We start from the raw sequence: 72089 nt of genomic DNA on the forward strand, positions 1-72089 counted from the left end.
TGGTGTGGCTGTAGGGCCTTATGTGGTGTCTATGGGGCACTGTGGGCTGCTATGGGGTGCTGTGGGGAACTATGGGGTGTCTATGGGGCTCTATGGAGCAGTATGCTGTGTCTATGGGTCCCTATGGGGTGCAATGGGGTGCTGTGGGGCACAATGGAGTGTCTATGAGGCTCCATGGTCTGCTATGGGGCACTATGGAGTAGCTATGGGGTGCTATAGGGTCTCTTTGGGCCCCTATGGGTCACTATGTGGTGTCTCTGGGGCACTAAGGGGTGGCTATGCGGTGCTGTAGGGTGGCTATGGGGTGCTTTGGGGTATCCTTGGGTTCCTATGGGGCGCTATGGGTGATTATGGGGTGCTATGGTTTGCTATGGGGCTCTATGCGGAAGAATGGGGTCTCTATGGGGCGCTATGGGGTCCCTATGGGGCTCTATGGGGAGTCTATGGGGTGTCTTTGGGGATCTATGGGTTGTCTGTGGGGCTCTATGGGGTCTGCATGGGGTCTCTATGGGGTTCACTGGGTCTCTATGGGTCTCTATGGGGTGTCTACAGGCACTATGGGGCGATATGGGGTGTCTATGTGGTTCAATTGGGCTCTATGGTGTGGCTGTAGGGCCTTATGTGGTGTCTATGGGGCACTGTGGGCTGCTATGTGGTGCTGTGGGGAACTATGGGGTGTCTATGGGGCTCTATGGAGCAGTATGCTGTGTCTATGGGTCCCTATGGGGTGCAATGGGGTGCTGTGGGGCACAATGGAGTGTCTATGAGGCTCCATCGGCTGCTATCGGGCACTGTGGAGTAGCTATGAGATGATTTGGGGTCTCTTTGTGCCCCTATGGGGCGCTATGGGTCACTATGTGGTGTCTATGGGGCTCTATGGGGTGGCTATGCGGTGCTGTAGGGTGGCTATGGGGTGCTTTGTGGTATCCTTGGGTTCCTTTGGGGCGCTATAGGTGACTATGTGGTGCTATGGTTTGCTATGGGGCTCTATGCGGAAAAATGGGGTCTCTATGGGGCGCTATGAGGTCCCTATGTGGCTCTATGGGGTGTCTACGGGGCTCTATGGGGTATCTTTGTGTTCCTATGGGTCGCTATGTGGCGCTATGTGTCACTATGTGTTGTCTATGGGGCTCTATGTGGTGGCTATGCGGTGCTGTAGGGTGGCTATGTGGGTTCTTTGGGGTATCCTTGGGTTCCTATGGGGCGCTATGGGTGACTATGGGGTGCTATGGTTTGCTATGGGGCTCTATGCGGAAGAATGGGGTCTCTATGGGGCTCTATGGGGAGTCTATGGGGTGTCTTTGGGGATCTATGGGTTGTCTGTGGGGCTCTATTGGGTCTGCATGGGGTCTGTATGGGGTTCAGTGGGTCTCTATGGGGCTCTATGGGGTGTCTACAGGCACTATGGGCGATATGGGGTGTCTATGTGGTTCAATTGGGCTCTATGGTGTGGCTGTAGGGCCTTATGTGGTGTCTATGGGGCACTGTGGGCTGCTATGGGGTGCTGTGGGGAACTATGGGGTGTCTATGGGGCTCTATTGTACAGTATGCTGTGTCTATGGGTCCCTATGGGGTGCAATGGGGTGCTGTGGGGCACAATGGAGTGTCTATGAGGCTCCATGGGCTGCTATGGGGCACTATGGATAGCTATGGGGTGCTATGGGGTCTCTTTGGGCCCCTATGGGTCACTATGGGATGTCTATGGGGCTCTATGGGGTATCTTTGTGTTCCTATGGAGCGCTATGGGTGACTATGGGGTCGCTATGGGTTTCTTTGGGGCACTATGGGGCACTATGGGTCTCAATGGGGTCTCTATGGGTCTCAGTTTATCCTTATGCCTCCCAATGACTGTCTATGGGTGTCTACGTGTCCCTATGGGTCCCAGTGTCTCTCTATGGGTCCCTATGGGTCCCAGTGTCTCTCTATGTCCCCCTGTCTAGGTGGTAAGTATACATATGGTAACAAAGATGGTAACAAATGTACAGAGGTTCTGAGCGAGAGAGAAACTCACCAGTGGTGATGCCTTCGCTGAGGAAGCTGGGGCGGTCTTCACTGCAGAGCGATGTCCAAGAGATGCTGCCTCACAGAATCACAGAATTCTCAAGGTTGGAAAAGGGCTGCCAGCTTTTGTAGGAGAATAGCATGGGAGACAGTTGTGAAGGCTTTGCTGAAGTCCAAGTAGAGCACATCAACAGCCTTTCTTTCCTTCATCCATCAGATGGGTCACAGGATCGTAGAAGGAGATCAGATTGGTCAAGCAGGAGCTGCCCTTCACGAACCCATGCTGGCTAGGTCTGATCTCCTGCTCATCCCACACCTGCCGCATCTGTCATCTCCCTCAAGACAATTCGTTCCATTCCCTTCCCTGGCACCGAGGTCAGGCTAACAGGCCTGGAGTTGCCCGGATCCTCCTGACAACCTTGCTTGGAAATGGGAGTCACGTTGGCAAGCCTCCAGTCTTCTGGGACCTCACCCGGTAACAGGGAGCTCGGAAAGATAATGGAAAGCGGCTCGAGTGAGGGTCAGCCCTTAAATGAGGTCTCAGAGGAGGTGGAGTCGAGCTCCAGCCCTCCCGGGAGCACAGCTCCATTACTCTCACCTGTGCTCCCGCAGCTGACCCCACACTTGCCTCAGCTGATTAATCAGAGGTTCAGGCTGTGATTACCAATCTCCCATACAGCCCCTATGGGTCCCAATGTTTCCCTACGGGTCTCTAGCTGTCCCTATAGGTCTCTATGGGGTTATTATGCCTCTAAATGGGTCCCTATGTGTCTCTATGTCTCTCTATGGGGTCCCTATGTGTCCCAATGTCCCCCTATGGATCTCTATGTATCCATATGGGTCCAAGTGACTCCCTTTGGGTCACTAATGAGTCACTATGTTTCCCAACGTCTCCCCTATGGGTTGCTATGTGCCTCTGTGGGGTATCTTATGGGTATCTCTGGACCCAAATGTATTCCTATGGGTACCTATGGGTTTCAATGTGGTCCCTATGTGCCTCTATGGGTCTCACTGTCCCCAACTGTAATCCATGGGATCCCTATGTGTTCCAATGTCCCCCTATGGGTCCCAGTGTCACCCTATGGGTCACTATGTGTCCCTATGTGTCCCAATATCCCCCCTATGGGTAGCTATGTGCCTCTATGGGGTCTCTTATTTGTATCTATGGGCTTAAATGTCCTCCTATGGGTATCTATGGGTTTCAATGCAGTCCCTATGTGCCTCTATGGGGTCTCTTCTGGCTCTCAGCAGAGTCTCTATATGTCTACGGGTATCACTGTCCCCCACTGTAATCCATGGTGTCCCTATGTGTCCCAATGTCACCCTATGGGTCCCAGTGTCAGCCTATGGGTCACAATGTGTCCCTATGTGTCCCAATGTCCCTCCTATGTGTTGCTAAGTGTCTCAATGGGGTCTCTATGGGGCTCTATGGGGTGCCTATGGAGCTCTATGGAGATCTATAGGGTGTCTATGGAACGCTATGGTGTGTCTATGTGGCAAAATGAGTTTCTATGGGTGGCTATGGGAGCTCTATGGGGCACAATGGGTTGCCTACGGGGCTCTATGGGATGTCTATGGGGCTCTATGGCGCGGCTATATGTCCTTATTTGGTGTCTATGTGGCACTATGTTGTGCTATGGGGTGCTGTGAGGCACTATGGGGTGCTATGGGGCTCTATGGAGCAGTATAGGGTGTCTATGGGTCCCTATGGGGTGCAATGGGGCGCTGTGGGGCACAAGGGAGTGTCTATGAGGCTCCATGGGCTGCTATGGGGCACTGTGGAGTAGCTATGGGATGATTTGGGGTCTCTTTGTGCCCCTATGGGGCGCTATGGGTCACTATGTGGTGTCTATGGGGCTCTATGGGGTGGCTATGCAGTGCTGTAGGGTGGCTATGGGGTGCTTTGGGGTATCCTTGGGTTCCTATGGGGCGCTATGGGTGACTATGGGGTGCTATGGTTTGCTATGGGGCTCTATGCGGAAGAATGGGGTCTCTATGGGGCGCTATGAGGTCCCTATGGGGCTCTATGGGGAGTCTATGGGATGTCTTTGGGGATCTATGGGTTGTCTGTGGGGCTCTATGGGGTCTGCATGGGGTCTGTATGGGGTTCAGTGGGTCTCTATGGGGCTCTATGGGGTGTCTACAGGCACTATGGGGCGATATGGGGTGTCTATGTGGTTCAATTGGGCTCTATGGTGTGGCTGTAGGGCCTTATGTGGTGTCTATGGGCACTGTGGGCTGCTCTGGGGTGCTGTGGGGAACTATGGGGTGTCTATGGGGCTCTATGGAGCAGTATGCCGTGTCTATGGGTCCCTATGGGGTGCAATGGGGTGCTGTGGGGCACAATGGAGTGTCTATGAGGCTCCATGGGTTGCTATGGGGCACTATGGAGTAGCTATGGGGTGCTATAGGGTCTCTTTGGGCCCCTATGGGTCACAATGTGTCACTATGTGGTGTCTATGGGGCTCTATGGGGTGGCTATGCGGTGCTGTAGGGTGGCTATTGGGTGCTTTGGGGTATCCTTGGGTTCCTATGGGGCGCTATAGGTGACTATGTGGTGCAGTGGTTTGCTATGGGGCTCTATGCGGAAGAATGGGGTCTCTATGGGGCGCTATGAGGTCCCTATGGGGCTCTATGGGGAGTCTATGGGGTGTCTTTGGGGATCTATGGGGTGTCTGTGGGGCTCTATGGGGTCTGCATGGGGTCTGTATGGGGTTCAGTGGGTCTCTATGGGGCTCTATGGGGTGTCTACAGGCACTATGGGGCGATATGGGGTGTCTATGTGGTTCAATTGGGCTCTATGGTGTGGCTGTAGGGCCTTATGTGGTGTCTATGGGGCACTGTGGGCTGCTATGGGGTGCTGTGGGGAACTATGGGGTGTCTATGGGGCTCTATGGAGCAGTATGCTGTGTCTATGGGTCCCTATGGGGTGCAATGGGGTGCTGTGGGGCACAATGGAGTGTCTATGAGGCTCCATGGGCTGCTATGGGGCACTATGGAGTAGCTATGGGGTGCTATGGGGTCTCTTTGGGCCCCTATGGGTCACTATGTGGTGTCTCTGGGGCACTAAGGGGTGGCTATGCGGTGCTGTAGGGTGGCTATGGGGTGCTTTGGGGTATCCTTGGGTTCCTATGGGGCGCTATGGGTGATTATGGGGTGCTATGGTTTGCTATGGGGCTCTATGCGGAAGAATGGGGTCTCTATGGGGCGCTATGGGGTCCCTATGGGGCTCTATGGGGAGTCTATGGGGTGTCTTTGGGGATCTATGGGTTGTCTGTGGGGCTCTATGGGGTCTGCATGGGGTCTGTATGGGGTTCAGTGGGTCTCTATGGGGCTCTATGGGGTGTCTACAGGCACTATGGAGCGATATGGGGTGTCTATGTGGTTCAATTGGGCTCTATGGTGTGGCTGTAGGACCTTATGTGGTGTCTATGGGGCACTGTGGGCTGCTATGGGGTGCTGTGGGGAACTATGGGGTGTCTATGGGGCTCTATGGAGCAGTATGCTGTGTCTATGGGTCCCTATGGGGTGCAATGGGGTGCTGTGGGGCACAATGGAGTGTCTATGAGGCTCCATGGGCTGCTGTCGGGCACTGTGGAGTAGCTATGGGATGATTTGGGGTCTCTTTGTGCCCCTATGGGGCGCTATGGGTCACTATGTGGTGTCTATGGGGCTCTATGGGGTGGCTATGCGGTGCTGTAGGGTGGCTATGGGGTGCTTTGGGGTATCCTTGGGTTCCTATGGGGCGCTATAGGTGACTATGTGGTGCTATGGTTTGCTATGGGGCTCTATGCGGAAAAATGGGGTCTCTATGGGGCGCTATGAGGTCCCTATGGGGCTCTATGGGGTGTCTACGGGGCTCTATGGGGTATCTTTGTGTTCCTATGGGTCGCTATGTGGCGCTATGTGTCACTATGTGTTGTCTATGGGGCTCTATGGGGTGGCTATGCGGTGCTGTAGGGTGGCTATGTGGGTTCTTTGGGGTATCCTTGGGTTCCTATGAGGCGCTATGGGTGACTATGGGGTGCTATGGTTTGCTATGGGGCTCTATGCGGAAGAATGGGGTCTCTATGGGGCGCTATGGGGTCCCTATGGGGCTCTATGTGGAGTCTATGGGGTGTCTTTGGGGATCTATGGGTTGTCTGTGGGGCTCTATGGGGTCTGCATGGGGTCTGTATGGGGTTCAGTGGGTCTCTATGGGGCTCTATGGGGTGTCTACAGGCACTATGGGGCGATATGGGGTGTCTATGTGGTTCAATTGGGCTCTATGGTGTGGCTGTAGGGCCTTATGTGGTGTCTATGGGGCACTGTGGGCTGCTATGGCGTGCTGTGGGGAACTATGGGGTGTCTATGGGGCTCTATTGTACAGTATGCTGTGTCTATGGGTCCCTATGGGGTGCAATGGGGTGCTGTGGGGCCCAATCGAGTGTCTATGAGGCTCCATGGGCTGCTATGGGGCACTATGGAGTAGCTATGGGGTGCTATGGGGTCTCTTTGGGCCCCTATGGGTCACTATGGTGTGTCTATGGGGCTCTATGGGGTATCTTTGTGTTCCTATGGAGCGCTATGGGTGACTATGGGGTCGCTATGGGTTTCTTTGGGGCACTATGGGGCACTATGGGTCTCAATGGGGTCTCTATGGGTCTCAGTTTATCCTTATGGCTCCCAATGACTGTCTATGGGTCTCTACGTGTCCCTATGGGTCCCAGTGTCTCTCTATGGGTCCCTATGGGTCCCAGTGTCTCTCTATGTCCCCCTGTCTAGGTGGTAACTATACAGATGGTAACAAAGATGGTAACAAATGTACAGAGGTTCTGAGCGAGAGAGAAACTCACCAGTGGTGATGCCTTCGCTGAGGAAGCTGGGGCGGTCTTCACTGCAGAGCGATGTCCAAGAGATGCTGCCTCACAGAATCACAGAATTCTCAAGGTTGGAAAAGGGCTGCCAGCTTTTGTAGGAGAATAGCATGGGAGACAGTTGTGAAGGCTTTGCTGAAGTCCAAGTAGAGCACATCAACAGCCTTTCTTTCCTTCATCCATCAGATGGGTCACAGGATCGTAGAAGGAGATCAGATTGGTCAAGCAGGAGCTGCCCTTCACGAACCCATGCTGGCTAGGTCTGATCTCCTGCTCATCCCACACCTGCCGCATCTGTCATCTCCCTCAAGACAATTCGTTCCATTCCCTTCCCTGGCACCGAGGTCAGGCTAACAGGCCTGGAGTTGCCCGGATCCTCCTGACAACCTTGCTTGGAAATGGGAGTCACGTTGGCAAGCCTCCAGTCTTCTGGGACCTCACCGGGTAACAGGGAGCTCGGAAAGATAATGGAAAGCGGCTCGAGTGAGGGTCAGCCCTTAAATGAGGTCTCAGAGGAGGTGGAGTCGAGCTCCAGCCCTCCCGGGAGCACAGCTCCATGACTCTCACCTGTGCTCCCGCAGCTGACCCCACACTTGCCTCAGCTGATTAATCAGAGGTTCAGGCTGTGATTACCAATCTCCCATACAGCCCCTATGGGTCCCAATGTTTCCCTACGGGTCTCTAGCTGTCCCTATAGGTCTCTATGGGGTTATTATGCCTCTAAATGGGTCCCTATGTGTCTCTATGTCTCTCTATGGGGTCCCTATGTGTCCCAATGTCCCCCTATGGATCTCTATGTATCCATATGGGTCCCAGTGACTCCCTTTGGGTCACTAATGAGTCACTATGTTTCCCAACGTCTCCCCTATGGGTTGCTATGTGCCTCTGTGGGGTATCTTATGGGTATCTCTGGACCCAAATGTATTCCTATGGGTACCTATGGGTTTCAATGTGGTCCCTATGTGCCTCTATGGGTCTCACTGTCCCCAACTGTAATCCATGGGATCCCTATGTGTTCCAATGTCCCCCTATGGGTCCCAGTGTCACCCTATGGGTCACTATGTGTCCCTATGTGTCCCAATATCCCCCCTATGGGTAGCTATGTGCCTCTATGGGGTCTCTTATTTGTATCTATGGGCTTAAATGTCCTCCTATGGGTATCTATGGGTTTCAATGCAGTCCCTATGTGCCTCTATGGGGTCTCTTATGGCTCTCAGCAGAGTCTCTATATGTCTACGGGTATCATTGTCCCCCACTGTAATCCATGGTGTCCCTATGTGTCCCAATGTCACCCTATGGGTCCCAGTGTCAGCCTATGGGTCACAATGTGTCCCTATGTGTCCCAATGTCCCTCCTATGTGTTGCTAAGTGTCTCAATGGGGTCTCTATGGGGCTCTATGGGGTGCCTATGGAGCTCTATGGAGATCTATAGGGTGTCTATGGAACGCTATGGTGTGTCTATGTGGCAAAATGAGTTTCTATGGGTGGCTATGGGAGCTCTATGGGGCACAATGGGTTGCCTACGGGGCTCTATGGGATGTCTATGGGGCTCTATGGCGCGGCTATATGTCCTTATTTGGTGTCTATGTGGCACTATGTTGTGCTATGGGGTGCTGTGAGGCACTATGGGGTGCTATGGGGCTCTATGGAGCAGTATAGGGTGTCTATGGGTCCCTATGGGGTGCAATGGGGCGCTGTGGGGCACAAGGGAGTGTCTATGAGGCTCCATGGGCTGCTATGGGGCACTGTGGAGTAGCTATGGGATGATTTGGGGTCTCTTTGTGCCCCTATGGGGCGCTATGGGTCACTATGTGGTGTCTATGGGGCTCTATGGGGTGGCTATGCAGTGCTGTAGGGTGGCTATGGGGTGCTTTGGGGTATCCTTGGGTTCCTATGGGGCGCTATGGGTGACTATGGGGTGCTATGGTTTGCTATGGGGCTCTATGCGGAAGAATGGGGTCTCTATGGGGCGCTATGAGGTCCCTATGGGGCTCTATGGGGAGTCTATGGGATGTCTTTGGGGATCTATGGGTTGTCTGTGGGGCTCTATGGGGTCTGCATGGGGTCTGTATGGGGTTCAGTGGGTCTCTATGGGGCTCTATGGGGTGTCTACAGGCACTATGGGGCGATATGGGGTGTCTATGTGGTTCAATTGGGCACTATGGTGTGGCTGTAGGGCCTTATGTGGTGTCTATGGGCACTGTGGGCTGCTCTGGGGTGCTGTGGGGAACTATGGGGTGTCTATGGGGCTCTATGGAGCAGTATGCTGTGTCTATGGGTCCCTATGGGGTGCAATGGGGTGCTGTGGGGCACAATGGAGTGTCTATGAGGCTCCATGGGTGCTATGGGGCACTATGGAGTAGCTATGGGGTGCTATAGGGTCTCTTTGGGCCCCTATGGGTCACAATGTGTCACTATGTGGTGTCTATGGGGCTCTATGGGGTGGCTATGCGGTGCTGTAGGGTGGCTATTGGGTGCTTTGGGGTATCCTTGGGTTCCTATGGGGCGCTATAGGTGACTATGTGTTGCAGTGGTTTGCTATGGGGCTCTATGCGGAAGAATGGGGTCTCTATGGGGAGCTATGAGGTCCCTATGGGGCTCTATGGGGAGTCTATGGGGTGTCTTTGTGGATCTATGGGGTGTCTGTGGGGCTCTATGGGGTCTGCATGGGGTCTGTATGGGGTTCAGTGTGTCTCTATGGGTCTCTATGGGGTGTCTACAGGCACTATGGGGCGATATGGGGTGTCTATGTGGTTCAATTGGGCTCTATGGTGTGGCTGTAGGGCCTTATGTGGTGTCTATGGGGCACTGTGGGCTGCTATGGGGTGCTGTGGGGAACTATGGGGTGTCTATGGGGCTCTATGGAGCAGTATGCTGTGTCTATGGGTCCCTATGGGGTGCAATGGGGTGCTGTGGGGCACAATGGAGTGTCTATGAGGCTCCATGGGCTGCTATGGGGCACTATGGAGTAGCTGTGGGGTTGCTATGGGGTCTCTTTGGGCCCCTATGGGTCACTATGTGGTGTCTCTGGAGCACTAAGGGGTGGCTATGCGGTGCTGTAGGGTGGCTATGGAGTGCTTTGGGGTATCCTTGGGTTCCTATGGGGCGCTATGGGTGATTATAGGGTGCTATGGTTTGCTATGGGGCTCTATGCGGAAGAATGGGGTCTCTATGGGGCGCTATGGGGTCCCTATGGGGCTCTATGGGGAGTCTATGGGGTGTCTTTGGGGATCTATGGGTTGTCTGTGGGGCTCTATGGGGTCTGCATGGGGTCTGTATGGGGTTCAGTGGGTCTCTATGGGGCTCTATGGGGTGTCTACAGGCACTATGGGGCGATATGGGGTGTCTATGTGGTTCAATTGGGCTCTATGGTGTGGCTGTAGGGCCTTATGTGGTGTCTATGGGGCACTGTGGGCTGCTATGGGGTGCTGTGGGGAACTATGGGGTGTCTATGGGGCTCTATGGAGCAGTATGCTGTGTCTATGGGTCCCTATGGGGTGCAATGGGGTGCTGTGGGGCACAATGGAGTGTCTATGAGGCTCCATGGGCTGCTGTCGGGCACTGTGGAGTAGCTATGGGATGATTTGGGGTCCCTTTGTGCCCCTATGGGGCGCTATGGGTCACTATGTGGTGTCTATGGGGCTCTATGGGGTGGCTATGCGGTGCTGTAGGGTGGCTATGGGGTGCTTTGGGGTATCCTTGGGTTCCTATGGGGCGCTATAGGAGACTATGTGGTGCTATGGTTTGCTATGGGGCTCTATGCGGAAAAATGGGGTCTCTATGGGGCGCTATGAGGTCCCTATGGGGCTCTATGGGGTGTCTACGGGGCTCTATGGGGTATCTTTGTGTTCCTATGGGTCGCTATGTGTCACTATGTGTTGTCTATGGGGCTCTATGGGGTGGCTATGCGGTGCTGTAGGGTGGCTATGTGGGTTCTTTGGGGTATCCTTGGGTTCCTATGAGGCGCTATGGGTGACTATGGGTTGCTTTGGATTGCTATGGGGCTCTATGCGGAAGAATGGGGTCTCTATGGGGCGCTATGGGGTCCCTATGGGGCTCTATGGGGAGTCTATGGGGTGTCTTTGGGGATCTATGGGTTGTCTGTGGGGCTCTATGGGGTCTGCATGGGGTCTGTATGGGGTTCAGTGGGTCTCTATGGGGCTCTATGGGGTGTCTACAGGCACTATGGGCGATATGGGGTGTCTATGTGGTTCAATTGGGCTCTATGGTGTGGCTGTAGGGCCTTATGTGGTGTCTATGGGGCACTGTGGGCTGCTATGGGGTGCTGTGGGGAACTATGGGGTGTCTATGGGGCTCTATTGTACAGTATGCTGTGTCTATGGGTCCCTATGGGGTGCAATGGGGTGCTGTGGGGCACAATGGAGTGTCTATGAGGCTCCATGGGCTGCTATGGGGCACTATGGAGTAGCTGTGGGGTGCTCTGGGGTCTCTTTGGGCCCCTATGGGTCACTATGGGTCACTATGTGGTGTCTATGGGGCTCTATGGGGTATCTTTGTGTTCCTATGGAGCGCTATGGGTGACTATGGGGTCGCTATGGGTTTCTTTGGGGCACTATGGGGCACTATGGGTCTCAATGGGGTCTCTATGGGTCTCAATTTATCCTTATGGCTCCCAATGACTGTCTATGGGTCTCTACGTGTCCCTATGGGTCCCAGTGTCTCTCTATGGGTCCCTATGGGTCCCAGTGTCTCTCTATGTCCCCCTGTCTAGGTGGTAACTATACAGATGGTAACAAAGATGGTAACAAATGTACAGAGGTTCTGAGCGAGAGAGAAACTCACCAGTGGTGATGCCTTCGCTGAGGAAGCTGGGGCGGTCTTCACTGCAGAGCGATGTCCAAGAGATGCTGCCTCACAGAATCACAGAATTCTCAAGGTTGGAAAAGGGCTGCCAGCTTTTGTAGGAGAATAGCATGGGAGACAGTTGTGAAGGCTTTGCTGAAGTCCAAGTAGAGCACATCAACAGCCTTTCTTTCTTTCCTTCATCCATCAGATGGGTCACAGGATCGTAGAAGGAGATCAGATTGGTCAAGCAGGAGCTGCCCTTCACGAACCCATGCTGGCTAGGTCTGATCTCCTGCTCATCCCACACCTGCCGCATCTGTCATCTCCCTCAAGACAATTCGTTCCATTCCCTTCCCTGGCACCGAGGTCAGGCTAACAGGCCTGGAGTTGCCCGGATCCTCCTGACAACCTTGCTTGGAAATGGGAGTCACGTTGGCAAGCCTCCAGTCTTCTGGGACCTCACCCGGTAACAGGGAGCTCGGAAAGATAATGGAAAGCGGCTCGAGTGAGGGTCAGCCCTTAAATGAGGTCTCAGAGGAGGTGGAGTCGAGCTCCAGCCCTCCCGGGAGCACAGCTCCATGACTCTCACCTGTGCTCCCGCAGCTGACCCCACACTTGCCTCAGCTGATTAATCAGAGGTTCAGGCTGTGATTACCAATCTCCCATACAGCCCCTATGGGTCCCAATGTTTCCCTATGGGTCTCTAGATGTCCCTATAGGTCTCTATGGGGTTATTATGCCTCTAAATGGGTCGCTATGTGTCTCTATGTCTCTCTATGGGGTCCCTATGTGTCCCAATGTCCCCCTATGGATCTCTATGTATCCATATGGGTCCCAGTGACTCCCTTTGGGTCACTAATGAGTCACTATGTGTCCCAACGTCTCCCCTATGGGTTGCTATGTGCCTCTGTGGGGTATCTTATGGGTATCTCTGGACCCAAATGTATTCCTATGGGTACCTATGGGTTTCAATGTGGTCCCTATGTGCCTCTATGGGTCTCACTGTCCCCAACTGTAATCCATGGGATCCCTATGTGTTCCAATGTCCCCCTATGGGTCCCAGTGTCACCCTATGGGTCACTATGTGTCCCTATGCGTCCCAATATCCCCCCTATGGGTAGCTATGTGCCTCTATGGGGTCTCTTATTTGTATCTATGGGCTTAAATGTCCTCCTATGGGTATCTATGGGTTTCAATGCAGTCCCTATGTGCCTCTATGGGGTCTCTTATGGCTCTCAGCAGAGTCTCTATATGTCTACGGGTATCACTGTCCCCCACTGTAATCCATGGTGTCCCTATGTGTCCCAATGTCACCCTATGGGTCCCAGTGTCAGCCTATGGGTCACAATGTGTCCCTATGTGTCCCAATGTCCCTCCTATGTGTTGCTAAGTGTCTCAATGGGGTCTCTATGGGGCTCTATGGGGTGCCTATGGAGCTCTATGGAGATCTATAGGGTGTCTATGGAACGCTATGGTGTGTCTATGTGGCAAAATGAGTTTCTATGGGTGGCTATGGGAGCTCTATGGGGCACAATGGGTTGCCTACGGGGCTCTATGGGATGTCTATGGGGCTCTATGGCGCGGCTATATGTCCTTATTTGGTGTCTATGTGGCACTATGTTGTGCTATGGGGTGCTGTGAGGCACTATGGGGTGCTATGGGGCTCTATGGAGCAGTATAGGGTGTCTATGGGTCCCTATGTGGTGCAATGGGGCGCTGTGGGGCACAAGGGAGTGTCTATGAGGCTCCATGGGCTGCTATGGGGCACTGTGGAGTAGCTATGGGATGATTTGGGGTCTCTTTGTGCCCCTATGGGGCGCTATGGGTCACTATGTGGTGTCTATGGGGCTCTATGGGTTGGCTATGCGGTGCTGTAGGGTGGCTATGGGGTGCTTTGGGGTATCCTTGGGTTCCTATGGGGCGCTATGGGTGACTATGGGGTGCTATGGTTTGCTATGGGGCTCTATGCGGAAGAATGGGGTCTCTATGGGGCGCTATGAGGTCCCTATGGGGCTCTATGGGGAGTCTATGGGATGTCTTTGGGGATCTATGGGTTGTCTGTGGGGCTCTATGGGGTCTGCATGGGGTCTGTATGGGGTTCAGTGGGTCTCTATGGGGCTCTATGGGGTGTCTACAGGCACTATGGGGCGATATGGGGTGTCTATGTGGTTCAATTGGGCTCTATGGTGTGGCTGTAGGGCCTTATGTGGTGTCTATGGGCACTGTGGGCTGCTCTGGGGTGCTGTGGGGAACTATGGGGTGTCTATGGGGCTCTATGGAGCAGTATGCTGTGTCTATGGGTCCCTATGGGGTGCAATGGGGTGCTGTGGGGCACAATGGAGTGTCTATGAGGCTCCATGGGCTGCTATGGGGCACTATGGAGTAGCTATGGGGTGCTCTGTGGTCTCTTTGGGCCCCTATGGGTCACTATGGGTCACTATGTGGTGTCTATGGGGCTCTATGGGGTGGCTATTGGGTGCTTTGGGGTATCCTTGGGTTCCTATGGGGCGCTATGGGTGACTATGTGGTGCAGTGGTTTGCTATGGGGCTCTATGCGGACGAATGGGGTCTCTATGGGGCGCTATGAGGTCCCTATGGGGCTCTATGGGGAGTCTATGGGGTGTCTTTGGGGATCTATGGGTTGTCTGTGGGGCTCTATGGGGTCTGCATGGGGTCTGTATGGGGTTCAGTGGGTCTCTATGGGGCTCTATGGGGTGTCTACAGGCACTATGGGGCGATATGGGGTGTCTATGTGGTTCAATTGGGCTCTATGGTGTGGCTGTAGGGCCTTATGTGGTGTCTATGGGGCACTGTGGGCTGCTATGGGGTGCTGTGGGGAACTATGGGGTGTCTATGGGGCTCTATGGAGCAGTATGCTGTGTCTATGGGTCCCTATGGGGTGCAATGGGGTGCTGTGGGGCACAATGGAGTGTCTATGAGGCTCCATGGGCTGCTATGGGGCACTATGGAGTAGCTATGGGGTGCTATGGGGTCTCTTTGGGCCCCTATGGGTCACTATGTGGTGTCTCTGGGGCACTAAGGGGTGGCTATGCGGTGCTGTAGGGTGGCTATGGGGTGCTTTGGGGTATCCTTGGGTTCCTATGGGGCGCTATGGGTGATTATAGGGTGCTATGGTTTGCTATGGGGCTCTATGCGGAAGAATGGGGTCTCTATGGGGCGCTATGGGGTCCCTATGGGGCTCTATGGGGAGTCTATGGGGTGTCTTTGGGGATCTATGGGTTGTCTGTGGGGCTCTATGGGGTCTGCATGGGGTCTGTATGGGGTTCAGTGGGTCTCTATGGGGCTCTATGGGGTGTCTACAGGCACTATGGGGCGATATGGGGTGTCTATGTGGTTCAATTGGGCTCTATGGTGTGGCTGTAGGGCCTTATGTGTTGTCTATGGGGCACTGTGGGCTGCTATGGGGTGCTGTGGGGAACTATGGGGTGTCTATGGGGCTCTATGGAGCAGTATGCTGTGTCTATGGGTCCCTATGGGGTGCAATGGGGTGCTGTGGGGCACAATTGAGTGTCTATGAGGCTCCATGGGCTGCTATGGGGCACTATGGAGTAGCTATGGGGTGCTATGGGGTCACTTTGGGCCCCTATGGGTCACTATGTGGTGTCTCTGGGGCACTAAGGGGTGGCTATGCGGTGCTGTAGGGTGGCTATGGGGTGCTTTGGGGTATCCTTGGGTTCCTATGGGGCGCTATGGGTGATTAAGGGGTGCTATGGTTTGCTATGGGGCTCTATGCCGAAGAATGAAGTCTCTATGGGGCGCTATGGGGTCCCTATGGGGCTCTATGGGGAGTCTATGGGGTGTCTTTGGGGATCTATGGGTTGTCTGTGGGGCTCTATGGGGTCTGCATGTGGTCTGTATGGGGTTCAGTGGGTCTCTATGGGGCTCTATGTGGTGTCTACAGGCACTATGGGGCGATATGGGGTGTCTATGTGGTTCAATTGGGCTCTATGGTGTGGCTGTTGGGCCTTATGTGGTGTCTATGGGGCACTGTGGGCTGCTATGGGGTGCTGTGGGGAACTATGGGGTGTCTATGGGGCTCTATGGAGCAGTATGCTGTGTCTATGGGTCCCTATAGGGTGCAATGGGGTGCTGTGGGGCACAATGGAGTGTCTATGAGGCTCCATGGGCTGCTATGGGGCACTATGGAGTAGCTATGGGGTGCTCTGGGGTCTCTTTGGGCCCCTATGGGTCACTATGTGGTGTCTCTGGGGCACTAAGGGGTGGCTATGCGGTGCTGTAGGGTGGCTATGGGGTGCTTTGGGGTATCCTTGGGTTCCTATGGGGCGCTATGGGTGATTATGGGGTGCTATGGTTTGCTATGGGGCTCTATGCGGAAGAATGGGGTCTCTATGGGGCGCTATGGGGTCCCTATGGGGCTCTATGGGGAGTCTATGGGGTGTCTTTGGGGATCTATGGGTTGTCTGTGGGGCTCTATGGGGTATCTTTGTGTTCCTATGCGTCCCTATGGGGCGCTATGTGTCACTATGTGGTGTCTATGGGGCTCTATGGGGTGGCTATGCGGTGCTGTAGGGTGGCTATGGGGTGCTTTGGGGTATCCATGGGTTCCTATGGGGCTCTATGGGTGACTATGTGGTGCTATGGTTTGCTATGGGGCTCTATGCGGAAGAATGGGGTCTCTATGGGGCGCTATGAGGTCCCCATGGGGCTCTATAGGGAGTCTATGGGGTGTCTTTGGAGATCTATGGGTTGTCTGTGGGGCTCTATGGGGTCTGCATGGGGTCTGTATGGGGTTCAGTGGGTCTCTATGGGTCTCTATGGGGTGTCTACAGGCACTATGGGGCGATATGGGGTGTCTATGTGGTTCAATTGGGCTCTATGGTGTGGCTGTAAGGCCTTATGTGGTGTCTATGGGGCACTGTGGGCTGCTATGGGGAACTATGGGGTGTCTATGGGGCTCTATTGTACAGTATGCTGTGTCTATGGGTCCCTATGGGGTGCAATGGGGTGCTGTGGGGCACAATGGAGTGTCTATGAGGATCCATGGGCTGCTATGGGGCACTATGGAGTAGCTATGGGGTGCTCTAGGGTCTCTTTGGGCCCCTATGGGTCACTATGGGTCACTATGTGGTGTCTATGGGGCTCTATGGGGTGGCTATGCGGTGCTGTAGGGTGGCTATGGGGTGCTTTGGGGTATCCTTGGGTTCCTATGGGGCGCTATGGGTGACTATAGGGTGCTATGGTTTGCTATGGGGCTCTATGAGGAAGAATGGGGTCTCTATGGGGCGCTATGAGGTTCCTATGGGGCTCTATGGGGAGTCTATGGGGTGTCTTTGGGGATCTATGGGTTGTCTTTGGGGCTCTATGGGGTCTGCATGGGGTCTGCATGGGGTTCAGTGGGTCTCTATGGGGCTCTATAGGGCGTCTACAGGCACTATGGAGCGATATGGGGTGTCTATGTGGTTCAATTATGCTCTGTGGTGTGGCTGTAGAGCCTTATGTGGTGTCTATGGGGCACTGTGGGCTGCTATGGGGTGCTGTGGGGAACTATGGGGTGTCTATGGGGCTCTATGGAGCAATATGCTGTGTCTATGGGTCCCTATGGGGTGCAATGGGGTGCTGTGGGGCCCAATGGAGTGTCTATGAGGGTCCATGGGCTGCTATGGTGCACTATGGAGTAGCTGTGGGGTGCTATGGGGTCTCTTTGGGCCCCTATGGGTCACTATGGGTCACTATGTGGTGTCTATGGGGCTCTATGGGGTGGCTATGCGGTCCTGTAGGGTGGCTATGGGGTGCTTTGGGGTATCCTTGGGTTCCTATGGGGCGCTATGGGTGACTATGTGGTGCTATGGTTTGCTATGGGGCTCTATGCGGAAGAATGGGGTCTCTATGGGGCGCTATGGGGTCCCTATGGGGCTCTATGGGGAGTCTATGTGGTGTCTTTCGGGATCTATGGGTTGTCTGTGGGGCTCTATGGGGTCTGCATGGGGTCTGTATGGGGTTCAGTGGGTCTCTATGGGGTGTCTACAGGCACTATGGGGCGATATGGGGTGTCTATGTGGTTCAATTGGGCTCTATGGTGTGGCTGTAGGGCCTTATGTGGTGTCTATGGGGCACTGTGGGCTGCTATGGGGTGCTGTGGGGAACTATGGGGTGCCTATGGGGCTCTATTGTACAGTATGCTGTGTCAATGGGTCCCTATGGGGTGCAATGGGGTGCTGTGGGGCCCAATCGAGTGTCTATGAGGATCCATGGGCTGCTATGGGGCACTATGGAGTAGCTATGGTGTGCTATGGGGTCTCTTTGGGCCCCTATGGGTAACTATGGGGTGTCTATGTGGCTCTATGGGGTATCTTTGTGTTCCTATGGGTCCCTATGGGGCGCAATGTGTCACTATGTGGTGTCTATGGGGCTCTATGGGGTGGCTATGCGGTGCTGTAGGGTGGCTATGGGGTGCTTTGGGGTATCCTTGGGTTCCTATGGGGCGCTATGGGTGACTATGTGGTGCTATGGTTTGCTATGGGGCTCTATGAGGAAGAATGGGGTCTCTATGGGGCGCTATGGGGTCCCTATGGGGCTCTATGGGGAGACTATGGGGTGTCTTTGGGGATCTATGGGTTGTCTGTGGGGCTCTATGGGGTCTGCATGGGGTCTGTATGGGGTTCAGTGGGTCTCTATGGGGCTCTATGGGGCGTCTACAGGCACTATGGAGCGATATGGGGTGTCTATGTGGTTCAATTATGCTCTGTGGTGTGGCTGTAGAGCCTTATGTGGTGTCTATGGGGCACTGTGGGCTGCTATGGGGTGCTGTGGGGAACTATGGGGTGCCTATGGGGCTCTATTGTACAGTATGCTGTGTCTATGGGTCCCTATGGGGTGCAATGGGGTGCTGTGGGGCCCAATCGAGTGTCTATGAGGCTCCATGGGCTGCTATGGGGCACTATGGAGTAGCTATGGTGTGCTATGGGGTCACTTTGGGCCCCTATGGGTCACTATGGGGTGTCTATGGGGCTCTATGGGGTATCTTTGTGTTCCTATGGGTCCCTATGGGGCGCTATGTGTCACTATGTGCTGTCTATGGGGTTCTATGGGGTGGCTATGCGGTGCTGTAGGGTGGCTATATGGGTGCTTTGGGGTATCCTTGGGTTCCTATGGGGCGCTATGGGTGACTATGGGGTGCTATGGTTTGCTATGGGGCTCTATGCGGAAGAATGGGGTCTCTATGGGGCGCTATGAGGTCCCTATAGGGCTCTATGGGGAGTCTATGGGGTGTCTTTGGGGATCTATGGGTTGTCTGTGGGGCTCTATGGGGTCTGCATGGGGTCTGTATGGGGTTCAGTGGGTCTCTATGGGGCTCTATGGGGTGTCTACAGGCACTATGGGGCGATATGGGGTGTCTATGTGGTTCAATTGGGCTCTATGGTGTGGCTGTAGGGCCTTATGTGGTGTCTATGGGGCACTGTGGGCTGCTATGGGGTGCTGTGGGGAACTATGGGGTGCCTATGGGTCTCTATTGTACAGTATGCTGTGTCTATGGGACCCTATGGGGTGCAATGGGGTGCAGTGGGGCACAATGGAGTGTCTATGAGGCTCCATGGGCTGCTATGGGGCACTATGGAGTAGCTATGGGGTGCTCTGGGGTCTCTTTGGGCTCCTATGGGTCACTATGGGTCACTATGTGGTGTCTATGGGGCTCTATGGGGTGGCTATGCGGTGCTGTAGGGTGGCTATGGGGTGCTTTGGGGTATCCTTGGGTTCCTATGGGGCGCTATGGGTGACTATGTGGTGCTATGGTTTGCTATGGGGCTCTATGCGGAAGAATGGGGTCTCTATGGGGCGCTATGAGGTCCCCATGGGGCTCTATAGGGAGTCTATGGGGTGTCTTTGGAGATCTATGGGTTTTCTGTGGGGCTCTATGGGGTCTGCATGGGGTCTGTATGGGCTTCAGTGGGTCTCTATGGGGCTCTATGGGGTGTCTACAGGCACTATGGGGCGATATGGGGTGTCTATGTGGTTCAATTGGGCTCTATGGTGTGGCTGTAAGGCCTTATGTGGTGTCTATGGGGCACTGTGGGCTGCTATGGGGAACTATGGGGTGTCTATGGGGCTCTATTGTACAGTATGCTGTGTCTATGGGTCCCTATGGGGTGCAATGGGGTGCTGTGGGGCACAATGGAGTGTCTATGAGGCTCCATGGGCTGCTATGGGGCACTATGGAGTAGCTATGGGGTGCTCTAGGGTCTCTTTGGGCCCCTATGGGTCACTATGGGTCACTATGTGGTGTCTATGGGGCTCTATGGGGTGGCTATGCGGTGCTGTAGGGTGGCTATGGGGTGCTTTGGGGTATCCTTGGGTTCCTATGGGGCTCTATGGGTGACTATGTGGTGCTATGGTTTGCTATGGGGCTCTATGCGGAAGAATGGGGTCTCTATGGGGCGCTATGAGGTCCCCATGGGGCTCTATAGGGAGTCTATGGGGTGTCTTTGGAGATCTATGGGTTGTCTGTGGGGCTCTATGGGGTCTGCATGGGGTCTGTATGGGGTTCAGTGGGTCTCTATGGGGCTCTATGGGGTGTCTACAGGCACTATGGGGCGATATGGGGTGTCTATGTGGTTCAATTGGGCTCTATGGTGTGGCTGTAAGGCCTTATGTGGTGTCTATGGGGCACTGTGGGCTGCTATGGGGAACTATGGGGTGTCTATGGGGCTCTTATGTACAGTATGCTGTGTCTATGGGTCCCTATGGGGTGCGATGGGGTGCTGTGGGGCCCAATGGAGTGTCTATGAGGGTCCATGGGCTGCTATGGTGCACTATGGAGTAGCTGTGGGGTGCTATGGGGTCTCTTTGGGCCCCTATGGGTCACTATGGGTCACTATGTGGTGTCTATGGGGCTCTATGGGGTGGCTATGCGGTGCTGTAGGGTGGCTATGGGGTGCTTTGGGGTATCCTTGGGTTCCTATGGGGCGCTATGGGTGACTATGTGGTGCTATGGTTTGCTATGGGGCTCTATGCGGAAGAATGGGGTCTCTATGGGGCGCTATGGGGTCCCTATGGGGCTCTATGGGGAGTCTATGTTGTGTCTTTCGGGATCTATGGGTTGTCTGTGGGGCTCTATGGGGTCTACATGGGGTCTGTATGGGTTTCAGTGGGTCTCTATGGGGTGTCTACAGGCACTATGTGGCGATATGGGGTGTCCATGTGGTTCAATTGGGCTCTATGGTGTGGCTGTAGGGCCTTATGTGGTGTCTATGGGGCACTGTGGGCTGCTATGGGGTGCTGTGGGGAACTATGGGGTGTCTATGGGGCTCTATGGAGCAGTATGCTGTGTCTATGGGTCCCTATGGGGTGCAATGGGGTGCTGTGGGGCACAATGGAGTGTCTATGAGGCTCCATGGGCTGCTATGGGGCACTATGGAGTAGCTATGGGGTGCTCTGGGGTCTCTTTGGGCCCCTATGGGTCACTATGTGGTGTCTCTGGGGCACTAAGGGGTGGCTATGCGGTGCTGTAGGGTGGCTATGGGGTGCTTTGGGGTATCCTTGGGTTCCTATGGGGCGCTATGGGTGATTATGGGGTGCTATGGTTTGCTATGGGGCTCTATGCGGAAGAATGGGGTCTCTATGGGGCGCTATGGGGTCCCTATGGGGCTCTATGGGGAGTCTATGGGGTGTCTTTGGGGATCTATGGGTTGTCTGTGGGGCTCTATGGGGTCTGCATGGGGTCTGTATGGGGTTCAGTGGGTCTCTATGGGGTGTCTACAGGCACTATGGGGCGATATGGGGTGTCTATGTGGTTCAATTGGGCTCTATGGTGTGGCTGTAGGGCCTTATGTGTTGTCTATGGGGCACTGTGGGCTGCTATGGGGTGCTGTGGGGAACTATGGGGTGTCTATGGGGCTCTATTGTACAGTATGCTGTGTCTATGGGTCCCTATGGGGTGCAATGGGGTGCTGTGGGGCACAATGGAGTGTCTATGAGGCTCCATGGGCTGCTATGGGGCACTATGGAGTAGCTATGGGGTGCTCTGGGGTCTCTTTGGGCCCCTATGGGTCACTATGGGGTGTCTAAGTGGCTCTATGGGGTATCTTTGTGTTCCTATGGGCCCCTATGCGTCACTATGTGGTGTCTATGGGGCACTAAGGGGTTGTTATGCGGTGCTGTAGGTTTGCTATGGGGTGCTTTGGGGTATCCTTGGGTTCCTATGGGGCGCTATGGGTGATTATGGGGTGCTATGGTTTGCTATGGGGCTCTATGCGGAAGAATGGGGTCTCTATGGAACGCTATGGGGTCCCTATGGGGCTCTATGGGGAGTCTTTGGGATGTCTGTGGGGATCTATGGGTTGTCTGTGGGGCTCTATGGGGTCTGCATGGGGTCTGTATGGGGTTCAGTGGGTCTCTATGGAGCTCTATGGGGTGTCTACAGGCACTATGGGGCGATATGGGGTGTCTATGTGGTTCAATTGGGCTCTATGGTGTGGCTGTAGGGCCTTATGTGGTGTCTATGGGGCACTGTGGGCTGCTATGGGGTGCTGTGGGGAACTATGGGGTGTCTATGGGGCTCTATGGAGCAGTATGCTGTGTCTATGGGTCCCTATGGGGTGCAATGGGGTGCTGTGGGGCACAATGGAGTGTCTATGAGGCTCCATGGGCTGCTATCGGGCACTGTGGAGTAGCTATGGGATGATTTGGGGTCTCTTTGTGCCCCTATGGGGCGCTATGGGTCACTATGTGGTGTCTATGGGGCTCTATGGGGTGGCTATGCGGTGCTGTAGGGTGGCTATGGGGTGCTTTGGGGTATCCTTGGGTTCCTATGGGGCGCTATAGGTGACTATGTGGTGCTATGGTTTGCTATGGGGCTCTATGCGGAAGAATGGGGTCTCTATGGGGCGCTATGAGGTCCCTATGGGGCTCTATGGGGAGTCTATGGGGTGTATTTGGGGATCTATGGGTTGTCTGTGGGGCTCTATGGGGTCTGCATGGGGTCTGTATGGGGTTCAGTGGGTCTCTATGGGGCTCTATGGGGTGTCTACAGGCACTATGGGGCGATATGGGGTGTCTATGTGGTACAATTGGGCTCTATGGTGTGGCTGTAGGGTCTTATGTGGTGTCTATGGGGCACTGTGGGCTGCTATGGGGTGCTGTGGGGAACTATGGGGTGCCTATGGGGCTCTATTGTACAGTGTGCTGTGTCTATGGGTCCCTATGGGGTGCAATGGGGTGCTGTGGGGCCCAATCGAGTGTCTATGAGGCTCCATGGGCTGCTATGGGGCACTATGGAGTAGCTATGGTGTGCTATGGGGTCTCTTTGGGCCCCTATGGGTCACTATGGGGTGTCTATGGGGCTCTATGGGGTATCTTTGTGTTCCTATGGGTCCCTATGGGGCGCTATGTGTCACTATGTGGTGTCTATGGGGCTCTATGGGGTGGCTATGCGGAACTGTAGGGTGGCTATGGGGTGCTTTGGGGTATCCTTGGGTTCCTATGGGGCTCTATGGGTGACTATGTGGTGCTATGGTTTGCTATGGGGCTCTATGAGGAAGAATGGGGTCTCTATGGGGCGCTATGAGGTCCCTATGGGGCTCTATGGGGAGTCTATGGGGTGTCTTTGGGGATCTATGGGTTGTCTGTGGGGCTCTATGGGGTCTGCATGGGGTCTGTATGGGGTTCAGTGGGTCTCTATGGGGCGCTATAGGGCGTCTACAGGCACTATGGATCGATATGGGGTGTCTATGTGGTTCAATTATGCTCTGTGGTGTGGCTGTAGAGCCTTATGTGGTGTCTATGGGGCACTGTGGGCTGCTGTGGGGTGCTGTGGGGAACTATGGGGTGTCTATGGGGCTCTATGGAGCAATATGCTGTGTCTATGGGTCCCTATGGGGTGCAATGGGGTGCTGTGGGGCCCAATGGAGTGTCTATGAGGGTCCATGGGCTGCTATGGTGCACTATGGAGGAGCTGTGGGGTGCTATGGGGTCTCTTTGGGCCCCTATGGGTCACTATGGGTCACTATGTGGTGTCTATGGGGCTCTATGGGGTGGCTATGCGGTCCTGTAGGGTGGCTATGGGGTGCTTTGGGGTATCCTTGGGTTCCTATGGGGCGCTATGGGTGACTATGTGGTGCTATGATTTGCTATGGGTCTCTATGCGGAAGAATGGGGTCTCTATGGGGCGCTATGGGGTCCCTATGGGGCTCTATGGGGAGTCTATGTGGTGTCTTTCGGGATCTATGAGTTGTCTGTGGGGCTCTATGGGGTCTGCATGGGGTCTGTATGGGGTTCAGTGGGTCTCTATGGAGTGTCTACAGGCACTATGGGGCGATATGGGGTGTCCATGTGGTTCAATTGGGCTCTATGGTGTGGCTGTAGGGCCTTATGTGGTGTCTATGGGGCACTGTGGGCTGCTATGGGGTGCTGTGGGGAACTATGGGGTGTCTATGGGGCTCTATGGAGCAATATGCTGTGTCTATGGTTCCCTATGGTGTGCAATGGGGTGCTGTGGGGCACAATGGAGTGTCTATGAGGCTCCATGGGCTGCTATGGGGCACTATGGAGTAGCTATGGGGTGCTCTGGGGTCTCTTTGGGCTCCTATGGGTCACTATGGGTCACTATGTGGTGTCTATGGGGCTCTATGGGGTGGCTATGCGGTGCTGTAGGGTGGCTATGGGGTGCTTTGGGGTATCCTTGGGTTCCTATGGGGCGCTATGGGTGACTATGTGGTGCTATGGTTTGCTATGGGGCTCTATGCGGAAGAATGGGGTCTCTATGGGGCGCTATGGGGTCCCTATGGGGCTCTATGGGGAGTCTTTGGGATGTCTTTGGGGATCTATGGGTTGTCTGTGGGGCTCTATGGGGTCTGCATGGGGTCTGTATGGGGTTCAGTAGGTCTCTATGGAGCTCTATGGGGTGTCTACAGGCACTATGGGGCGATATGGGGTGTCTATGTGGTTCAATTGGGCTCTATGCTGTGGCTGTAGAGCCTTATGTGGTGTCTATGGGGCACTGTGGGCTGCTATGGGGTGCTGTGGGGAACTATGGGGTGTCTATGGGGCTCTATGGAGCAGTATGCTGTGTCTATGGGTCCCTATGGGGTGCAATGGGGTGCTGTGGGGCACAATGGAGTGTCTATGAGGCTCCATGGGCTGCTATCGGGCACTGTGGAGTAGCTATGGGATGATTTGGGGTCTCTTTGTGCCCCTATGGGGCGCTATGGGTCACTATGTGGTGTCTATGGGGCTCTATGGGGTGGCTATGCGGTGCTGTAGGGTGGCTATGGGGTGCTTTGAGGTATCCTTGGGTTCCTATGGGGCGCTATAGGTGACTATGTGGTGCTATGGTTTGCTATGGGGCTCTATGCGGAAGAATGGGGTCTCTATGGGGCGCTATGAGGTCCCTATGGGGCTCTATGGGGAGTCTATGGGGTGTCTTTGGGGATCTATGGGTTGTCTGTGGGGCTCTATGGGGTCTGCATGGGGTCTGTATGGGGTTCAGTGGGTCTCTATGGGGCTCTATGGGGTGTCTACAGGCACTATGGGGCGATATGGGGTGTCTATGTGGTTCAATTGGGCTCTATGGTGTGGCTGTAGAGCCTTATGTGGTGTCTATGGGGCACTGTGGGCTGCTATGGGGTGCTGTGGGGAACTATGGGGTGCCTATGGGGCTCTATTGTACAGTATGCTGTGTCTATGGGTCCCTATGGGGTGCAATGGGGTGCTGTGGGGCCCAATCGAGTGTCTATGAGGCTCCATGGGCTGCTATGGGGCACTATGGAGTAGCTATGGTGTGCTATGGGGTCTCTTTGGGCCCCTATGGGTCACTATGGGGTGTCTATGGGGCTCTATGGGGTATCTTTGTGTTCCTATGGGTCCCTATGGGGCGCTATGTGTCACTATGTGGTGTCTATGGGGCTCTATGGGGTGGCTATGCGGTGCTGTAGGGTGGCTATATGGGTGCTTTGGGGTATCCTTGGGTTCCTATGGGGCGCTATGGGTGACTATGGGGTGCTATGGTTTGCTATGGGGCTCTATGCGGAAGAATGGGGTCTCTATGGGGCGCTATGAGGTCCCTATAGGGCTCTATGGGGAGTCTATGGGGTGTCTTTGGGGATCTATGGGTTGTCTGTGGGGCTCTATGGGGTCTGCATGGGGTCTGCATGGGGTTCAGTGGGTCTCTATGGGGCTCTATGGGGTGTCTACAGGCACTATGGGGCGATATGGGGTGTCTATGTGGTTCAATTGGGCTCTATGGTGTGGCTGTAGGGCCTTATGTGGTGTCTATGGGGCACTGTGGGCTGCTATGGGGTGCTGTGGGGAACTATGGGGTGCCTATGGGGCTCTATTGTACAGTATGCTGTGTCTATGGGACCCTATGGGGTGCAATGGGGTGCTGTGGGGCACAATGGAGTGTCTATGAGGCTCCATGGGCTGCTATGGGGCACTATGGAGTAGCTATGGGGTGCTATGGGGTCTCTTTGGGCTCCTATGGGTCACTATGGGTCACTATGTGGTGTCTATGGGGCTCTATGGGGTGGCTATGCGGTGCTGTAGGGTGGCTATGGGGTGCTTTGGGGTATCCTTGGGTTCCTATGGGGCCCTATGGGTGACTATGTGATGCTATGGTTTGCTATGGGGCTCTATGCGGAAGAATGGGGTCTCTATGGGGCGCTATGAGGTCCCCATGGGGCTCTATAGGGAGTCTATGGGGTGTCTTTGGAGATCTATGGGTTGTCTGTGGGGCTCTATGGGGTCTGCATGGGGTCTGTATGGGGTTCAGTGGGTCTCTATGGGGCTCTATGGGGTGTCTACAGGCACTATGGGGCGATATGGGGTGTCTATGTGGTTCAATTGGGCTCTATGGTGTGGCTGTAAGGCCTTATGTGGTGTCTATGGGGCACTGTGGGCTGCTATGGGGAACTATGGGGTGTCTATGGGGCTCTATTGTACAGTATGCTGTGTCTATGGGTCCCTATGGGGTGCAATGGGGTGCTGTGGGGCACAATGGAGTGTCTATGAGGCTCCATGGGCTGCTATGGGGCACTATGGAGTAGCTATGGGGTTGCTCTAGGGTCTCTTTGGGCCCCTATGGGTCACTATGGGTCACTATGTGGTGTCTATGGGGCTCTATGGGGTGGCTATGCGGTCCTGTAGGGTGGCTATGGGGTGCTTTGGGGTATCCTTGGGTTCCTATGGGGCGCTATGGGTGACTATGTGGTGCTATGGTTTGCTATGGGGCTCTATGCGGAAGAATGGGGTCTCTATGGGGCGCTATGGGGTCCCTATGGGGCTCTATGGGGAGTCTATGTGGTGTCTTTGGGGATCTATGGGTTGTCTGTGGGGCTCTATGGGGTCTGCATGGGGTCTGTATGGGGTTCAGTGGGTCTCTATGGGGTGCCTACAGGCACTATGGGGCGATATGGGGTGTCCATGTGGTTCAATTGGGCTCTATGGTGTGGCTGTAGGGCCTTATGTGGTGTCTATGGGGCACTGTGGGCTGCTATGGGGTGCTGTGGGGAACTATGGGGTGTCTATGGGGCTCTATGGAGCAATATGCTGTGTCTATGGTTCCCTATGGGGTGCAATGGGGTGCTGTGGGGCACAATGGAGTGTCTATGAGGCTCCATGGGCTGCTATGGGGCACTATGGAGTAGCTATGGGGTGCTCTGGGGTCTCTTTGGGCCCCTATGGGTCACTATGGGTCACTATGTGGTGTCTATGGGGCTCTATGGGGTGGCTATGCGGTGCTGTAGGGTGGCTATGGGGTGCTTTGGGGTATCCTTGGGTTCCTATGGGGCGCTATGGGTGACTATGTGGTGCTATGGTTTGCTATGGGGATCTATGCGGAAGAATGGGGTCTCTATGGGGCGCTATGAGGTCCCCATGGGGCTCTATAGGGAGTCTATGGGGTGTCTTTGGAGATCTATGGGTTGTCTGTGGGGCTCTATGGGGTCTGCATGGGGTCTGTATGGGGTTCAGTGGGTCTCTATGGGGCTCTATGGGGTGTCTACAGGCACTATGGGGCGATATGGGGTGTCTATGTGGTTCAATTGGGCTCTATGGTGTGGCTGTAAGGCCTTATGTGGTGTCTATGGGGCACTGTGGGCTGCTATGGGGTGCTGTGGAATGTCTATGGGGCTCTATTGTACAGTATGCTGTGTCTATGGGTCCCTATGGGGTGCAATGGGGTGCTGTGGGGCACAATGGAGTGTCTATGAGGCTCCATCGGCTGCTATCGGGCACTGTGGAGTAGCTATGAGATGATTTGGGGTCTCTTTGTGCCCCTATGGGGCGCTATGGGTCACTATGTGGTGTCTATGGGGCTCTATGGGGTGGCTATGCGGTGCTGTAGGGTGGCTATGGGGTGCTTTGTGGTATCCTTGGGTTCCTATGGGGCGCTATGGGTGACTATGTGGTGCTATGGTTTGCTATGGGGCTCTATGCGGAAGAATGGGGTCTCTATGGGGCGCTATGAGGTCCCTATGGGGCTCTATGGGGAGTCTATGGGGTGTCTTTGGGGATCTATGGTTTGTCTGTGGGGCTCTATGGGGTCTGCATGGGGTCTGCATGGGGTTCAGTGGGTCTCTATGGGGCTCTATAGGGCGTCTACAGGCACTATGGAGCGATATGGGGTGTCTATGTGGTTCAATTATGCTCTGTGGTGTGGCTGTAGAGCCTTATGTGGTGTCTATGGGGCACTGTGGGCTGCTATGGGGTGCTGTGGGGAACTATGGGGTGTCTATGGGGCTCTATGGAGCAATATGCTGTGTCTATGGTTACCTATGGGGTGCAATGGGGTGCTGTGGGGCACAATGGAGTGTCTATGAGGCTCCATGGTCTGCTATGGGGACCTATGGAGTAGCTATGGGGTGCTCTGGCGTCTCTTTGGGCCCCTATGGGTCACTATGGGTCACTATGTGGTGTCTATGGGGCTCTATGGGGTGGCTATGTGGTGCTGTAGGGTGGCTATGGGGTGCTTTGGGGTATCCTTGGGTTCCTATGGGGCGCTATAGGTGACTATGTGGTGCTATGGTTTGCTATGGGGCTCTATGCGGAAGAATGGGGTCTCTATGGGGCGCTATGAGGTCCCTATGGGGCTCTATGGGGAGTCTATGGGGTGTCTTTGGGGATCTATGGGTTGTCTGTGGGGCTATATGGGGGCTGCATGGGGTCTGTATGGGGTTCAGTGGGTCTCTATGGGGCTCTATGGAGTGTCTACTGGCACTATGGGGCGATATGGGGTGTCTATGTGGTTCAATTGGGCTCTATGGTGTGGCTGTAGGGCCTTATGTGGTGTCTATGGGGCACTGTGGGCTGCTATGGGGTGCTGTGGGGAACTATGGGGTGTCTATGGGGCTCTATGGAGCAGTATGCTGTGTCTATGGGTCCCTATGGGGTGCAATGGGGTGCTGTGGGGCACAATGGAGTGTCTATGAGGCTCCATGGGCTGCTATGGGGCACTATGGAGAACCTATGGGGTGCTATGGGGTCTCTTTGGGCCCCTATGGGTCACTATGGGTCACTATGTGGTGTTTATGTGGGTGCTTTGGGGTATCCTTGGGTTCCTATGGGGCGCTATGGGTGACTATGGGGTGCTATGGTTTTCTATGGGGCTCTATGCGGAAGAATGGGGTCTCTATGGGGCGCTATGAGGTCCCCATGGGGCTCTATAGGGAGTCTATGGGGGGTCTTTGGAGATCTATGGGTTGTCTGTGGGGCTCTATGGGGTCTGCATGGGGTCTGTATGGGGTTCAGTGGGTCTCTATGGGGCTCTATGGGGTGTCTACAGGCACTATGGGGCGATATGGGGTGTCTATGTGGTTCAATTGGGCTCTATGGTGTGGCTGTAGGGCCTTATGTGGTGTCTATGGGGCACTGTGGGCTGCTATGGGGAACTATGGGGTGTCTATGGGGCACTAATGTACAGTATGCTGTGTCTATGGGTCCCTATGGGGTGCAATGGGGTGCTGTGGGGCACAATGGAGTGTCTATGAGGCTCCATGGGCTGCTATGGGGCACTATGGAGTAGCTATGGGGTGCTCTAGGGTCTCTTTGGGCACCTATGGGTCACTATGGGTCACTATGTGGTGTCTATGGGGCTCTCTGGGGTGGCTATGCGGTGCTGTAGGGTGGCTATGGGGTGCTTTGGGGTATCCTTGGGTTCCTATAAGGCGCTATGGGTGACTATGGGGTGCTATGGTTTGCTATGGGGCTCTATGAGGAAGAATGGGTTCTCTATGGGGCGCTATGAGTTCCCTATGGGGCTCTATGGGGAGTCTATGGGGTGTCTTTGGGGATCTATGGGTTGTCTGTGGGGCTCTATGGGGTCTGCATGGGGTCTGTATGGGGTTCAGTGGGTCTCTATGGGGCTCTATAGGGTGTCTACAGGCACTATGGAGCGATATGGGGTGTCTATGTGGTTCAATTGTGCTCTGTGGTGTGGCTGTAGAGCCTTATGTGGTGTCTATGGGGCACTGTGGGCTGCTATGGGGTGCTGTGGGGAACTATGGGGTGTCTATGGGGCTCTATGGAGCATTATGCTGTGTCTATGGGTCCCTATGGGGTGCAGTGTGGTGCTGAGGGGCCCAATGGAGTGTCTATGAGGGTCCATGGGCTGCTATGGGGCACTATGGAGTAGCTGTGGGGTGCTATGGGGTCTCTTTGGGCCCCTATGGGTCACTATGGGTCACTATGTGGTGTCTATGGGGCTCTATGGGGTGGCTATGCGGTCCTGTAGGGTGGCTATGGGGTGCTTTGGGGTATCCTTGGGTTCCTATGGGGCGCTATGGGTGACTATGTGGTGCTATGGTTTGCTATGGGGCTCTATGCGGAAGAATGGGGTCTCTATGGGGCGCTATGGGGTCCCTATGGGGCTCTATGGGGAGTCTATGGGGTGCCTTTCGGGATCTATGGGTTGTCTGTGGGGCTCTATGGGGTCTGCATGGGGTCTGTATGGGGTTCAGTGGGTCTCTATGGGGTGTCTACAGGATCTATGGGGCGATATGGGGTGTCCATGTGGTTCAATTGGGCTCTATGGTGTGGCTGTAGGGCCTTATGTGGTGTCTATGGGGCACTGTGGGCTGCTATGGGGTGCTGTGGGGAACTATGGGGTGTCTATGGGGCTCTATGGAGCAATATGCTGTGTCTATGGTTCCCTATGGGGTGCAATGGGGTGCTGTGGGGCACAATGGAGTGTCTATGAGGCTCCATGGGCTGCTATGGGGCACTATGGAGTAGCTATGGGGTGCTCTGGGGTCTCTTTGGGCCCCTATGGGTCACTATGGGTCACTATGTGGTGTCTATGGGGCTCTATGGGGTGGCTATGCGGTGCTGTAGGGTGGCTATGGGGTGCTTTGGGGTATCCTTGGGTTCCTATGGGGCGCTATAGGTGACTATGTGGTGCTATGGTTTGCTATGGGGCTCTATGCGGAAGAATGGGGTCTCTATGGGGCGCTATGAGGTCCCTATGGGGCTCTATGGGGAGTCTATGGGGTGTCTTTGGGGATCTATGGGTTGTCTGTGGGGCTCTATGGGGGCTGCATGGGGTCTGTATGGGGTTCAGTGGGTCTCTATGGGGCTCTATGGAGTGTCTACAGGCACTATGGGGCGATATGGAGTGTCTATGTGGTTCAATTGGGCTCTATGGTGTGGCTGTAGGGCCTTATGTGGTGTCTATGGGGCACTGTGGGCTGCTATGGGGTGCTGTGGGGAACTATGGGGTGTCTATGTGGCTCTATTGTATAGTACGCTGTGTCTATGGGTCCCTATGGGGTGCAATGGGGTGCTGTGGGGCACAATGGAGTGTCTATGAGGCTCCATGGGCTGCTATGGGGCACTATGGAGTAGCTATGGGGTGCTCTGGGGTCTCTTTGGGCCCCTATGGGTCACTATGTGGTGTCTATGGGGCTCTATGGGGTGACTATGCGGTGCTGTAGGGTGGCTATGGGGTGCTTTGGGGTATCCTTGGGTTCCTATGGGGCGCTATGGGTGATTATGTGGTGCTATGGTTTGCTATGGGGCTCTATGCGGAAGAATGGGGTCTCTATGGGGCGCTATGGGGTCCCTATGGGGCTCTATGGGGAGTCTATGGGTTGTCTGTGGGGCTCTATGGGGTCTGCATGGGGTCTGTATGGGGTTCAGTGGGTCTCTATGGGGCTCTATGGGGTGTCTACAGGCACTATGGGGCGATATGGGGTGTCTATGTGGTTCAATTGGGCTCTATGGTGTGGCTGTAGGGCCTTATGTGGTGTCTATGGGGCACTGTGGGCTGCTATGGGGTGCTGTGGGGAACTATGGGGTGTCTATGGGGCTCTATGGAGCAATATGCTGTGTCTATGGTTCCCTATGGGGTGCAATGGGGTGCTGTGGGGCACAATGGAGTGTCTATGAGGCTCCATGGGCTGCTATGGGGCACTATGGAGTAGCTATGGGGTGCTCTGGGGTCTCTTTGGGCCCCTATGGGTCACTATGTGGTGTCTATGGGGCTCTATGGGGTGGCTATGCGGTGCTGTAGGGTGGCTATGGGGTGCTTTGGGGTATCCTTGGGTTCCTATGGGGCGCTATAGGTGACTATGTGGTGCTATGGTTTGCTATGGGGCTCTATGCGGAAGAATGGGGTCTCTATGGGGCGCTATGAGGTCCCTATGGGGCTCTATGGGGAGTCTATGGGGTGTCTTTGGGGATCTATGGGTTGTCTGTGGGGCTCTATGGGGTCTGCATGGGGTCTGTATGGGGTTCAGTGGGTCTCTATGGGGCTCTATGGAGTGTCTACAGGCACTATGGGGTGATATGGGGTGTCTATGTGGTTCAATTGGGCTATATGGTGTGGCTGTAGGGCCTTATGTGGTGTCTATGGGGCACTGTGGGCTGCTATGGGGTGCTGTGGGGAACTATGGGGTGTCTATGGGGCTCTATGGAGCAGTATGCTGTGTCTATGGGTCACTATGTGGTGCAATGTGGTGCTGTGGGGCACAATGGAGTGTCTATGAGGCTCCATGTGCTGCAATGGGGCACTATGGAGTAGCTATGGGGTGCTCTGGGGTCTCTTTGGGCCCCTATGTGTCACTATGTGGTGTCTATGGTGCTCTATGTGGTGGCTATGCGGTGCTGTAGGGTGGCTATGGGGTGCTTTGGGGTATCCTTGGGTTCCTATGGGGCGCTATGGGTGACTATGTGGTGCTATGGTTTGCTATGGGGCTCTATGCGGAAGAATGGGGTCTCTATGGGGCGCTATGAGGTCCCTATGGGGCTCTATGGGGAGTCTATGGGGTGTCTTTGGGGATCTATGGGTTGTCTGTGGGGCTCTATGGGGTCTGCATGGGGTCTGTATGGGGCTCTATGGGGTGTCTACAGGCAATATGGGGCGATATGGGGTGTCCATGTGGTTCAATTGGGCTCTATGGTGTGGCTGTAGGGCCTTATTTGGTGTCTATGGGGCACTGTGGGCTGCTATGGGGTGCTGTGGGGAACTATGGGGTGTCTATGGGGCTCTATGGAGCAATATGCTGTGTCTATGGGTCCCTTTGGGGTGCAATGGGGTACTGTGGGGCACAATGGAGTGTCTATGAGGCTCCATGGGCTGCTATGGGGCACTATGGAGTAGTTATGGGGTGCTATGGGGTCTCTTCGGGCCACTATGGGCCACTTTGGGGTGTCTAAGGGGCTCTATGGGGTATCTTTGTGATCCTATGGGTCCCTATGGGGCGCTATGTGTCACTATGTGTTGTCTATGGGGCTCTATGGGGTGGGTATGCGGTGCTGTAGGGGGGATATGTGGGTGCTTTGGGGTATCCTTGGGTTCCTATGGGGCGCTATGGGTGACTATGGGGTGCTATGGTTTGCTATGGGGCTCTATGCGGAAGAATGGGGTCTCTATGGGGCGCTATGAGGTCCCTAGGGGGCTCTATGGGGAGTCTATGGGGTGTCTTTGGGGATCTATGGGTTGTCTGTGGGGCTCTATGGGGTCTGCATGGGGTCTGTATGGGGTTCAGTGGGTCTCTATGGGGCTCTATGGGGTGTGTACAGGCACTATGGGGCGATATGGGGTGTCTATGTGGTTCAATTGGGCTCTATGGTGTGGCTGTAGGGCCTTATGTGGTGTCTATGGGGCACTGTGGGCTGCTATGGGGTGCTGTGGGGAACTATGGGGTGTCTATGGGGCTCTATGGAGCAGTATGCTGTGTCTATGGGTCCCTATGGGGTGCAATGGGGTGCTGTGGGGCACAATGGAGTGTCTATGAGGCTCCATGGTCTGCTATGGGGCACTATGGAGTAGCTATGGGGTGCTATGGGGTCTCTTTGGGCCCCTATGGGTCACTATGTGGTGTCTATGGGGCTCTATGGGGTGGCTATGCGGTGCTGTAGGGTGGCTATGGGGTGCTTTGGGGTATCCTTGGGTTCCTATGGGGCGCTATAGGAGACTATGTGGTGCTATGGTTTGCTATGGGGCTCTATGCGGAAGAATGGGGTCTCTATGGGGCGCTATGAGGTCCCTATGGGGCTCTATGGGGAGTCTATGGGGTGTCTTTCGGGATCTATGGGTTGTCTGTGGGGCTCTATGGGGTCTGCATGGGGTCTGTATGGGGCTCTATGGGGTGTCTACAGGCACTATGAGGCGATATGGGGTGTCCATGTGGTTCAATTGGGCTCTATGGTGTGGCTGTAGGGCCTTATTTGGTGTCTATGGGGCACTGTGGGCTGCTATGGGGTGCTGTGGGGAACTATGGGGTGTCTATGGGGCTCTATGGAGCAGTATGCTGTGTCTATGGGTCCCTATGGGGTGCAATGGGGTTCTGTGGGGCACAATGGAGTGTCTATGAGGCTCCATGGTCTGCTATGGGGCACTATGGAGTAGTTATGGGGTGCTATGGGGTCTCTTTGGGCCACTATGGGCCACTTTGGGGTGTCTAATGGGCTCTATGGGGTATCTTTGTGATCCTATGGGTCCCTATGGGGCGCTATGTGTCACTATGTGTTGTCTATGGGGCTCTATGGGGTGGCTATGCGGTGCTGTAGGGTGGCTATGGGGTGCTTTGGGGTATCCTTCGGTTCCTATGGGGCGCTATGGGTGATTATGGGGTGCTATGGTTTGCTATGGGGCTCTATGCGGAAGAATGGGGTCTCTATGGGGCGCTATGGGGTCCCTATGGGGCTCTATGGGGAGTCTATGGGGTGTCTTTGGGGATCTATGTGTTGTCTGTGGGGCTCTATGGGGTCTGCATGGGGTCTGTATGGGGTTCAGTGGGTCTCTATGGGGCTCTATGGGGTGTGTACAGGCACTATGGGGTGATATGGGGTGTCTATGTGGTTCAATTGGGCTCTATGTTGTGGCTGTAGGGCCTTATGTGGTGTCTATGGGGCACTGTGGGCTGCTATGGGGTGCTGTGGGGAACTATGGGGTGTCTATGGGGCTCTATGGAGCAGTATGCTGTGTCTATGGGTCCCTATGGGGTGCAATGGGGTGCTGTGGGGCACAATGGAGTGTCTATGAGGCTCCATGGGCTGCTATGGGGCACTATGGAGTAGCTATGGGGTGCTCTGGGGTCTCTTTGGGCCCGTATGGGTCACTATGTGTCACTATGTGGTGTCTATGGTGCTCTATGGGGTGGCTATGCGGTGCTGTAGGGTGGCTATGGGGTGCTTTGGGGTATCCTTGGGTTCCTATGAGGCGCTATGGGTGACTATGTGGTGCTATGGTTTGCTATGGGGCTCTATGCGGAAGAATGGGGTCTCTATGGGGCGCTATGAGGTCCCTATGGGGCTCTATGGGGAGTCTATGGGGTGTCTTTGGGGATCTATGGGTTGTCTGTGGGGCTCTATGGGGTCTGCATGGGGTCTGTATGGGGTTCAGTGGGTCTCTATGGGGCTCTATGGGGTGTCTACAGGCACTATGGGGCGATATGGGGTGTCTATGTGGTTCAATTGGGCTCTATGGTGTGGCTGTAGGGCCTTATGTGGTGTCTATGGGGCACTGTGGGCTGCTATGGGGTGCTGTGGGGAACTATGGGGTGTCTATGGGGCTCTATGGAGCAATATGCTGTGTCTATGGGTCCCTATGTGGTGCAATGGGGTGCTGTGGGGCACAATGGAGTGTCTATGAGGCTCCATGGGCTGCTATGGGGCACTACGGAGTAGCTGTGGGGTGCTATGGGGTCTCTTTGGGCCCCTATGGGTCACTATGGGTCACTATGTGGTGTCTATGGGGCTCTATGGGGTGGCTATGCGGTGCTGTAGGGTGGCTATGCGGTGCTTTGGGGTATCCTTGGGTTCCTATGGGGCGCTATAGGTGACTATGTGGTGCTATGGTTTGCTATGGGGCTCTATGCGGAAGAATGGGTTCTCTATGGGGCGCTATGAGGTCCCTATGGGGCTCTATGGGGAGTCTATGGGGTGTCTTTGGGGATCTATGGGTTGTCTGTGGGGCTCTATGGGGTCTGCATGGGGTCTGTATGGGGTTCAGTGGGTCTCTATGGGGCTCTATGGGGTGTCTACAGGCACTATGGGGCGATATGGGGTGTCTATGTGGTTCAATTGGGCTCTATGGTGTGGCTGTAGGGCCTTATGTGGTGTCTATGGGGCACTGTGGGCTGCTATGGGGTGCTGCGGGGAACTATGGGGTGTCTATGGGGCTCTATTGTACAGTGCGCTGTGTCTATGGGTCCCTATGTGGTGCAATGGGGTGCTGTGGGGCACAATGGAGTGTCTATGAGGCTCCATGGGCTGCTATGGGGAACTATGGAGTAGCTATGGGGTGCTATGGGGTCTCTTTGGGCCCCTATGGGTCACTATGGGGTGTCTACGGGGCTCTATGGGGTATCTTTGTGTTCCTATGGGTCCGTATGGGGTGCTATGTGTCACTATGTGTTGTCTATGGGGCTCTATGGGGTGGCTATGCGGTGCTGTAGGGTGGATATGTGGGTGCTTTGGGTATCCTTGGGTTCCTATGGGGCGCTATGGGTGACTATGGGGTGCTATGGTTTGCTATGGGGCTCTATGCGGAAGAATGGGGTCTCTATGGGGCGCTATGAGGTCCCTATGGGGCTCTATGGGGAGTCTATGGGGTGTCTTTGGGGATCTATGGGTTGTCTGTGGGGCTCTATGGGGTCTGCATGGGGTCTGTATGGGGTTCAGTGGGTCTCTATGGGGCTCTATGGGGTGTGTACAGGCACTATGGGGCGATATGGGGTGTCTATGTGGTTCAATTGGGCTCTATGGTGTGGCTGTAGGGCCTTATGTGGTGTCTATGGGGCACTGTGGGCTGCTATGGGGTGCTGTGGGGAACTATGGGGTGTCTATGGGGCTCTATGGAGCAATATGCTGTTTCTATGGGACCCTATGGGGTGCAATGGGGTGCTGTGGGGCACAATGGAGTGTCTATGAGGCTCCATGGTCTGCTATGGGGACCTATGGAGTAGCTGTGGGGAGCTATGGGGTCTCTTTGGGCCCCTATGGGTCACTATGGGTCACTATGTGGTGTCTATGGGGCTCTATGGGGTGGCTATGCGGTGCTGTAGGGTGGCTATGGGGTGCTTTGGGGTATCCTTGGGTTCCTATGGGGCGCTATAGGAGACTATGTGGTGCTATGGTTTGCTATGGGGCTCTATGCGGAAGAATGGGGTCTCTATGGGGCGCTATGAGGTCCCTATGGGGCTCTATGGGGAGTCTATGGGGTGTCTTTCGGGATCTATGGGTTGTCTGTGGGGCTCTATGGGGTCTGCATGGGGTCTGTATGGGGTTCAGTGGGTCTCTATGGGGCTCTATGGGGTGTCTACAGGCACTATGGGGCGATATGGGGTGTCCATGTGGTTCAATTGGGCTCTATGGTGTGGCTGTAGGGCCTTATGTGGTGTCTATGGGGCACTGTGGGCTGCTATGGGGTGCTGTGGGGAACTATGGGGTGTCTATGGGGCTCTATGGAGCAGTATGCTGTGTCTATGGGTCCCTATGGGGTGCAATGGGGTGCTGTGGGGCACAATGGAGTGTCTATGAGGCTCCATGGGCTGCTATGGGGCACTATGGAGTAGTTATGGGGTGCTATGGGGTCTCTTTGGGCCACTATGGGCCACTTTGGGGTGTCTAAGTGGCTCTATGGTGTATCTTTGTGATCGTATGGGTCCCTATGGGGCGCTATGTGTCACTATGTGTTGTCTATGGGGCTCTATGGGGTGGCTATGCGGTGCTGTAGGGTGGCTATGTGGGTGCTTTGGTGTATCCTTGGGTTCCTATGGGGCGCTATGGGTGACTATGGGGTGCTATGGTTTGGTATGGGGCTCTATGCGGAATAATGGGGTCTCTATGGGGCGCTATGAGGTCACTATGGGGCTCTATGGGGAGTCTATGGGGTGTCTTTGGGGATCTATGGGTTGTCTGTGGGGCTCTATGGGGTCTGCATGGGGTCTGTATGGGGTTCAGTGGGTCTCTATGGGGCTCTATGGGGTGTCTACAGGCACTATGGGGCGATATGGGGTGTCTATGTGGTTCAATTGGGCTCTATGGTGTGGCTGTAGGGCCTTATGTGTTGTCTATGGGGCACTGTGGGCTGCTATGGGGTGCTGCGGGGAACTATGGGGTGTCTATGGGGCTCTATGGAGCAGTATGCTGTATCTATGGGTCCCTATGGGGTGCAATGGGGTGCTGTGGGGCACAATGGAGTGTCTATGAGGCTCCATGGGCTGCTATGGGGCACTATGGAGTAGCTATGGGGTGCTATGGGGTCTCTTTGGGCCCCTATGGGTCACTATGGGGTGTCTACGGGGCTCTATGGGGTATCTTTGTGTTCCTATGGGTCCGTATGGGGTGCTATGTGTCACTATGTGTTGTCTATGGGGCTCTATGGGGTGGCTATGCGGTGCTGTAGGGTGGCTATTGGGTGCTTTGGGGTATCCTTGGGTTCCTATGGGGCGCTATGGGTGACTATGGGGTGCTATGGTTTGCTATGGGGCTCTATGCGGAAGAATGGGGTCTCTATGGGGCGCTATGAGGTCCCTATGGGGCTCTATGGGGAGTCTATGGGGTGTCTTTGGGGATCTATGGGTTGTCTGTGGGGCTCTATGGGGTCTGCATGGGGTCTGTATGGGGTTCAGTGGGTCTCTATGGGGCTCTATGGGGTGTCTACAGGCACTATGGGGCGATATGGGGTGTCTATGTGGTTCAATTGGGCTCTATAGTGTGGCTGTAGGGCCTTATGTGGTGTCTATGGGGCACTGTGGGCTGCTATGGGGTGCTGTGGGGAACTATGGGGTGTCTATGGGGCTCTATGGAGCAATATGCTGTGTCTATGGGTCCCTATGGCGTGCAATGGGGTTCTATGGGGCACAATGGAGTGTCTATGAGGCTCCATGGGCTGCTATGGGGCACTATGGAGTAGCTGTGGGGTGCTATGGGGTCTCTTTGGGCCCCTATGGGTCACTATGGGTCACTATGTGGTGTCTATGGGGCTCTATGGGGTGGCTATGCGGTGCTGTAGGGTGGCTATGGGGTGCTTTGGGGTATCCTTGGGTTCCTATGGGGCGCTATAGGAGACTATGTGGTGCTATGGTTTGCTATGGGGCTCTATGCGGAAGAATGGGGTCTCTATGGGGCGCTATGAGGTCCCTATGGGGCTCTACGGGGAGTCTATGGGGTGTCTTTGGGGATCTATGGGTTGTCTGTGGGGCTCTATGGGGTCTGCATGGGGTCTGTATGGGGTTCAGTGGGTCTCTATGGGGCTCTATGGGGTGTCTACAGGCACTATGGGGCGATATGGGGTGTCCATGTGGTTCAATTGGGCTCTATGGTGTGGCTGTAGGGCCTTATGTGGTGTCTATGGGGCACTGTGGGCTGCTATGGGGTGCTGTGGGGAACTATGGGGTGTCTATGGGGCTCTATGGGGTATCTTTGTGTTCCTATGGGGCGCTATGTGTGACTATGGGGTCGCTATGTGTTTCTTTGAGGCACTATGGGTCTTAATGGGGTCTCTATGATTCTCAATTTATCCTTATGGCTCCCAATGACTGTCTACGGGTCTCTATGTGTCCCTATGGGTCCCAGTGTCTCTCTATGAGTCCCAATGTCTTCCTCTGGATCTCTATGGGTCCCTATGGGTCCCAGTGTCTCTCTATGTCCCCCTGTCTAGGTGGTAACTATACAGATGGTAACAAAGATGGTAACAAATGTACAGAGGTTCTAAGCGAGAGAGAAACTCACCAGTGGTGATGCCTTCGCTGAGGAAGCTGGGGCGGTCTTCACTGCAGAGCGATGTCCAAGAGATGCTGCCTCACAGAATCACAGAATTCTCAAGGTTGGAAAAGGGCTGCCAGCTTTTGTAGGAGAATAGCATGGGAGACAGTTGTGAAGGCTTTGCTGAAGTCCAAGTAGAGCACATCAACAGCCTTTCTTTCTTTCCTTCATCCATCAGATGGGTCACAGGATCGTAGAAGGAGATCAGATTGGTCAAGCAGGAGCTGCCCTTCACGAACCCATGCTGGCTAGGTCTGATCTCCTGCTCATCCCACACCTGCCGCATCTGTCATCTCCCTCAAGACAATTCGTTCCATTCCCTTCCCTGGCACCGAGGTCAGGCTAACAGGCCTGGAGTTGCCCGGATCCTCCTGACAACCTTGCTTGGAAATGGGAGTCACGTTGGCAAACCTCCAGTCTTCTGGGACCTCACCCGGTAACAGGGAGCTCGGAAAGATAATGGAAAGCGGCTCGAGTGAGGGTCAGCCCTTAAATGAGGTCTCAGAGGAGGTGGAGTCGAGCTCCAGCCCTCCCGGGAGCACAGCTCCATTACTCTCACCTGTGCTCCCGCAGCTGACCCCACACTTGCCTCAGCTGATTAATCAGAGGTTCAGGCTGTGATTACCAATCTCCCACACAGCCCCTATGGGTCCCAATGTTTCCCTATGGGTCTCTAGCTGTCCCTATAGGTCTCTATGGGGTTATTATGCCTCTAAATGGGTCCCTATGTGCCTCTATGGGGTCTCTTATGGGTATCAGTGGAGCCCCTATGTTTGTCTACGGGTCTCACTGTTCCCCACTGTAATCCATGGGGTCCCTCTGTGTCCCAATGTCCACACTATGGGTTGCTATGTACCTCTATGGGGTCTCTATGTGGTCTCTTATGGGTATCTCTGGGCCCAAATGTCTTCCTATGGGTATCTATGGGTTTCAATGTGGTCCCTATGGGTCTCACTGTCCCCCACCTTAATCCATGGGGTCTCTATGTGTCCCAATGTCCCCCTATGGGTCCCAGTGTCTCCCTATGGGTCACTATGTGTCCCTATGTGTCCCAATATCCCCCCTATGGGTAGCTATGTGCCTCTATGGGGTCTCTTATGTTTCTCAGCGGGGTCCCTATCTGTCTCTATGGTTCTCACTGTCCCGCACTGTAATCCATGGGGTGTAGGTCCTAATGGGTCTCTATGTGTTCCTATGTGTATATATGGAGTCTCTATGTGGTTTCTATGGGTCTTGGTGTCCTTCTATGTGTCACTTTGTGCCTCTATGGGGTCTCCATGGGTTTCTATGGGGTCTCTATGTCTCTCTTTGGGTCCCTATTGGTCCCAATGGGTCCCTATGAGTCTCTATGATGTCTCCCTTTGTCCCCATATGGGTCCCAGTGTCTTTCTATGAGTCTCTATGGTACTCAGTTTGTCCCTATGATGTTTCAATGGGTGTGTATGGAATTTCTATGGGTCCCAGTGTTCCCCTATGGGGACTCTATGGGGTCCATATGTCTGTCTATGGGTCTCTATGGGTCCCAGTGTCCCCCTATGTGTCCCAATGTCTCCCTATGGGTTTCTATGTGCATCTATGGGGTCTCTATGTTGTGTCTATGGGGTGCTATGGGTCTTTATGGGTCCCTATGGGTTTCTATGGGATGCTGTGGGTGTCTATGGTGCTCTATGGGGTAGTATGGGGTGTTGTGGACTGGCTATGGGGAACTGTAGGGTGCCTATGGGTCTCTATGGAGCACTATGGGGTGTCTATGGGGCTCTATGAGGTCTGTATGGGGATCAATGGGGCACTGTGTGTCGATGTGGGGCACTATGGGGCTCTATGTGATGACTGTGGGGCACCATGGGGTGGCTATTGGGTGCCTATTGGGCTCTGTGGTGTTCTGAGGGTGGCTATGGGTTCTCTATGGGGCTCTATGGGGTTCTATCGGGTGTTCTGAGGTTTCTATGGAGTTTCTATGGGGCGCTATGGTGTGTCTATGGGGATCTAAGGGGCACTATGCATGGCTATTGTGTGTCTATGGGGCAAAATGAGTTTCTATGGGTGGCTATGGGATCTCTATGGGGCACAATGGGTTGCCTATGGGGTTCTATGGGATGTCTATGGGCACTATGGGGTGTCGATACGGCTCTATGGCGTTCTATGGGGTCTCTATGGGGCGGCTATAGGTCCTCATGTGGTGTCTATAAGGCACTATGTTGTGCTATCGAGTGCTCTGAGGCACTATTGGGTGCTATGGGCCTCTATGGAGCAGTAAAGAGTGTCTATGGGTCCCTATGGGGTGCAATGAGGTGCTGTGGGGCACAAGGAATTGTCTATGAGGCTCCATGGGCTGCTATGGGGCACTGTGGAGTAGCTATGGGATGATTTGGGGTCTCTTTGTGCCCTTATGGGGAGCTATGGGTCACTATGTGGTGTCTATGGGGCTCAATGGGGTGGCTATGGAGTGCTGTAGGGTGGCTATGCGGTGCTTTGAGGTATCCTTGGGTTCCTATGCGGCGCTATGGGTGACCATGGGGTGCTATGGGGCTCTATGCGGAAGAATGGGTTCGCTATGGGGCACTATGGGGGGTCTATGGTGTGGTATGTGGTGCCTATTAGGCTCTATGGTGTTCAGTGGGTGGCTATGGGTTCTTTATGGGGATCTATGGGGTGTCTATGGAGCACTATGGGTTCCTATGGGGCTCTATGGGGCACTATGGGGTGTCTATGGGGATCTATGGGTTGTCTGTGGGGCTCTAAGGGGTCTGCATGGGGTCTGTATGGGGTTTAGTGGGTCTCTATGGGGCTCTATGGGGTGTCTACAGGCACTATGGGGCGATATGTGGTGTCTATGTGGTTCAATTGGGCTCTATGGTGTGGCTGTGGGCTGTGGGCTGCTATGGGGTGCTTTGGGGAACTATGGGATGCAATGGGGTGCTGTGGGGCACAATGGAGTGTCTATGAGGCTCCATGGGCTGCTATGGGGCACTATGGAGTAGCTATGGGGTGCTATGGGGTCTCTTTGGGCCCCTATGGGTCACTATGGGTCACTATGGGGTGTCTATGGGGCTCTATGGGGTATCTTTGTGTTCCTATGGGGCGCTATGGGTGACTATGGGGTCGCTATGGGTTTCTTTGAGGCACTATGGGTCTCAATGGGGTCTCTATGGGTCTCAATTTATCCTTATGGCTCCCAATGTCTGTCTATGGGTCTCTATGTGTCCCTATGGGTCCCAGTGTCTCTCTATGGGTCCCAATGTCTTCCTCTGGATCTCTATGGGTCCCTATGGGTCCCAGTGTCTCTCTATGTCCCCCTGTCTAGGTGGTAACTATACAGATGGTAACAAAGATGGTAACAAATGTACAGAGGTTCTAAGCGAGAGAGAAACTCACCAGTGGTGATGCCTTCGCTGAGGAAGCTGGGGCGGTCTTCACTGCAGAGCGATGTCCAAGAGATGCTGCCTCACAGAATCACAGAATTCTCAAGGTTGGAAAAGGGCTGCCAGCTTTTGTAGGAGAATAGCATGGGAGACAGTTGTGAAGGCTTTGCTGAAGTCCAAGTAGAGCACATCAACAGCCTTTCTTTCCTTCATCCATCAGATGGGTCACAGGATCGTAGAAGGAGATCAGATTGGTCAAGCAGGAGCTGCCCTTCACGAACCCATGCTGGCTAGGTCTGATCTCCTGCTCATCCCACACCTGCCGCATCTGTCATCTCCCTCAAGACAATTCGTTCCATTCCCTTCCCTGGCACCGAGGTCAGGCTAACAGGCCTGGAGTTGCCCGGATCCTCCTGACAACCTTGCTTGGAAATGGGAGTCACGTTGGCAAGCCTCCAGTCTTCTGGGACCTCACCCGGTAACAGGGAGCTCGGAAAGATAATGGAAAGCGGCTCGAGTGAGGGTCAGCCCTTAAATGAGGTCTCAGAGGAGGTGGAGTCGAGCTCCAGCCCTCCCGGGAGCACAGCTCCATTACTCTCACCTGTGCTCCCGCAGCTGACCCCACACTTGCCTCAGCTGATTAATCAGAGGTTCAGGCTGTGATTACCAATCTCCCATACAGCCCCTATGGGTCCCAATGTTTCCCTACGGGTCTCTAGCTGTCCCTATAGGTCTCTATGGGGTTATTATGCCTCTAAATGGGTCCCTATGTGTCTCTATGTCTCTCTGTGGGGTCCCTATGTGTCCCAATGTCCCCCTATGGATCTCTATGTATCCATATGGGTCCCAGTGACTCCCTTTGGGTCACTAATGAGTCACTATGTGTCCCAACGTCTCCCCTATGGGTTGCTATGTTCCTCTGTGGGGTCTCTTATGGCTATCTCTGGACCCAAATGTATTCCTATGGGTACCTATGGGTTTCAATGCAGTCTCTATGTGCCTCTATGGGGTCTCTTATGGGTCTCAGCAGTGTCCCTATGTGTCTCTATGGGTCTCACTGTCCCCCACTGTAATCCATGGGATCCCTATGTGTCCCAATGTCCCCCTATGGGTCACTATGTGTCCCTATGTGTCCCAATGTCCCCCCTATGGGTTGCTATGTGCCACTATGGGGTCTCTATGGGGTCTCTATGGGGTCTCATGGATATCTCTGGGCCCAAATGTCTTCCTATGGGTATCTATGGGTTTCAATGCAGTCCCTATGTTCCTCGATGAGGTCTCTTATGGGTCTCAGCGAGGTCCCTATGTGTCTCTATGGGTCTCACTGTCCCCCACTGAAATCCATGGGGTCCCTATGTGTCCCAGTGTCCCCCTATTGGTCCCAGTGTCAGCCTATGGGTCACAATGTGTCCCTATGTGTCCCAATGTCCCTCCTATGTGTTGCTAAGTGTCTCCATGGGGTCTCTTATGAGTATCTCTGGGCCAAAATATCTACCTATTGGTATCCATGGGTTACATTAGGTCCCTATGTGCCTCTATGGGGTCTCTTAAGGGTTACAGCGGAGTCCCTATGTGTCTCTATGGGTCTCACTGTCCCCCAGTATGTTCCAAGGGGTCCCTATGTGTCCCAGTATATCCCTATGGGTCCCAGTGTCTCCCTATGGGTAACTATGTGTTCCTAAGTGCCGAATGTCCCCCTATGTGTCCCAATGGCCCCCTTTGGGGTTTCTATGGGGACTCTTATTGGTATCTCTGGGCCCAAATGTCTTCCTATGGGTATCTATGGGTTTCAATGAGGTCCCTATGTGCCTCTATGGGGTCTCTTATGGGTATCAGTGGAGCCCCTATGTGTCTCTACGGGTCTCACTGTTCCCCACTGTAATCCATGGGGTCACTCTGTGTCCCAATGTCCACACTATGGGTTGCTATGTACCTTTATGGGGTCTCTATGTGGTCTCTTATGGGTATCTCTGGGCTCAAATGTCTTCCTATGGGTATCTATGGGTTTCAAAGTGGTCCCTATGTGCCTCTATGGGTCTCACTGTCCCCCAACTTAATCCATGGGGTCCCTATGTGTCCCAATGTCCCCCTATGGGTCCCAGTGTCTCCCTATGGGTCACTATGTGTCCCCATGTGTCCCAATATCCCCCCTATGGGTAGCTATGTGCCTCTATGGGGTCTCTTATTTGTATCTATGGGCTTAAATGTCCTTCTATGGGTATCTATGGGTTTCAGTGTGGTCCCTATGTGCCTCTATGGGGTCTCTTATGGGTCTCAGCAGAGTCTCTATGTGTCTCTACGGGTATCACTGTCTCCCACTGTAATCCATGTTGTCCCTATGTGTCCCAATGTCACCATATGGGTCCCAGTGTCTCCCTATGGGTCACCATGTGTCCCTATGTGTCCCAATGTCCCCCCTATGGGTTGCTATGTGCCTCTATGGGTTCTCTATGGGGCTGTATGGGGTGCCTATGGAGCTCTATGGGGTTCTATGGGGCGTTCTGAGGTTTCTATGGGGTGTCTATGGAACGCTATGGTGTGTCTATGTGGCAAAATGAGTTTCTAAGGGTGGCTATGGGAGCTCTATGGGGCACAATGGGTTGCCTACGGGGCTCTATGGGATGTCTATGGGGCTCTATGGCGCGGCTATATGTCCTTATGTGGTGTCTATGTGGCACTATGTTGTGCTATGGGGTGCTGTGAGGTGCTATGGGGCTCTATGGAGCAGTATAGGGTGTCTATGGGTCCCTATGAGGTGCAATGGGGCGCTGTGGGGCACAAGGGAGTGTCTATGAGGCTCCATGGGCTGCTATGGGGCACTGTGGAGTAGCTATGGGATGATTTGGGGTCTCTTTGTGCCCCTATGGGGCGCTATGGGTCACTATGTGGTGTCTATGGGGCTCTATGGGGTGGCTATGCGGTGCTGTAGGGTGGCTATGTGGTGCTTTGGGGTATCCTTGGGTTCCTATGGGGCGCTATGGGTGACTATGGGGTGCTATGGTTTGCTATGGGGCTCTATGCGGAAGAATGGGGTCTCTATGGGGCGCTAAGAGGTCCCTATGGGGCTCTATGGGGAGTCTATGGGGTGTCTTTGGGGATCTATGGGTTGTCTGTGGGGCTCTATGGGGTCTGCATGGGGTCTGTATGGGGTTCAGTGGGTCTCTATGGGGCTCTATGGGGTGTCTACAGGCACTATGGGGCGATATGGGGTGTCTATGTGGTTCAATTGGGCTCTATGGTGTGGCTGTAGGGCCTTATGTGGTGTCTATGGGGCACTGTGGGCTGCTATGGGGTGCTGTGGGGAACTATGGGGTGTCTATGGGGCTCTATGGAGCAGTATGCTGTGTCTATGGGTCCCTATGGGGTGCAATGGAATGCTGTGGAGCACAATGGAGTGTCTATGAGGCTCCATGGGCTGCTATGGGGCACTATGGAGTAGCTATGGGGTGCTATGGGGTCTCTTTGGGCCCCTATGGGTCACTATGGGGTGTCTATGGGGCTCCATGTGGTATCTTTGTGTTCCTATGGGGCGCTATGGGTGACTATGGGGTCGCTATGGGTTTCTTTGAAGCACTATGGGTCTCAATGGGGTCTCTATGGGTCTCAATTTATCCTTATGACTCCCAATGACTGTCTATGGGTCTCTATGTGTCCCTATGGGTCCCAGTGTCTCTCTATGGGTCCCTATGGGTCTCAGTGTCTCTCTATGGGTCCCAATGTCTTCCTCTGGAGCTCTATGGGTCCCTATGGGTCCCAGTGTCTCTCTATGTCCCCCTGTCTAGGTGGTAACTATACAGATGGTAACAAAGATGGTAACAAATGTACAGAGGTTCTAAGCGAGAGAGAAACTCACCAGTGGTGATGCCTTCGCTGAGGAAGCTGGGGCGGTCTTCACTGCAGAGCGATGTCCAAGAGATGCTGCCTCACAGAATCACAGAATTCTCAAGGTTGGAAAAGGGCTGCCAGCTTTTGTAGGAGAATAGCATGGGAGACAGTTGTGAAGGCTTTGCTGAAGTCCAAGTAGAGCACATCAACAGCCTTTCTTTCTTTCCTTCATCCATCAGATGGGTCACAGGATCGTAGAAGGAGATCAGATTGGTCAAGCAGGAGCTGCCCTTCACGAACCCATGCTGGCTAGGTCTGATCTCCTGCTCATCCCACACCTGCCGCATCTGTCATCTCCCTCAAGACAATTTGTTCCATTCCCTTCCCTGGCACCGAGGTCAGGCTAACAGGCCTGGAGTTGCCCGGATCCTCCTGACAACCTTGCTTGGAAATGGGAGTCACGTTGGCAAGCCTCCAGTCTTCTGGGACCTCACCCGGTAACAGGGAGCTCGGAAAGATAATGGAAAGCGGCTCGAGTGAGGGTCAGCCCTTAAATGAGGTCTCAGAGGAGGTGGAGTCGAGCTCCAGCCCTCCCGGGAGCACAGCTCCATTACTCTCACCTGTGCTCCCGCAGCTGACCCCACACTTGCCTCAGCTGATTAATCAGAGGTTCAGGCTGTGATTACCAATCTCCCATACAGCCCCTATGGGTCCCAATGTTTCCCTATGGGTCTCTAGCTGTCCCTATAGGTCTCTATGGGGTTATTATGCCTCTAAATGGGTCGCTATGTGTCTCTATGTCTCTCTATGGGGTCCCTATGTGTCCCAATGTCCCCCTATGGATCTCTATGTATCCATATGGGTCCCAGTGACTCCCTTTGGGTCACTAATGAGTCACTATGTGTCCCAACGTCTCCCCTATGGGTTGCTATGTGCCTCTGTGGGGTCTCTTATGGCTATCTCTGGACCAAAATGTATTCCTATGGGTACCTATGGGTTTCAATGCAGTCCCTATGTGCCTCTATGGGGTCTCTTATGGGTCTCAGCAGTGTCCCTATGTGTCTCTATGGGTCTCACTGTCCCCCACTGTAATCCATGGGATCCCTATGTGTCCAATGTCCCCCTATGGGTCACTATGTGTCCCAATGTCCCCCCTATGGGTTGCTATGTGCCACTATGGGGTCTCTATGGGGTCTCTATGGGGTCTCATGGATATCTCTGGGCCCAAATGTCTTCCTATGGGTATCTATGGGTTTCAATGCAGTCCCTATGTGCCTCTATGGGGTCTCTTATGGGTCTCAGCGAGGTCCCTATGTGTCTCTATGGGTCTCACTGTCCCCCACTGTAATCCATGGTGTCCCTATGTGTCCCATTGTCCTACTATGGGATCCAGTGTCTCCCTATCTGTCCCTAAGTGTCCCAATGTCCCTCCTATGATTTGCTATGTGCTTCTATTGGGTCTCTATGGGGTCTCCTATGGGTATCTCGGGGCCCAATTGTCTTCCTATGGGTATCTATGGGTTTCAATGTGGTCCCTATGTGTCTCTATGGGGTCTCTTATGGGTTTCAGCGGGTTCCCTATGTGTCTCTATGGGTCTCACTGTCCCCCACTGTAATCCATGGTGTCCCTATGTGTCCCATTGTCCCACTATGGGATCCAGTGTCTCCTCATGGGTCACGGTGTTTCCCTATGTGTCTCTATGTCCCCCCTATGGGTTGCTATGTTCCTCTATGGGGTCTCTTATGGGTCTCAGCAGGGTCCCTATGTGTCTCGATGGATCTGACTGTCCCCCACTTTAATCCATGGGGTCACTATGTGTCCCAATGTCCCCTAATGGGTCCCAGTGTCTCCCTATTTGTACCTTTGTGTCCCAATGTCCCCCTATGGGTCGCAGTGTCTCCCTATGGGTCACTATGTGTCCCAATGTCCCCCCTATGGGTTGCTATGTGCTTGTATGTGGTTTCTTATGAGTATCTCTGGGCCCAAATATCTTCCTATAGCTATCTATGGGTTTCTATGTGGTCCCTATGTGCCTCTATGGGGTCTCTTATGGGTCTCAGCGGGGTTTCTATGTGTCTCTATGGGTCTGGCTGTCCCCCACTGTAATCCAAGGGGTCCCTATGTGTCCCAATGTCCCCATATGTGTCCCAGTGTCTCCCTATGGGTCACTATGTTTCCCTACGTGTCCCAGTGTCCCCCCTATGGGTTGCTATGTGCCTCTATGGGGTCTCTGATGGATATCTCTGCGCCCAAATGTCTTCCTACAAGTATCTATGGGTTTCAATGTGGTCCTTAGGTGCCTCTATGGGGTCTCTTATGGGTCTCAGCGGGGTCCTTATGTATCTCTATGGGTCTCACTGTCCCCCACTGTAATTCATTGGGTCCCTATGTGTCCCAATGTCCCCCTATGGGTCCCAGTGTCTTCCTATGGGTCACAATGTGTACCTATGTGTCCCAATGTCCCCCCTATGGGTTGCTATGTGCCCCTATGGGGTCTCTATGGGGTCTCTTATGGTTATCTCTGGGCCCAAATGTCTTCCTTTGGGTATCTATAAGTTTCAAAGTCGTCCTATGTGTCCCTATGGGTCTTAATGGCTCCTAATGTGTCCCTATGAGTCTATATGTGGTCTCACTGTCCCAGTGGGTCTCTATGTGTTCCTATGTGTCTATATGGAGTCTCTATCTGGTTTCTATGGGTCTTGGTGTCCCTCTATGTGTCACTTTGTGCCTCTATGGGGTCTCCATGGGTTTCTATGGGGTCTCTATGTCTCTCTATGGGTCCCTATTGGTCCCAATGGGTCCCTATGAGTCTCTATGATGTCTCCCTTTGTCCCCATATGGGTCCCAGTGTCTTTCTATGGGTCTCTATGGTACTCAGTGTGTCACTATGAGGTTTCAGTGGGTCTCTATGGAATTTCTATGGGTCCCAGTGTTCCCCTATGGGGTCTCTATTGGTCTCTATGTGGTCCATATGTCTGTCTATGGGTCTCTTTGGGTCCTAGTGTCCCCCTAAGTGTCCCAATGTCTCCCTATAGGTGTCTATGTCTAAGGGGTCTCTATGGGGTGTCTATGAGGTGCTATGGGTCTTTATGGGTCCCTATGGTTTCTATGGGATGCTGTGGGTGTCTATGGTGCTCTATGGGGTAGTATGGGGTGCTGTGGACTGGCTATGGGGCACTGTAGGGTGCCTATGGGGCTCTATGGAGTAGTATGGGGTGTCTATGGGGCTCTATGAGGTCTGTATGGGGTTCAATTGGGCACTGTGTGTCGATGTGGGGCACTATGGGGGTCTATGTGATGTCTGTGGGGCACTTTGGGGTGGCTATTGGGTGCCTATTGGGCTCTGTGGTGTTCTGTGGGTAGCTATTGGGCTCTATGGGGTGCCTATTGAGTTCTATGGGGTTCTATGGGGCATTCTGAGGTTTCTATGGGGTGTCTATGGGGCTCTAAGGGGCACTATGCATGGCTATTGTGTGTCTATGGGGCAAAATGAGTTTCTATGGGTGGCTGTGGGATCTCTATTGGGCACAATGGGTTGCCTATGGGGCTCTATGGGATGTCTATGGGGTTCTATGGGGTGTCTATGGGGCTCTATGGTGTTCTATGGGGTCTCTATGGGGCGGCTATATGTCCTTATGTGGTGTCTATGTGGCACTATGGTGTGCTATGGGATGCTATGGGGCTCTAAAAAGCAGTATAGGGTGTCTGTGGGACCCTATAGGGTGCAATGGGTTGCTGTGGGGCACAAGGGTTTGTCTATGAGGCTCCTTGGGCTGCTATGGGGTACTGTGGAGTAGCTATGGGATGATTTGGGGTTTCTTTGTGCCCCTTTTGGGAGCTATGGGTCACTATGTGGTGTCTATGGGGCTCTATGGGGTGGCTATGCGGTGCTGTAGGGTGCCTATGCGGTGCTTTGAGGTATCCTTGGGTTCCTATGCGGCGCTTTGGGGCTCTATGTGGAAGAATGGGGTCTCTATGAAGCACTATGGGGTGTCTATGGTGTGCTATGGGGTGTCTATTGTGTGCTATGGGGTGACTATTGGGCTCTATGGTGTTCTGTGGGTGGATATGGGTTCTCTATGGGGATCTATGGGGTGTCTATGGAGCGCTATTGGGTCCCTATGAGGCTCTATTGGGCACTATGGGGTGTCTATTGGGATCTATGGGTTGTCTGTAGGGCTATATGGGGTCTGCATAGGGTCTGTATGGGGTTCAGTGGGTCTGTATGGGGCTCTATGGGGTGTCTACAGGCACTATGGGGCAATATGGGGTGTCTACGTGGATCAATTGGGCTCTATGGTGGGGCTGTAGGGCCTTATGTGGTTTCTATGGGGCACTATGGGGTGCAATGGGGTGCCGTGGGACACAATGGAGTGTCTATGAGGCTCCATGGGCTGCTATGGGGCACTATGGAGTAGCTAGGGGGTGCTATGGGGTCTCTTTGGGCCCCTATGGGTGAATATGGGGTGTCTATGTGGCTTTATGGGGTATCTTTGTGTTCCTATGGAGAGCTATGGGTGACTATGGGGTTGCTATGGGTTTCTTTGGGGCACTATGGGGCACTATGTTTCTCAGTGGGGTCCCTATGGGTCTCAATTTATCCTTATGGCTCCCAATAACTGTCTATGGGTCTCGATGGGTCCCAGTGTCTCTCTATGTCCCCCTGTCTAGGTGGTAACTATACAGATGGTAACAAAGATGGTAACAAATGTACAGAGGTTCTAAGCGATAGAGAAACTCACCAGTGGTGATGCCTTCGCTGAGGAAGCTGGGGCGGTCTTCACTGCAGAGCGATGTCCAAGAGATGCTGCCTCACAGAATCACAGAATTCTCAAGGTTGGAAAAGGGCTGCCAGCTTTTGTAGGAGAATAGCATGGGAGAGAGTTGTGAAGGCTTTGCTGAAGTCCAAGTAGAGCACATCAACAGCCTTTCTTTCCTTCATCCATCAGATGGGTCACAGGATCGTAGAAGGAGATCAGATTGGTCAAGCAGGAGCTGCCCTTCACGAACCCATGCTGGCTAGGTCTGATCTCCTGCTCATCCCACACCTGCCGCATCTGTCATCTCCCTCAAGACAATTCGTTCCATTCCCTTCCCTGGCACCGAGGTCAGGCTAACAGGCCTGGAGTTGCCTGGATCCTCCTGACAACCTTGCTTGGAAATGGGAGTCACGTTGGCAAGCCTCCAGTCTTCTGGGACCTCACCCGGTAACAGGGAGCTCGGAAAGATAATGGAAAGCGGCTCGAGTGAGGGTCAGCCCTTAAATGAGGTCTCAGAGGAGGTGGAGTCGAGCTCCAGCCCTCCCGGGAGCACAGCTCCATTACTCTCACCTGTGCTCCCGCAGCTGACCCCACACTTGCCTCAGCTGATTAATCAGAGGTTCAGGCTGTGATTACCAATCTCCCATACAGCCCCTATGGGTCCCAGTGTCTCCCTATGGGTCACTATGTGTTCCTAAGTGCCGAATGTCCCCCCTATGTGTCCCATTGGCCCCCTTTGGGGTTTCTATGGGAACTCTTATTGGTATCTCTGGGCCCAAATGTCTTCCTATGGGTACCTATGGGTTTCAATGAGGTCCCTATGTGCCTCTATGGGGTCTCTTATGGGTATCAGTGGTGCCCCTATGTGTCTCTACGGGTCTCACTGTTCCCCACTGTAATCCATGGGGTCACTCTGTGTCCCAATATCCACACTATGAGTTGCTATGTACCTCTATGGGGTCTCTATGTGGTCTCTTATGGGTATCTCTGGGCCCAAATGTCTTCCTATGGTTATCTATGGGTTTCAATGTGGTCCCTATGTGCCTCTATGGGTCTCACTGTCCCCCACCTTAATCCATGGGGTCTCTATGTGTCCCAATGTCCCCCTATGGGTCCCAGTGTCTCCCTATGGGTCACTATGTGTCCCTATGTGTCCCAATATCCCCCCTATGGGTAGCAATGTGCCTCTATGGGGTCTCTTATTTGTATCTATGGGCTTAAATGTCCTCTTATGGGTAACTATGGGTTTCAATGTGGTCCCTATGTGCCTCTATGGGGTCTCTTATGGGTCTCAGCAGAGTCTCTATGTGTCTCTACGGGTATCACTGTCCCCCACTGTAATCCATGGTGTCCCTATGTGTCCCAATGTCACCTTATGGGTCCCAGTGTCTCCCTATGGGTCACTATGTGTCCCTATGTGTCCCAATGTCCCCCCTATGGGTTAGCTATGTGCCTCTATGGGTTCTCTATGGGGCTCTATGGAGTGCCTATGGAGCTCTATGGGGTTCTATGGGGCGTTCTGAGGTTTCTATGGGGTGTCTATGGAACGCTATGGTGTGTCTATGTGGTAAAATGAGTTTCTATGGGTGGCTACGGGAGCTCCATGGGGAAAAATGGGTTGCCTATGGGGCTCTATGGGATGTCTATGGGGCTCTATGGCGCGGCTATATGTCCTTATGTGGTGTCTATGTGGCACTATGTTGTGCTATGGGGTGCTGTGAGGCACTATGGGGTGCTATGGGGCTCTATGGAGCAGTATGCTGTGAATATAGGTCCCTATGGGGTGCAATGGGGCGCTGTGGGGCACAAGGGAGTGTCTATGAGGCTCCATGGGCTGCTATGGGGCACTGTGGAGTAGCTATGGAATGATTTGGGGTCTCTTTGTGCCCCTATGGGGCGCTATGGGTCACTATGTGGTGTCTATGGGGCTCTATGGGGTGGCTATGCGGTGCTGTAGGGTGGCTATGGGGTGCTTTGGGGTATCCTTGGGTTCCTATGGGGCGCTATGGGTGACTATGGGGTGCTATGGTTTGCTATGGGGCTCTATGCGGAAGAATGGGGTCTCTATGGGGCGCTATGAGGTCCCTATGGGGCTCTATGGGGAGTCTATGGGGTGTCTTTGGGGATCTATGGGTTGTCTGTGGGGCTCTATGGAGTCTGCATGGGGTCTGTATGGGGTTCAGTGGGTATCTATGGGGCTCTATGGGGTGTCTACAGACACTATGGGGCGATATGTGGTGTCTATGTGGTTCAATTGGGCTCTATGGTGTGGCTGTAGGGCCTTATGTGGTGTCTATGGGGCACTGTGGGCTGCTATGGGGTGCTGTGGGGAACTATGGTGTGTCTATGGGGCTCTATGGAGCAGTATGCTGTGTCTATGGGTCCCTATGGGGTGCAATGGGGTGCTGTGGGGCACAATGGAGTGTCTATGAGGCTCCATGGTCTGCTATGGGGCACTATGGAGTAGCTATGGGGTGCTATGGGGTCTCTTTGGGCCCCTATGGGTCACTATGGGGTGTCTATGGGGCTCTATGGGGTATCTTTGTGTTCCTATGGGGCGCTATGGGTTACTTTGGGGTCGCTATGGGTTTGTTTGAGGCACTATGGGTCTCAATGGGGTCTCTATGGGTCTCAATTTATCCTCATGGCTCCCAATGACTGTCTATGGGTCTCTATGTGTCCCTATGGGTCCCAGTGTCTCTCTATGAGTCCAAATGTCTTCCTCTGGATCTCTATGGGTCCCTATGGGTCCCAGTGTCTCTCTATGTCCCCCTGTCTAGGTGGTAACTATACAGATGGTAACAAAGATGGTAACAAATGTACAGAGGTTCTAAGCGAGAGAGAAACTCACCAGTGGTGATGCCTTCGCTGAGGAAGCTGGGGCGGTCTTCACTGCAGAGCGATGTCCAAGAGATGCTGCTTCACAGAATCACAGAATTCTCAAGGTTGGAAAAGGGCTGCCAGCTTTTGTAGGAGAATAGCATGGGAGAGAGTTGTGAAGGCTTTGCTGAAGTCCAAGTAGAGCACATCAACAGCCTTTCTTTCTTTCCTTCATCCATCAGATGGGTCACAGGATCGTAGAAGGAGATCAGATTGGTCAAGCAGGAGCTGCCCTTCACGAACCCATGCTGGCTAGGTCTGATCTCCTGCTCATCCCACACCTGCTGCATCTGTCATCTCCCTCAAGACAATTTGTTCCATTCCCTTCCCTGGCACCGAGGTCAGGCTAACAGGCCTGGAGTTGCCCGGATCCTCCTGACAACCTTGCTTGGAAATGGGAGTCACGTTGGCAAGCCTCCAGTCTTCTGGGACCTCACCCGGTAACAGGGAGCTCGGAAAGATAATGGAAAGCGGCTCGAGTGAGGGTCAGCCCTTAAATGAGGTCTCAGAGGAGGTGGAGTCGAGCTCCAGCCCTCCCGGGAGCACAGCTCCATTACTCTCACCTGTGCTCCCGCAGCTGACCCCACACTTGCCTCAGCTGATTAATCAGAGGTTCAGGCTGTGATTACCAATCTCCCATACAGCCCCTATGGGTCCCAATGTTTCCCTATGGGTCTCTAGCTGTCCCTATAGGTCTCTATGGGGTTATTATGCCTCTAAATGGGTCCCTATGTGTCTCTATGTCTCTCTATGGGGTCCCTATGTGTCCCAATGTCCCCCTATGGATCTCTATGTATCCATATGGGTCCCAGTGACTCCCTTTGGGTCACTAATGAGTCACTATGTGTCCCAACGTCTCCCCTATGGGTTGCTATGTGCCTCTGTGGGGTATCTTATGGGTATCTCTGGACCCAAATGTATTCCTATGGGTACCTATGGGTTTCAATGTGGTCCCTATGTGCCTCTATGGGGTCTCTTATGGGTCTCAGCAGTGTCCCTATGTGTCTCTATGGGTCTCACTGTCCCCCACTGTAATCCATGGGATCCCTATGTGTCCCAATGTCCCCCTATGGGTCCCAGTGTCTCCCTATGGGTCACTATGTGTCCCTATGTGTCCTAATATCCCCCCTATGGGTAGCTATGTGCCTCTATGGGGTCTCATATTTGTATCTATGGGCTTAAATGTCCTCCTATGGGTATCTATGGGTTTCAATGTGGTCCCTTTGTGCCTCTATGGGGTCTCTTATGGGTCTCAGCAGAGTCTCTATGTGTCTCTACGGGTATCACTGTCCCCCACTGTAATCCATGGTGTCCCTATGTGTCCCAATGTCACCCTATGGTTCCCAGTGTCCCCCTATTGGTCACTATGTGTCCGTATGTGTCCCAATGTCCCCCCTATGGGTTGCTATGTGCCACTATGGGGTCTCTATGGGGTCTCTATGGGGTCTCATGGATATCTCTGGGCCCAAATTTCTTCCTATGGGTATGTATGTGTTTCAATGCAGTCCCTATGTGCCTCTATGGGGTCTCTTATGGGTCTCAGCGAGGTCCCTATGTGTCTCTATGGGTCTCACTGTCCCCCACTGAAATCCATGGGGTCCCTCTGTGTCTCAATGTCCCCTTATTTGTCCCAGTGTCAGCCTATGGGTCACAATGTGTCCCTATGTGTCCCAATGTCCCTCCTATGTGTTGCTAAGTGTCTCCATGGGGTCTCTTATGAGTATCTCTGGGCCAAAATATCTACCTATTGGTATCCATAGGTTACATTAGGTACCTATGTGCCTCTATGGGGTCTCTTAAGGGTTACAGCGGAGTCCCTATGTGTCTCTATGGGTCTCACTGTCCCCCACTATGTTCCATGGGGTTCCTATGTGTCCCAATATACCCCTATGGGTCCCAGTGTCTCCCTATGGGTCACTATGTGTCCCTATGTGTCCCAATATCCCCCCTATGGGTAGCTATGTGCCTCTATGGGGTCTCTTATTCGTATCTATGGGCTTAAATGTTCTCCTATGGGTATCTATGGGTTTCAGTGTGGTCCCTATGTGCCTCTATGGGGTCTCTTATGGGTCTCAGCAGAGTCTCTGTGTGTCTCTACGGGTATCACTGTCCCCCACTGTAATCCATGTTGTCCCTATGTGTTCCAATGTCTCCCTAAGGGTCACTATGTGTCCATATGTGTCCCAATGTCCACCCTATGGGTTGGTAATTGCCTCTATGGGTTCTCTATGGGGCTGTATGGGGTGCCTATGGAGCTCTATGGGGTTCTATGGGGCGTTCTGAGGTTTCTATGGGGTGTCTATGGAACGCTATGGTGTGTCTATGTGGCAAAATGAGTTTCTATGGGTGGCTATGGGAGCTCTATGGGGCACAATGGGTTGCCTACGGGGCTCTATGGGATGTCTATGGGACTCTATGGTGCGGCTATATGTCCTTATGTGGTGTCTATGTGGCACTATGTTGTGCTATGGGGTGCTGTGAGGCACTATGGGGTGCTATGGGGCTCTATGGAGCAGTATAGGGTGTCTATGGGTCCCTATGTGGTGCAATGGGGCGCTGTGGGGCACAAGGGAGTGTCTATGAGTCTCCATGGGCTGCTATGGGGCACTGTGGAGTAGCTATGGAATGATTTGGGGTCTCTTTGTGCCCCTATGGGGCGCTATGGGTCACTATGTGGTGTCTATGGGGCTCTATGGGGTGGCTATGCGGTGCTGTAGGGTGGCTATGGGGTGCTTTGGGGTATCCTTGTGTTCCTATGGGGCGCTATGTGTGACTATGGGGTGCTATGGTTTGCTATGGGGCTCTATGCGGAAGAATAGGGTCTCTATGGGGCGCTATGGGGTCCCTATGGGGCTCTATGGGGAGTCTATGGGGTGTCTTTGGGGATCTATGGGTTGTCTGTGGGGCTCTATGGGGTCTGCATGGGGTCTGTATGGGGTTCAGTGGGTCTCTATGGGGCTCTATGGGGTGTCTACAGGCACTATGGGGCGATATGGGGTGTCTATGTGGTTCAATTGGGCTCTATGGTGTGGCTGTAGGGCCTTATGTGGTGTCTATGGGGCACTGTGGGCTGCTATGGGGTGCTGTGGGGAACTATGGGGTGTCTATGGGGCTCTATGGAGCAGTATGCTGTGTCTATGGGTCCCTATGGGGTGCAATGGGGTGCTGTGGGGCACAATGGAGTGTCTATGAGGCTCCATGGGCTGCTATGGGGCACTATGGAGTAGCTATGGGGTGCTATGGGGTCTCTTTGGGCCCCTATGGGTCACTATGGGGTGTCTATAGGGCTCCATGGGGTATCTTTGTGTTCCTATGGGGCGCTATGGGTGACTATGGGGTCGCTATTGGTTTCTTTGAGGAAGTGCCAACTCCTGCCCAACGTGTGATATCTCCTGCACCACAAGTTCCAAGTCTTGCCCCACAAGTTCCATCTACCATCCCACAAGTGCCACCTCCTGCCCCACAAGTGCCACCTCCTGCCCCAGAAGTGCCACCTCCCGACCCACAAGTGCCACCTCCTGCCGTGCAAGTGCCAGCTCCTGCCCCAAAAGTGCCAGCTCCTGCTCCACATGTGCCACCTCTCGCCCCACAAGTTCCAGCTCCCGCCCCATAAGTGCCACCTCCTGCCCCACTAGTGCCACCTCCCGCCCCACAAGTGCCAACTCCAGCCCCACAAGTGCAACCTCCCACCCCACAAGTACCAAATCCTGCCCCACAACTTCCACCTCCTGCCCCAGAAGTGCCATCTCCTGCCCCACATGTGTCACCTCCTGCCCCACATCATCCACCTCCAAACCCATAAGTGCCACCTCCTGCACAACAAGTGCCATTTCCTGCCCCACAAGTGCCATTTCCCCCCCCACATGTGCCAACTCCTGCCTTACAAGTTTCACCTCCCACCCCACAAATTCCACCTCCCACCCCACAAGTTCCACCTCCTGCCCCAAAAGTGCCAATTCCTGCTTCACAAGTGCCAGCTCATGCTTCACAAATGCCAGCTCATGCCCCACATCATCAACTTCCTGCCCCACAAGTGCCAGCTCATGCCCCACAAGTGCCACCTCTTGCCCCACAGGTGCCACCTCCTACCCCACAAAGACCACCTCCTGCGCCACATCATCCACCTCCTCCCCCACAAGTGACAATACCTGTTCCACAAGTGCCACCTCCCGCCCCACAACTTCAACATCCCGCCACACAAGTGCCGACTCCTGGCAACGTGTGCCACATCCTGCCCCACAAGTGCCAGCTCCTGCCCCACATGTTCCACCTACCATCCCACAAATTCCACCTCATGCCCCACAAGTGCCAACTCCCAACCCACAAATGCCAAATCCTGCAATGCAACTTCCACCTCCTGCTCCACAAGTGCCACCTCCTGCCCCAGATCGTCCACCTCCCACCCAACAAGTGCCACCACCTGCCCCACAAGTGCCAATTCCTGCCCCACATGTGCCAGCTCATGCTTCACAAGTGCCAGCTCCTGCACTACGTCATCCACTTCCTGCTCACAAGTGCCACCTCCTGACCGACAAAGACATCCTCCCGCTCCACAAGTGCCAATTCCTGCCCCACAAGTGCCAGTTCATGCCCCACAAGTGCCACATTATTCCACACCACTGCCTCCTCCCCCCCAAATAATCCACCTCCTGCCCCACAAGTGTCACTGACTGACCAACTTCCTCCTCCTGCCCCACAAGTGCCACCTCCTGACCCACAAGTGCCAGCTCCTGCCCGACAAGAGCCACTTCCTGCCCCACAAGTACCTCTTCCCTCCCAACAATTTCCAATTTCCGCCCAACAAGTGCCACCTCCTTCTGCACAAGTTCCACCTCCCGCCCCACAAGTTCCACCTCCTGCCCTAAAAGCTCCATTTCCTGCCCCAGAAGTGCCACCTCCCGCCCCACAAGTGCCACCTCCCGCCCTACAACTGCCAAACCCTGCCCCAAAACTTCCACCTCCTGCCCAACAATTTCCAACTCGTGCCCCACAATTGCCACCTCCTGCCACACAAATGCCACCTTCTGCCTCAAAATGCCACCTCCTGCCCAACAACTCCAACCTCCCGCCCCACAAGTACCACCTCCTGCTCCACAAGTTCCACCTCCTGCCCCATAAGTTCCACCTTACGCCCCACAAGTGCCATCTCCTGCCCCAAAAGCTCAATTTCCTGCCCCATCAGTGCCACCTCCCGCACCACAAGTGCCACCTCCTGCCCCATAAGTGCCAATTTCTGCCCCACAAGTGCCACTTCCCGCCTTACAAATGCCACCTCCTGCCCCACAACTTTCACCTCCTGCCCCACAAGTGCAACCTCCCTGCCCACGAGTGACACAATCTGCCCAAGTGCCACCTCCTGCCTCACAACTTCCACCTCCCGCCCCACAAGTGCCACCTCCCGCCCCACAAGTACCACCTCCTGCTCCATAAGTTCCACCTCCTGCCCCATAAGTTCCACCTTACGCCCCACAAGTGCCATCTCCTGCCCCAAAAGCTCAATTTCCTGCCCCATCAGTGCCACCTCCCGCACCACAAGTGCCACCTCCTGCCCCATAAGTGCCAATTTCTGCCCCACAAGTGCCACTTCCCGCCTTACAAATTCCTCCTCCCACCCCACAACTTTCACCTCCTGCCCCAAAAGTGCCAATTCCTGCTTCACAAGTGCCAGCTCATGCTTCACAAATGCCAGCTCATGCCCCACATCATCAACTTCCTGCCCCACAAGTGCCACCTCTAACCCCACAAAGACAGCCTCCTGCCCCACATCATCCACCTCCTGCCCCACAAGTGCCAATTCCTTCCCCACAAGTGCCAGCTCATGCCCCACAAGTGCCACCTCCTACCCCACAAAGACCACCTCCTGCCCCACATCATCCACCTCCTCCCCCACAAGTGACAATACCTGTTCCACAAGTGCCACCTCCAGCCCCACAACTTCAACATCCCGCCTCACAAGTGCCGACTCCTGGCAACGTGTGCCACATCCTGCCCCACAAGTGTCAACTCCTGCCCCACATCATCCACCTCCCATCCAACAAGTGCCACCTCCTGCCCCACAAGTGCCAATTCCTGCCCCACAAGTGCCAGCTCATGCTCCACAAGTGCCAGCTCCTGCCCCTCATCATCCACCTCCTGCCCCCCAAGTGCCACCTCCTGACCCACAACATCAATCTCCAGCCCCACAAGAGCCGCCTCCTGCCCGACAAGTTACACCTGCTACAAGTTCCACAAGTGCCACCTCCCTGCTCACGAGTGCCACATCCCGCCCCACATGTACCACCTCCTGCATCACAACTTCCACCTCCCGCCCCACATGTATCACCTCCTGCATCACAACTTCCACCTCCCGCCCCACCTGTACCACCTCCTGCATCACAACTTCCACCTCTCGCCCCACATGTACCACCTCCTGCATCACAACTTACACCTCCCGCCCCACATGTACCACCTCCTGCATCACAACTTCCACCTCCCGCCCCACATGTACCACCTCCTGCATCACAACTTCCACCTCCCGCCCCACATGTACCACTTCCTGCATCACAACTTCCACCTCCCGCCCCACATGTACCACCTCCTGCATCAAAACTTCCACCTCCCGCCCCACAAATGCCACCTCCTGCCCTACAGGTGCCACCTCAGGCCCCACATGTGCCCCCTCCCGCTCCACAAGTGCCACGTCCTGCCCCACAAGTGCCACCTCCCGCCCCACAAGTGCCACCTCCCGCCCCACTACTTCCACGTCACACCCCAAATCTTCTTACCTTCCACCCCACAAGTGCCACCTCCTGCCCCAAACCTTCAACCTACTGCCCCACAACTGCCACTTCCCACCCAGCAATTGCCACCCCCCGCCCCACAAGTGCCTCCTCCCACCGCACAAGTGCCAACCCTTACCCCACAAGTGCCAACTCCTGCCCCACATCATCCACCAACCGCCCCACAAGTGTCACCTCCTGCCCCACAACTTCCATCTCCCACTCCACAAGTGCCACCTACTGCACAACAAATACCATCTCCTGCCCCATAAGTGCCACCTCCTGCCCCACAACCGCTACCTCCTGCCTCATATCATTCACCTCCCGCCCCACAATTTCCACCTCCTGCTCAAGTAGTGCCACGTGCTGCCCCACAAGTTCCATTTCCCGCCCCACAAGTGCCACCTCCCGCCCCACAAGTGCCGCCTCCAGCCACACAAGTGCTAAATCGTGCCGCACAACTTCCACCTCCCGCCCCACAACTGCCACCTCCCGCCTTAAAAGTGCCACCTCCCGACCCACAAGTGCCTCCTCCTGTCCCACAGTTGTCACCTCCCGCTCCACAAGTTACACCTCACCCCCCACAAGTTCTACCACCCACCCCACAAGTGCCACCTGCAGCCCCAGAAGTGTCAAATCCTGCCACACAACTTCCACATCCAGCCCCACAAGTGCCACCTCCCACCGCACAACTTCCACTTCCCGCCCAACAACGGCCTCCTCCTGCCCCACAAGTGCCTCCTCCTGCCCACAAGTGCCACCTCCTGCCCCACAAGTGCCTCCTCCTGCCCCACAAGTGCCTCCTCCTGCCCCACAAGTGCCTCCTCCTGCCACACAAGTGCCTCCTCCTGCCCCACAAGTGCTACCGACTTCCCCACAAGTGCCACCTCCTGCCCCACATCATCCACCTCCTGCCTCACAAATGCCTCCTCCTGACCCACAATTGCTACCTGCCGCCCCACAACTTCCACCTCACGCCCCACAAGTGCCACCTCCCGCCCCACAAGTGCCACAACCCGCCCCACAAATCCAACTCCTGACCCACAAGTGCCACCTCCCGCCCCAAAAGTTCCACCTCCCGCACCACAAGTGCCACCTCCCGACCCACATGTGCCAACTTCTGCCCCACAAGTGCCAGCTCCTGCCCCTCAAGTGTCACCTCTTCCCCACAAGTGCCACCTTCTGCTCCACAAGTGCCACTTCCTGCCGCACAAGTGATACCTCCAGCCCCACAACTGCCACCACCCGCCCCACAACTTCCACCTCCCGCCTCACAAGTGCAACCTCCAGGCCCACAAGTGCCACCTCCTGTTCCACAAGAATTAACTCCTGCCCCACAAGTGCCACCTCCTGCCCTTCAAGAGCCACTTCTTGCCCCACAAGTAACATTTCCTGCCCCACAAGTGCCAACCTCTGCCCAACAAGTGCTATGACCCAGCCCACAAGTGCCAACTCCTGCCCCACTATTGCCACCTCCCGCCCCACAAGTGCCACCACCCTCCCCACAACTTCAACCTCCTTCCCCAAAACATCCACCTCCCGCCCCACAGGTGTCATCATCTGCCCCACAACTGCCACATCCCGCCCCACAAGTGCCACCTCCTGCCCCACAAGTGCCACCTCCCGCCCCTCAAGTGCCACACACTGCCCCACAAGTGCCGCCCCCAGCCCCGCAACTGCCACCCCTTGCCCCACAACTTCCACATCCTGTCCCACAAGTGCCACCTCCTGCCCCACATAATCCACGTCCTGCTCCAAAATTGCCACCTCCTGCCCCACAAGTGCCACCTCCCACCCCACAAGTGCCACCTCCAGCCCCACCAGTTCCACCGCCCGCCCCACAAGTACCACCTCCTGCCCCACAAGTGCCACCTCCCACCCCACAAGTGCCACCTCCAGCCCCACCAGTTCCACCGCCCGCCCCACAAGTACCACCTCCTGACCCACAAGTGCCACTACGTGACCCACAATTGCCACCTCCCGTCTCACAATTGCAACTCTCGCCCAACAAGTGCCACCTCCTGCCCCACAATTGCCACCACCCCCCCAACAAGTGCCACCTCCCGCCCCACAAGTACCACATCCCACCCCACAAGTGCAACCTCCTGCCCCACAAGTGTCAACTCTCGCCCCACAAGTGCCAACTCCTGCCCCACAACATCCACCTCACGCTCCAAAAGTGCCACCTCCTGCCCCACAAGTGCTACTTCCTGCCTTACAAGTGCCACTTCCCGCTGCACAAGTGACACCTCCAGCCCCACAGCTGCCACAACCCGCCCCACAACTTCCACATCCCGCCTCACAACTGCAAGCTCCTGCCCCACAATTGCCACCTCCTACCACACAAGTGCCAACTCCTGCCCCACAAGTGCCACCTCATGTCCCTCAATTTTCACCTTATGCCCCAAAAGTGCCACCTCCCGCCCAACAAGTGCAACATCTCGCCCCACTAGTGCCACGTCCCGGCCCAAAATTGCTACCTCCTGCCCCACATCATCCACCTCCTGTTCCACAAATGTCACCTCCTGACCCACAACTTCCACCTCCTGCCCCACAAGTGCCACCTTCTGCCTCACAAGTGCCACATCCCACCGCACAATTTCCAGCTCTTGTTACACAAGTCCCACCTCCCGCCCAACAACAGCTTCCTCCTGCCCCACAAGTGCCACCTCCTGCCCCACAAGTGCCACCTCCCACCCCACAAGTGCCACGTCCTTCCCAATTGCCACGTCCTGACCCACAAGTGCCACCTCCTGCCGTACAAGTGCCACCCTCTGCCCCACAATTGCCACTTCTTGCCCCACAATTGCCAATTCTTGCCCCACAACTTCCACCTCCCACCCCATAACTTCCACCTCCCGTCCCACAGCTTCCACATCCTGCCCCACAAGTGCCCGATCCTGCCCCAGAAGTACCACCACCTGACCCACAAGTGCCACATCCCGCCCCACAAGTGCTACCTCCTGCCCATTCCTGCTTCACAAGTGCCAGCTCATTCCCCTGAAGTGCCAGCTCCTGCCCCACAAGTGCCACAGTTTGACACACCACTGCCACCTCCCCCCCCAAATAATCCACCTCCTGCCCCACAATTGTCACTGACCGCCCAGCTTCCTCCTCCTGACACACAAGTGCAACCTCCTGCCCTACAAGTGCCAGCTCCTGCCCGACAAGAGCCACTTCCTGCCCCACAAGTGCCAATTCCTGCTTCACAAGTGCCAGCTCATGCTTCACAAATGCCAGCTCCTGCACCACATCATCAACTTCCTGCCCCACAAGTGCCACCTCCAACCCCACAAAGACAGCCTCCTGCCCCACATCATCCACCTCCTGCCCCACAAGTGCCAATTCCTGCCCCACAAGTGCCACCTCCTGCCTTACAAGTGCCAATTCCTGCTTCACAAGTGCCAGCTCATGCTTCACAAATGCCAGCTCCTGCCCAACATCATCAACTTCCTGCCCCAAAAGTGCCACCTCCAACCCCACAAAGACAGCCACCTGCCCCACATCATCCACCTCCTGCCCCACAAGTGCCAATTGCTGCCCCACAAGTGCCAGCTCATGCCCCACATCTGCCAGCTCCTGCCCCACAAGTGCCAGCTCTTGCCTCACAGGTGCCACCTCCTGCCCCACAAAGACCACCTCCTGCCCCACAAGTGCCAACTCCTGCCCCACAAGTGCCACCTCCCACCAAACAACTGACACCACCTGCCCCACAAGTGCCACCTCCCACCAAACAACTGACACCTCCTGCCCCACAAGTGTCACCTCCTGCCCAACAAGTTCCACATCTTGACCTACAAGTGTCACCTCCTGCCCCATAAGTTTCACCTCTCGCCCAACAAATGCCACCACCTCCCCCAAAAGCGCCACCTCCTGCCCCACAGGTGCCATTTCCTGCCCCACAACATCCACCTCCCACGCACAAGTGCAACCTACCGCCCCACAACTTCCACCTCCTGCCCCACAAGTGCCAACACCTGCCCCACAAGTGCCACCTCCTGCCCCACAAGTGCCACCTCCTGCCCCACAAGTGCCACCTGTCACCCTGCAAGTCCAGCTCCTCTCGCCCCACAAGTGCCAGCTCATGCTTCACAAGTGCCAGCTCCTGCTCCACATCATCAACTTCCTGCCCCACAAGTGCCACCTCCAACCCCACAAAGACAGCCTCCTGCCCCACATCATCCACCTCCTGCCCCACAAGTGCCAATTCCTGCCCCACAATTGCCAGCTCATGCCCCACAAGTGCCAGCACCTGCCCCACAAGTGCCACCTCTTGCCCAACAGGTGCCACCTCCTGCCCCACAAATGCCAAATCCTGCCCTGCAACTTCCAACTCCTGCCCCACAAGTGCCAACTCCTGCCCCACATCATCCACCAACCGCCCCACAAGTGTCACCTCCTGCCCCACAACTTCCATCTCCCACTCCACAAGTGCCACCTACTGCACAACGAATACCATCTCCTGCCCCATAAGTGCCACCTCCTGCCCCACAACCGCTACCTCCTGCCTCATATCATTCACCTCCCGCCCCACAATTTCCACCTCCTGCTCAACTAGTGCCACGTGCTGCCCCACAAGTTCCATTTCCCGCCCCACAAGTGCCACCTCCCGCCCCACAAGTGCCGCCTCCAGCCACACAAGTGCTAAATCGTGCCGCACAACTTCCACCTCCCGCCCCACAACTGCCACCTCCCGCCTTAAAAGTGCCACCTCCCGACCCACAAGTGCCTCCTCCTGTCCCACAGTTGTCACCTCCCACTCCACAAGTTACACCTCACCCCCCACAAGTTCTACCACCCACCCCACAAGTGCCACCTGCAGCCCCAGAAGTGTCAAATCCTGCCACACAACTTCCACATCCAGCCCCACAAGTGCCAGCTCCCGCCCCACAACTTCCACTTCCCGCCCAACAACAGCCTCCTCCTGCCCCACAAGTGCCACCTCCTGCCCCACAAGTGCCACTTCCTGCCCCACAAGTGCTACCTACTTCCCCACAAGTGCCACCTCCTGCCCCACATCATCCACCTCCTGCCTCACAAATGCCTCCTCCTGACCCACAATTGCCACCTGCCGCCCCACAACTTCCACCTCATGCCCCACAAGTGCCACCTCCCGCCCCACAAGTGCCACAACCCGCCCCACAAATCCAACTCCTGACCCACAAGTGCCACCTCCCGCACCACAAGTGCCACCTCCCGACCCACATGTGCCAACTTCTGCCCCACAAGTGCCAGCTCCTGCCCCTCAAGTGTCACCTCTTCCCCACAAGTGCCACCTTCTGCTCCACAAGTGCCACTTCCTGCCGCACAAGTGATACCTCCAGCCCCACAACTGCCACCACCCGCCCCACAACTTCCACCTCCCGCCTCACAAGTGCAACCTCCAGGCCCACAAGTGCCACCTCCTGTTCCACAAGAATTAACTCCTGCCCCACAAGTGCCACCTCCTGCCCTTCAAGAGCCACTTCTTGCCCCACAAGTAACATTTCCAGCCCTAAAAGTGCCAGCTCATGCTTCACAATTGCCAGCTCCTGCCCCACATCATCCACCTCCTGCCCCACAAGTGCCACCTCCTATCCCACATGTGCCAACTCCTGCCCCACAAGTGCCATTTCCTGCACCATATTTGCCACCTCCTGCCCCACATTTGCCACCTCCCACCCCACAAGTTTAACCTCCAGACACACAAGTGCCATCTCCCGCCCCAGAAGTGCCAGCTCCTGCCCCACAAGAGCCACTTCCTGCCCCACAAGTACCTCTTCCCTCCCAACAAGTTCCAATTTCCGCCCAACAAGTACCACCTCCTTCTGCACAAGTTCCACCTCCTGCCCTAAAAGCTCCATTTCCTGCCCCAGAAGTGCCACCTCCCGCCCCACAAGTGCCACCTCCTGCCCTACAACTTCCACCTCCTGCCCCACAAGTGCCACCTCCCGCCCTACAACTGCCAAACCCTGCCCCAAAACTTCCACCTCCTGCCCAACAATTTCCAACTCGTGCCCCACAATTGCCACCTCCTGCCACACAAATGCCACCTTCTGCCTCAAAATGCCACCTCCTGCCCAACAACTCCAACCTCCCGCCCCACAAGTACCACCTCCTGCTCCACAAGTTCCACCTCCTGCCCCATAAGTTCCACCTTACACCCCACAAGTGCCATCTCCTGCCCCAAAAGCTCAATTTCCTGCCCCATCAGTGCCACCTCCCGCACCACAAGTGCCACCTCCTGCCCCATAAGTGCCAATTTCTGCCCCACAAGTGCCACTTCCCGCCTTACAAATGCCACCTCCTGCCCCACAACTTTCACCTCCTGCCCCACAAGTGCAACCTCCCTGCCCACGAGTGACACAATCTGCCCAAGTGCCACCTCCTGCCTCACAACTTCCACCTCCCGCCCCACAAGTGCCACCTCCTGTCTCACAAGTGCAACCTCCCGCCCCACAACTTCCACAACCTGCCCCACAAGTGCCACCTCCCGTCACTCAACTTCCAACTCCCGCCCCACAAGTGCCACCTCCCGCCCTACAACTTCCACCTCCCGCACCACAACTTCCACCTCCTGCCTCACAAGTTCCACATCCCGCCCCACAACTTCCAACTCCTGACCCACAAGTGCGACCTCCTGCCCCACCATTACCACCTCCTGCCCCACAATTTCCACCTCCTGCCCCACAAGTGCCACAACCTGCTCCACAATTTCAACGTCCTGCCTTACAAGTGCCACATTCTGCCCCACAAGTGTAGGCTCCTGCTCCACAAGTGCCACCTCCCGAACCACAACCTCAACCTCTGGCCCCACAAGTCCCAACTTCCGCCTCACAAGTGCCACATCCCGCCCCACAAGTGCCACCACCCGCCCCACAAGTGCCACCTTCTGTTCCACAACTTCCACCTCCTGCCCCACAAGTTATACCTCCTGCCCCACAAGTGTTGCATTTTGCCCCACAAGTGCCACCTCCCGCCTCACAAGTGCCACCTCCCGCCCAACAAGTGCCACCTCTCGTCCCACAAGGACCACCTCCTGCTCCACAAGTGCCACCTCCTGCCCCACAAGTGCCACCTCCAGCCCTGCAACTGCCACTTCCAGCCCCACAAGTGCCACCTCCCGCCCAACAACTTCAACATCCCACCACACAAGTGCCAACTCCTGCCCGTGTGCCACATCCTGCCCCACAAGTGCCAACTCCTGCCGCACAACTGACAATTCCTGCCCCAAAAGTGACAGCTCATGCTTCACAATTGCCAGCTCCTGCCCCACATCATCCACCTCCTGCCCCACAAGTGCCACCTCCTATCCCACATGTGCCAACTCCTGCCCCACAAGTGCCATTTCCTGCACCACATTTGCCACCTCCTGCCCCACATTTGCCACCTCCCACCCCACAAGTTTAACCTCCAGACACACAAGTGCCATCTCCCGCCCCAGAAGTGCCAGCTCCTGCCCCACAAGAGCCACTTCCTGCCCCACAAGTACCTCTTCCCTCCCAACAAGTTCCAATTTCCGCCCAACAAGTACCACCTCCTTCTGCACAAGTTCCACCTCCTGCACTAAAAGCTCCATTTCCTGCCCCAGAAGTGCCACCTCCCGCCCCACAAGTGCCACCTCCTGCCCTACAACTTCCACCTCCTGCCCCACAAGTGCCACCTCCCGCCCTACAACTGCCAAACCCTGCCCCAAAACTTCCACCTCCTGCCCAACAATTTCCAACTCGTGCCCCACAATTGCCACCTCCTGCCACACAAATGCCACCTTCTGCCTCAAAATGCCACCTCCTGCCCAACAACTCCAACCTCCCGCCCCACAAGTACCACCTCCTGCTCCACAAGTTCCACCTCCTGCCCCATAAGTTCCACCTTACACCCCACAAGTGCCATCTCCTGCCCCAAAAGCTCAATTTCCTGCCCCATCAGTGCCACCTCCCGCACCACAAGTGCCACCTCCTGCCCCATAAGTGCCAATTTCTGCCCCACAAGTGCCACTTCCCGCCTTACAAATGCCACCTCCTGCCCCACAACTTTCACCTCCTGCCCCACAAGTGCAACCTCCCTGCCCACGAGTGACACAATCTGCCCAAGTGCCACCTCCTGCCTCACAACTTCCACCTCCCACCCCACAAGTGCCACCTCCTGTCTCACAAGTGCAACCTCCCGCCCCACAACTTCCACAACCTGCCCCACAAGTGCCACCTCCCGTCACTCAACTTCCAACTCCCGCCCCACAAGTGCCACCTCCCGCCCTACAACTTCCACCTCCCGCACCACAACTTCCACCTCCTGCCTCACAAGTTCCACATCCCGCCCCACAACTTCCAACTCCTGACCCACAAGTACGACCTCCTGCCCCACCATTACCACCTCCTGCCCCACAATTTCCACCTCCTGCCCCACAAGTGCCACAACCTGCTCCACAATTTCAACGTCCTGCCTTACAAGTGCCACATTCTGCCCCACAAGTGTAGGCTCCTGCTCCACAAGTGCCACCTCCCGAACCACAACCTCAACCTCTGGCCCCACAAGTCCCAACTCCCGCCTCACAAGTGCCACATCCCGCCCCACAAGTGCCACCACCCGCCCCACAAGTGCCACCTTCTGTTCCACAACTTCCACCTCCTGCCCCACAAGTTATACCTCCTGCCCCACAAGTGTTGCATTTTGCCCCACAAGTGCCACCTCCCGCCTCACAAGTGCCACCTCCCGACCCACAAGTGCCAACTCCTGCCCCGCAACTTCCATCTCCTGCTCCACATGTGCCACCTCGAACCGCACAATTGCCACCTCCTTCCCCATATCAACCACCTCCCATCCAACAAGTGCCACCTCCTGCCCCACAAGTGCCAATTCCTGCCCCACAAGTGCCAGCTCCTGCCCCACAAGTGCCACCTCCTGCCCCACAAAGACCACCTCCTGCCCCACAAGTGCCAACTCCTGCCCCACATTTTCCAACTACCACCCCACAAATTCCAACTCCTGCCCCACAAGTGCCACCTCCCACCCCACAAATGCCACCTCCTGCCCTGCAACTTCCACCTCCTGCTCCACAAGGGCCATCTCCTGTCCCACATCGTCCACCTCCCACCCAAAAAGTGCCTATTCCTGCCCCACAAGTGCCAGTTCATGCCCCACAAGTGCCAGTTCATGCCCCACATCATCCACCTTCTGCCCCACAACTTCCACCTCCTGCCCCACAACGACCACCTCCTGCCCCACAACGACCACCTCCTGCCCCACAAGTGCCAATTCCTGCCCCACAAGTGCCAGCTCATTCCCCTGAAGTGCCAGCTCCTGCCCCACAAGTGCCACATTTTGCCACACCACTGCCACCTCCCCCCCAAATAATCCACCTCCTGCTCCACAAGTGCCACTGACCGCCCAACTTCCTCCTCCTGACACACAATTGCAACCTCCTGCCCGACAAGAGCCACTTCCTGCCCCACAAGTACCTCTTCCCTCCCAACAAGTTCCAATTTCCGCCCCACAAATGCCACCTCCCGCCTCACAAGTTCCACCTCCCGCCCAACAAGTGCCACCTCTCATCCCACAAGGACCACCTCCTGCCCCACAAGTGCCACCTCCTGCCCCACAAGTGTCAACTTCTGCCCCACAACTTCCACCTTCTGCCCCACTAGTGCCAACTCCAATTCCACAAGTGCCACCTCCAGCCCTACAACTGCCACTTCCAGCCCCACAAGTGCCACCTCCTGCCCAACAACTTCAACATCCCACCACACAAGTGCCAACTCCTGCCCGTGTGCCACATCCTGCCCCACAAGTGCCAACTCCTGCCGCACAACTGACAATTCCTGCCCCAAAAGTGACAGCTCATGCTTCACAATTGCCAGCTCCTGCCCCACATCATCCACCTTCTGCTCCACAAGTGCCACCTCTCGCCCCACAAGTGCCACATCCCGCCCCACAAGTGCCACCTCCTGCCAAACTAGTGCAACCTCCTGCCCCACACGTGCCATATCTCGCCAGACAATTTACAGCTCCTGCCCCACAAGTGCTACATCCTGCACCACAACTTCAACCTCCTGCCCCACAAGTGCCACGTTCTGCCCCACAAGTGTAGGCTCCTGCCCCACAACTGCCAATTCCTGCCCCACATGTGCCAGCTCATGCTTCACAAGTGCCAGCTCCTGCACCACATCATCCACTTCCTGCTCACATGTGCCACCTCCTGTCCGACAAAGACCACCTCCTGCCCCATATCATCCACCCCCTGTTCCACAAGTGCCACCTCCTGCCCCACAACGACCACCTCCTGCCCCACATCATCCACCCCCTGCACCACAAGTGCCAATTCCTGCCCCACAAGTGCCACATTTGTCCACACCACTGCCTCCTCCCCCCCAAATAATCCACCTCCTGCCCCACAAGTTTCACTGACTGACCAACTTCCTCCTCCTGACACACAAGTGCAACCTCCTGCCCCACAAGTGCCAGCTCCTGCCAGACAAGAGCCACTTCCTGCCCCACAAGTACCTCTTCCCTCCCAACAAGTTCCAATTTCCGCCCCACAAGTGCCACCTCCAGCCCCACAAGTGCCAGCTCCTGCCCCAAAAGTGCCACCTCCTGCCCCACAAGTGCCATCTTTCGACCCACAAATGCCACCTCCCGCTCCACAACTTCAACCTCCTGCCCCACAAGTGCCACGTTCTGCCCCA

Source organism: Coturnix japonica, chromosome 20 (assembly GCF_054131305.1).
Source record: "Coturnix japonica strain WE chromosome 20, WE-NBRP24, whole genome shotgun sequence".
NCBI classification, from domain to species: Eukaryota; Metazoa; Chordata; class Aves; order Galliformes; family Phasianidae; genus Coturnix; species Coturnix japonica.